Here is a 62,663-nt window from a genome sequence, read left to right on the forward strand (position 1 = left end):
AAGACAATGGGCCGTGTGTGAATGGGACTCTCTGGCAGAGGGAAGGGAAATATCGTGAACGGAAGGTGACATACACACCATCTCTGAGTGCCCAGCAAGAAAACTGAGGAACTGGTCCTTTAATGTGCAAACGTTAGCCACCTGCAGCACTCACTCAACACAAGTCACATCTCTTGTCTTCGTTATGAACACATAACACACAGCTATGGGACCCTGAAGACTGCTGCATAATAACAATGGAAAGTTACATGCTGACAAAGGACTGTTGCCTAATGCACACTTATATTCATACATGGCTCTTTTAAGCAAACACTGGCCCTGAATCATTCAGCTAATCTGGGAGGACTCAATAATATTCAACTCATACTTAGGATAACTCAAAAACAGGCATTAGTACTTAAATTATTTGTTAATGTTTTGTATTTATAAAAACATTCATAAAACATTCATGAAAGGGCTCAGTGATCGGAAATTAGTAAATAAACAAAAGGTCCTGACAGGAAAGAAAAACAGTGTGATTGTTTGACAGCTATCTCAAAGGGAGATCTGAATGTTAGCAAAGACACATTAATGTCGTTGTAACTGCAGATAACCACATTAAATTTTATTAGAAAGGATTTAGTGACAGCGTGACAATCAGTTAATGGTAAATAGAGGTTCTTAAAGTGAATCTTTGCTGTTCTCTGCAGATTTTTACAGTGCAGTGCAAGGGCCTGGATAAGACCCTAATCATAACAATAAAAAAGCTTTTAAGGAAGAGTGGTGAGCTGTGAAGCAAACAATGGCATGGTGAGGTTTATCACTTTATACTACGAAAGCTTTAAGTGCATACAGTTAATTCTATTCTATTGCTAGAATTTGTCTGGTAATTGAGGTATTATCTAAATTTCACGAGATTCAAACTTAATGAAGACAGGATTTCAGATGTAGAATCACGTATATCCTCACCTTCATGCGTTTGAGATGATGTTCGAAGCCTCCAAGATAAAATCACTCCCAGTAAAATGACTCGCCACTGCTCCATGCTGATGTCCAGCCTGTTCACGGAGATCTATGCATATCACAGGGGTTTAGGTAGTCCTCCGAAGAGCCAATATGTATTGCAGGGAAAAATTTGACTAAAGAATATAGAGTAGGGGGTGTAAAAGTTAAGAGTTAAGTCTCCATGAAAGGGAAAATCCGATCAAATCATGAGTCAAAGTGAAGGACAAGTGCAACTCCTTCAAAACACCTAATAAGACCGCAAACATCCCTCAGACTACTTGAAAAACTGAAAACAAGTTGTAGTTTATTGTGATGAGGGAATTTCCCTCCCAGATGGGGACGTGTGATTGGCCGATATCCCGACCAATCAGTGGTTTGTCCGTCATTTCGAGCTGAAGCCTCGGTTGTTACGCTAAAGCAAAAAATTTTGCTAAATTTATGAAGCCCTCGAGAAACGACTGACATAATACTGCTGACAGAAAGCTTAAAAAATTACAAACACGCGTGGCTAAAACACTATAATAACAAAAAAGCTAAATGACACACGAGTCACTGAGACAGACTCGGTTGACTAACAAGGACAGGTCGTTCAGTGTAGCATTGAACTGATTTTGGATGTGAATCTTTGCCGTGTGCAGCAGTGTGAACACCAGTTATTTTTGTTTCATGCTGTCAGCAGTGGAAGCAGCGTTTCGGTCCCCCCACCCAGTAAGAGCCCAGCGCTCTGAGTGGCCGCACTGTTTCCCCCCGTAAAGAGCAGTATTGTCCCCGCAGCCCTGTCAACTGGTTAATCACCTCTTTGATGCGTATGGAGCAGCCTGCCACAATGGCCACATTGTCAGACAGTCAAGTGACTTCTGAACCCAAAACAAGAACATGCTTAATTTGAGAAAATGGCCTCGGAGCAGACAAGATTCCTGAACACGGAGCTGCGGGTGAAAACGGGCCACTAATGGATGGAAATCATTAACCGCTTCTGACAGATGTACTGTTAATCTTATTTTTGAATGCGGCAGGGAGGGGAGAGCCGAACAATCCGCAGTTTGTTTGCAAGCATCCATGTGCAGGAAATGGGAAGAATGGTGAGATTGAGATGAACTTGGATTTTAATGTTCGTCTCAACAACCTGATGGTAAAAGACGCCAAGAAATAACACCACAGCGCGGTTTATGTGTACAGTAATTAATGTCTTTGTTGTTCATCTGCCTGGACTTTAAAGCAGGAGTCTGAAATGCCCTACTCCAGCCTCTTTTTCTGTCCAGCAGGAGGAGCCAGAGTCTGACACTTAGGCGTCCTATTTCACAGCTGCTGCAGGGCCCTGTGGTGGGTAGACTCAGCGTTTGCACATGGATGGCTATATTTTCACTGTTTATTGGACATATGATCCAATCTCTAATTTCTTCTAATAAAATAATCAGCCTTTAATCCAGTCAGTCACTGAATAGTGGAAAACTTTGTGGGGAAAAAAAACACCATTGCCCCAAAAATGTTGGAAGAAATCTTGAAGACTGAGTCAGTTGTTTTGTTTCATAAACAGCAGTCAGTGTGAAACTTTCCTGTTGCTGAGTAAAACGGTGAAAAGTCTAAGATTGTCACCAGATGCACTTTTTTTGTGCGTGTGTTCATTTTTCACATGAGAGTTTCTCTGTTTGCCCCGTCAAGATAAAATAGCTTTGATAGCAGCCTATAGTATTTACAGAGCTTGGCACTTTCACAACGCCACCATGGTGTCAAGTCTCTGTGTCAGCCCTGGTGGCCCTGTCCCTTCCAAGGGGAACTGTGAGGGGTGCCTGCTGTGGCCTTTTGGAGTTGCCACTCCCTTCAGAGATTGATGAATTGATTGTGGGGCTGCTGCCAGTGTGTCTGTGCCCTGGGCGAAGGTGTCCCGGTTACGAGTGGGAATCCCAGCTATGGCATCCGCCCTGGGGCCACTATTGTAGCGGTCCTGCAGGGGGCCAAGGGGGCTGGTGGCCCCGGGAGCAGCTCCGACTCACATACTGCTGTCACACCCTTGGAGACACAGCAGCACTCTCCCCTACATGGACCTCTGATTGGCTCAGACAAAATGACTCTCTGTGAAGTGCAGCAATTCCACAGGCAAACTACCTGATTGTGCCAAACTTCTCTTGATAACAGCAGTTAATAAAGGACAAAAGAAAGGCTGTGTAGAGCCAAATCCCACAGTTGTGTAATATGTGCTGTTAGTCTGATTTTAGTCTTAGCTGATGACTGGTACGATAAACAGTTTACTGAGTTAAAACTGTTCTCGATCAACTCCCACTTCATTAAAAAAAACCCAGTCTAACTCACATTTAGATTTTTGACCTTTATTGTGCAGAGTGATACATGCGTCATAAGGGACGTCAAAGCTGTTTCCTATTAATCTGCTGAAAAGAACGTCCTTCTGGACTCACCTTAAATCAAAGTTCAACATGTGTAGGCATAAGAGGATATTGTGACATCACAACCAGTTTGGAGGCCAGATGTGGCCGCAACTTAAAACCTCCGGTGCACACATGAAATCAATTGAACATATATGTGTTGAGGCAACAGTTAAGAGTTTTTAAATATTTTACTGTTTATTAAGGATTCATCAATGAAGGAGAAGTACAGTAAGGTCAATAATGTGTTGTGCAAAGACAGAGTTTTTGTAGTGTTGCCTCTGTACACCGCCACAGCAGATTTTAAATCAAACAGTCATGATGTGATTGACGTGCACACATGCCTGCTCCTAAAGTGTGGTCTTGATCTGGTTAGATGCTGTGAAGCCGTTTTTCTTAACCATGGAAATAATTCTGTCATCATGCACTCCATTTGTCTTCGCTGGTCTTCCAGGCCTGTTGGGAGCTGCTGACTTGATCACTGCATTTATACTTCTTAAGAATGTTGCTTCGGCCATTCCTAATTATTTCATTATTGCTCTTATTTATTTGGGTTTTTCAAGCTAACTTGTCTCCCTCACTTGAAATGACATCTCTTATGAGCCTCATGTTTTAAAAATAACAATAAAAACTATAAAATAAAAATTCTACACTTTGAATCAACCTCAGACATTGTGTGTTTAATTTGTCGTTTGACTCAAAAATGACTGTACAGAAGCAAAACTACAAAAACAGTGTCTCTGTCCAACAAATTGAGGACCAAACTGTTTCAAGAAACCTAGCAGGGATCTTAAAAGGACACATCACCTCCAAATCAAATACAGTAGTTTGTGTGAGAACTGCCTTCGTTCTACCACATTGCACTCACCACCCACATCAAACATAGTGTTTTGGTGCTTTGAGCACCACAAGTATACTCTGTAGCTTCCTTTTATTCAAGCAGACAAACATCTTCAAAACTGGGCAACTTATCCAAGAACAATGATTGACAAATAATGACTCGCACATTTGATTCTGGGGCGAACTGTCAACTTGAAATTGAGTTTGAGCCACAGACAAGAGAAGATAAAAACAGCACGCTCGTAATCGTGCTGGGGTTTTCAAACCAACACGTGCGACGATAAACGACAGCAAGGAAAAAAATGAGCAAGGCAAAGCAAATGTATACTCTGGTCTTTTTATTTATTGATGTAGTCTCAGGAATAATTAAATCATTCAACACTTTTGCACCTGCTTAGGTTTTTCTGATTTTCTGTCTTAAATTTCCCCCTCTTCATATTATACTCTGTTTCTCTCTGAGAGCAAATCGCCAGCTGGAATGTCGTGCAGCCTCATTTAATATTTTTCTTTATTTGAAAGTTAAAATCTGAAAATAGTCACTGAAAGAGGGAGGGATGTTTAGCCACATCGGAACTGCTAGTGCATCGGTGTCACAGATCATAGGTGAGATACTTGAATGCTGGATATTTCTTACATATAAACCTGTTATCAAAGAGAAATGAAACCACTGGCTAAATAAGGCCACGAAAACAATTTTCACACCAAACCGAACGGAATATAATGCACGTCACACACGCACACACAAGCTGCTGTCAGTTATCTGCCAACACGCTGACCCCATTATCTACAGGTGTATCAACAGCGCTTTTGGTTTCACCCCGAAAACCACGGTTCCACTTTCCCGGTTACATCAACATATATACAGTTGCGCCAACATAGAAAAGCATGCTTTTGCATATTAGAAGGTTGTTCGGTAAACTTTACACTAAATCCATAACATTTATTAGTACAGCATTGTTCCAACCAGCAGCAATGATTAAGACTAACAAATATAGTCTGAGGAAACAGGCTATTATAATTCGCTTTTATTACAGATCTTGTACAGTATTAACATGCCTTACGATGCAGTATTACTATCATCCTCTCTCCTTATTTTATTATTTTTTTTGTGAACAAACTCCCCCCCAAAAAAACCCCAAAACAAAAAAATGCAACAGTCTGATCTAATTAGCTAATTAAGGAAAAAATAACTCAACAAAATAAAGAAACACCCCATTTAAAAAAAACAGACAACACCTTCTGTACAACAACAGTGAGTCTAGAGTAATTTTGTGCAACATGAAATAGCGAGACACGCATAATGTCATGCCAGTTAAGGGTGGATAAATCCGCATGAGAAGCGATGCTGCACAAACGGATTGAAAAATAAAAACAAAAATGTAAAACTATGTAAGCTCTCTTAATATTGCCAGTCACATGCTGTGCTGCATCACTCTCCACAGGGCAGGCCAATAGCAGCATTTTTTTTTTCTGAGCCACAGAGCTGGTACAGAGTGCCTGTTCTGTCATCTGTATCACTTTAGATATCACACCTCGCTGATGCCAGACAAACTGTTTTAACCCCGTTTGTGCCAGGCAACTCAACTAGAACAAATCTTTATTTACAGCAGCGGCCTGTTGCAAGCCCACGAGCCAGTACTGGGATATCTCCATGCAGATTGGGAAGCAGTAATGTACAGTGATACTGGGGTTTCTTTTCTTTTTCTTTTTTTTAACTAGCTGCCTTTAGCAGTAAATGCACATTAGAATAAAGGGAAAGAAACTATATGACGCAAAAAAAAAAAATCAATAAATATTAATATTAAATATATTGTTTCAGACTGTCCAGAAAGTTGACACATTTTGTTTAATTCAGCATAAATAAAACTAAATCATAGCTAAAAGTTTTGATCTATGAAGAGCATAATTTGGTTGCAGTATGGACAGTTATATTACATTTATCTGTACGAGTATAATAGTAATAGTACTCCCACTATAATATTATGACATTCTTTGTAATTTACACCAGGTCTGTAGTTTCTGAGGGAAGGCTGCTCTGCCATCACGATTTGAGATCCATCACAATTGCTGAGCTAATTAAATGTTGGTGGAGGTCTGCAAAGTAGAGCAAATCCATATACCTTTACAGTAATATTATACAGTACATATTTATTTGTTTATAGATTGTAAAAAACTTAGATAAAGTTTGCTTGTAAATGATTAAAAATGCTCACCACAGATTCAAACAAATCAAATTAATCAAAGAACGGAAAAAAAATAAAGAAGTATTTCGAGGGTGGATGGTGGGGGGGAGATGGTGGGAGGGGAGAAAGCCACTGAGAGTCACCCCCTGGGAGCTTTTCAGCATTTTTCCTCTCTATGTAAACACAATGGAACCCCTATAACCACAACCTGGAGCTGGCACCCAGGCTCTTCCCCACTTTACTGACCCGGCCCTTCACTTTTTGTTCTTCAGCTGATTGGCCAGCCAGTCCAGACCCTCGTACAGGCCGTCCCCACTGGTGGCACAGGTGGCTTGAATGTACCAGTTGCGGTGACGTAAGGAGTGCAGGCCCAGCTTGTCTGTGATCTCTGCGGCGTTCATGGCATTGGGCAGGTCCTGAACAAAATCACAGAGGACAAAGTGTCCGTCAGGAAGTTGGTGAGGCAAGAGGCGTAAAAGCAGGGGGAAACGTAATGTGGCGCATACCTGTTTGTTGGCAAAGACTAGAAGAACAGCATCCCTCAGCTCGTCTTCAGCCAGCATCCGCATCAGCTCCTCTCGAGCTTCGTTGACCCGCTCGCGGTCATTGCTGTCCACCACAAAGATCAAACCTGCAGGAATAAGTTTAAACCGAACAAAAACAATCAGGTCACATCACATTGTTAGAAAAGCATATTGTCAAAGCATGTTTAATGGTTGTCCGGGATTTGAACATGACTAGGATGATGATAATTTGAAACAGCTGGAGCCTGTATGCAAATGACATCATCTGAAGGATTAGTCAGATTTTGTCCTCAGGTGCTGGGGGCGAGCGTGCGCTCCAGGATCCGCAGCAGGACTGGAGAGGCCTTTTTTTTAAAAAAAACTCTAACCATGCCGGCTGGTCTTTCACCTAAGATGCTTTTGATGCATCTCACCCTGGGTGTTCTGGAAGTAGTGTCTCCAAAGAGGACGGATCTTGTCCTGGCCACCCACGTCCCACACAGTGAAGCTGATGTTCTTGTATTCCACTGTCTCTACATTGAAACCTGGGGTGGATGGGACAACAAGCAAATAGAAAATGGGTCACATAATCTGGACAATCTCTAAGACGCAGGGTTTTTTTTATTTAGAGGCAGACAGTCACACACCAATTGTGGGGATGGTAGTGACGATCTCCCCCAGCTTCAACTTGTACAGGATGGTGGTTTTCCCTGCAGCGTCCAGCCCCACCATGAGAATCCTCATCTCCTTCTTGCCTATCAGGCTCTTCAACAGGTTCCCAAAGATGTTTCCCATGATGACTCGGGAGGAGAGGAGGTGGGGGCACAACTGCAACAAAACTGTTACACGGGCTGCTTTGTTGCTATACATAGCAACAAGCAGCCAAAACAAACCGTGAACCACGTTTAGAGAGTCGAAACCACACATGCACATGCACACACACACACACACACACACACACACACACACACAAAGAAACATGTGGTGTGACAGTAGCTGTTCAAAAGCACCTCTCAGCATTGGCACCTCCCTTACGGCTCACAGCCGTGCCCCCTCAGAGGAAAGCCAGGAAACGTATACTTCACACCCGGCAGGCAGCTGACCTGACTCGAAAGCTGCTCCTTTACAGTGACAGCTCACTGGGAAAAGAGGCGGCCATGCTGGATCTCTGTTATGTGGCTCAGCTTTCATGTGGTGCTGAGTAACCACCTTTTTATGCTCTTTTTAGGCAACTGAAGATATGCCAGGGTAACACTCATTTCATATTACGTTATTATGACACATAACCTAAGGCTGTCTATGGTTGCACACAGTCAGGCTCACAGAGCTGAGGGAGGAGGGTGGCCCTTCAGTGGTAATGGGCCCTTTACAGGCCAACCTTGCCTGTTAACTTGTGCTAACACACACTACACGGGTCGCATTGGTTTTTAGAGGGTTATTTTAAACCAGCCGTGGCAGTCTTCTGTGTGGCAGTGAAGTATCCCTCTTGTCTGTTTTAATGACTGGCTGCTTTACCTCTGACTAGCTAGGTTTCCATTCATTTCTATCAAAAGCACGGGCAGCAGGTGCTAGCGTAGCCCGTTGCAGCTGCAGTGGCCGCACATCCACACACATCTGTCATAATGCGAGGCGAAGACGGCGGATGCTGCAGTCGAAGCAGGCGATGAATTTTGAACCCATATCACGTTTCTTTCGGCTCGATAACATTCATTTTTCGAACATAATCTGCTTGCTATCCTATGAGCTAATATCGTCGGTATTTAATTGAAAACATAAATAAAATCTCCGGGTCAATTTGTGTGCTATAATCCCCCCTCTTACAGTCACGACAAACGCGCCAGTCGGCCTCATGTCGTACATTAAGGGTCGTTCATTTCCCCCCTCCCAGCATTTAAAAGGCAACTCAAGCGGTGATAATTTAAACCACCTTTTTAGCGCTCGTATACCTCTTTCAGGAATTTCACTATTTGCATCTCGTTCTCACTTACCCGTCAACGGCAGGAAGGGTACCAGCTGGATTCAGGCGAAGGACTGGATGATAGTCTCGCGATGAGCTGCAGCTGTGACACTGCGCGTTCTCGCGGTAGTTGGATTGCCAATCTCTCATCGCGCGGCGACTTGTTAAAAGCCAGGAGCACTGCTGTCTCCAGCTCTGAACAGTTACTGTATGCACCATCACCTTACAGCTTATTTGAGGCTTATCTTGTTTTCTTGAGGGATATCAAAGAATAATAAATAGTTTGATAGCGTTGTTCCCACTATCTAACATATGACATACACGTTTTAGAGGGCCCAAACCAGTTTTAAACGAGAGCCTGCAGGCAAACACGCTTGAATAATTAAAACAGGAATCATCTTAATGAATAAGTAAATGGCTGACTGTAACAGGATGCCAAGTGATACTTCCTGGCAGTGTTTCACAGATAATGAGGTGACAGGAGGGGACAAAAGCATAGACTGACTCGATGTTGCAGTTGGTTTACCTTTGAGCATTATTTTATTTATTAAAAATGTCAAGTATTTCTATGGCTTTTTGGCGCCTATGCTATTTAATGAGATTGCTTCATGCAGTGAGTCCAAACCGCTGCAGACTCACTTCCCTCATAGTTATAAGATGTTTTTCTTCTTTTCTGTAGCCATCTTTTTAAAATTAAAAAAAAAAAGGTTTTGAATGAAGTTAAATAAAACCAAACCTGGGGTCAATGCCATCTCTCTTTCTTGTTTTCTGTCATGCAGTTTGCATTGTACACTTGCAAACTGCACTGCACTTTGAAATTAAAGGACATTTTTAAAAAAAGAAGCCACCTAAAGAAGAAGCCAATGTGAACAAACGGCACTCCGTCAAACCGCCCCTGCAGCCATAGGTGAGTCCAACATTTGCCTCATTCCTCCTCTGTGCTGCGTGCCAGTCAGTGGTCCAGTAATAGATGTGTTTATCAATTCAGCGGTGGAGGCAGCGAGGAATAAAGAGGGGAGCAGATGTTTGCAGCTGCAGACCAGATTACGGGGTGGAGTGGATGGTGGGGTGAGCATGCAGGAGTTTGTGTGCGCGGGGAGTTTGGAGAGGGTTACAGGGGGGTTAAAGCGGGCCCGGGTGGTGGCAGGAGAGGTAGGGTGGGGAGTTATGACTTAAGGGAGCCTTTCCTCTGAAGTGTCTGCCAGCGTGCACCCCAGCAAACACAATCACAAGTCTCGTTGGTTCTGCTAGCTGAACTAATGAGGGCCTGCACGTTGAGGGCAGGGGCTTTGATGTTCTGGGTAGCTGGCTCCTTGTGTTTTCTCTCCCGCTCTCCTCTGCCTGTCCCACATCAAAAATGAAAGGGGAGTTGAGAAGCAGATGTTTCGAGGCATATATTTATACAGAGTACACTTTATTCACCCCGTTCGCCACACTCTATTTGTCCTTTGCTTGTGCATCTCTGCCGTATGTGCAGCAAGGATCTATCTCGCTATCTTCATATCCAACTAAACACGCTAAATCGCCTTATTTATACATATAATCATGCTGTCAGTCAAAGTGGGTAACTTTTATCTCTCCTTACTTCCTCTCTCTCTGCCTGCCTCTCTTTAATTTCAGCCCAGTCTGGATGTCATTACTGCTGGGGGGGGCAGTCAATGTGTTGCTATGCATGTGTCTCTGTCTGCAATGATGAAGGGGAGAATGGGGAAAGGGGCGAAGTAAGTAAGAGAAACAGAGCGAGAGAGAGAAAGCAATCCCAGGCTGTCCACCAACCTCTGTCTCACACATGGTTAGAAACAGTGACAGGAAATTCCCTTTTGCAGCAGCTCCAGGGTGAAATGATAAAGGAATGAAGAAATCCAAACCAGAAATCCAGGCCCTTATCATTCCATACCTCTTCGCTGTCTCCTTTTTTTTCTTTTACTCCTTCTCTAAATACCAAAAAAGATCAAGTGCTCAATTCAGCCACTGGCGCTGTCATTCCTTCGGAGTCCAGGGATATTTACCAAAGTCCATGCAAACAGGACTTAATTGGCATTAAATCCTATGTGGCAAAAAAAAGCTTTTCCCAGCAGGCCATGCATGGAGACGGTTTGGATTATCTAAGATATCGAGGAATGCTGCTATCATAAATCAAGTCAAGTGGCGACAGGAGCATTTTGCTAAATCTACAGTTCATTTGTGCGCAACAACATGCATGTTTTTGATTGAACGTCGGGTGCCAGCGTTCCTACATGTCTTGGTACGTAAACCAACCCATGCAAGCATTTATGTGCATGTGTTTATATTTGTGTAGTCTGTCTCCCAGGTAACAGGGATACAGCGTCCCCAAAGCACGTGGTTCAACAAGTCCCTTCCTTGGCTATGAACTCTGGACAGATGATCCCCTTAGATGCTCGCACAGCAAAGACTGGTATAATCACCCCCATTCTCTGCTCTCTTGATGCTTCTCTCCAGTAATAAAAGTCATACTTTAAGGAAACAATATCCTGCAGCCATAAAAAGTCCTTCTCTCAGCATGAAGTGGCCATAAAAAAGGCTCTCACCTCCCAAATCTGTAGTGCACAGAGCCTACCCCCCATTTACACAGCAACAGACGCACACACATTTAAACACACGCACACCCTTCAGCGTCATTTCAGGACTAAAGTAGGTCCATCTCTCACTTTGACATGTAGTACATGTGGGAAGAATCTAAGGAGTGCTCAGACTGATGAAATGGACAAAAGCAAGCACGGAATATCAAGAGCCCAGTCACAATTTCTTAGGAAAGTGACACAAATCACAGTACAGTTATACACAAAAGAGAGCATTTTTGCTGCCACAGTAATGATACAGAGTCATAAAAAACATGACTACTAGCAACCATTCTCATGAAGTGATTACTATTGTTACCATTATATAAATATATAAATCTGAATCATTAGTCGTACAATCTAGAGATTTGAGGGATCCGATTTGCTTCCAAATCGGATGTTGCTTCCAGTTTCCCATCTTGAGTTTTACAAGTGTACAAGCTTGGACGAGCATCTGAAAGTCCTGCATGTGAGAAAGCACTGTGTCAAATTCATTTGCCCTTCCAAAAAAAAAATCGTCTGTCTTTTCTTCTTTGATCAGTAAAGAGAGATTGTGAGACAAGTTCCCAAATTAGTACTTTTCCGAGTCACACATGAGTATTGTTTTGGTGCAAATGGAGAAAGAAAATTAGACTGTTCTCTCTGCACACTGCTTCACCATGCCGAACCACATGGCCACCATCAATCTGTCATTCACTTAAATGAAAAAAGACAGGCTCTAGTACAATATTAATATTAATAATAATACATTTACAATTATAGACATACACATTCAAATAAACTGTTACTGTACAATAAGATGAGTCAGCTTGTAGACACTGAAGCTCCTCTGCTGTTGCGTTTTCTTTCTTTTTTTGTCTTTGTGGGACTCAAACGATGAAGTATGGGCCATTTTCATGGCTGAAAGGCCAGCGTCTAAACAGACCATGGGAAGACAAATGACATGAGTCACCTCTTCAATCTCTGACTTGGCATTTTGAGAATAACAGCGTCTACAAAAAGAAAATAGATCCCAGATGATGGACTTAAAAAAAGAGGGGGGGGGGGCGTAAACAGAATCTCTGGGAGAGTTGCACAAGGAGCAAAAACAAAAGCTCGAACAACAGGAGTGGGCGAAGGGACAGGCTCGCCATCTTGAGTCCTGGATGAGTAAAAGCCGCTCGAACTAAGGGGGGAACAGACTGACGTCTACTTGCACACATTGACCCACTCTGTGTGACGACACTCCTCGCACAGCACGTAACAACACCAGTGAAATCTGCAATTGCAGCGCTCGCTGCGCGTCTGTTTCAGGATGTTGTGTCCACGGCCGCAGCACAGCGAGCTGCAGCTGTCTGTGCTGTAGCTAGTTTTGTTGCAGATGCGTCCGTGTGTTCCCGGAGAGTCTATGGACGCGTCGTGCTCACAAAAGTCAGGAGACTTCTCAAAGTACACCAGTTCTCTGGACATGATTCGACGACGTCCTCCGCCGAGACCCCCTTGAGTTCCACTGGCGCCGTTTTCTGTCCGAGGGTTGAAAACCCCATTATTCTTGTTCTGAGAGTTGACAAAAATGGCTGTCAGGAACTTTTCTTTGAGTATGGAGCCCACGAGCCGGAACTCTGGAGACACATGCCAGCAGGTCTTAAACTGACAGCTCCCTGATGTGCCGTGACATTTGCATTTCCTTGTCATGTTGTCAGTCACTATCTGTGTAAAGAATAACACTGTAAGCAAACTCCAACAACAACCAAAATCATAATGAGTGAGTGCTGAAACTCGGAGGGACAACAGCTGAAAAGCACAATATTCACCTGTCGTCCCACACGGTTGTTATGTATCTTCATGCGGGCGTGGATATCTCTTGGAGACCCCCGGGAGTCGAGCCAGTCCCTGGAAAAGCGATCCCCGAAACGGATGTCATGACTGCACCCCCCCCACTCCCAGGTGTCTTGCATAGAGCTTAGCTCATCCGGTAAGGGCTTGAGAAGGGCTGAGGGGTGGGCTGAGTGCAGGTTAGGTGGCAGGCTGCCATGATGACCATTCAGCTCTGAGGGTAATGACCGTGTTAAGTCGATGCCTGCCCCACCCTTCTGAAGCGTCTGCAGCTGCAGCTGTGTGAGTTTCAGCCGGATCTTGTCATCGTCCTGGCGACGCTTGGCCTCGCAGCCACACCCCCGCAACTTGCCCATGCTGCAAGCCGAGGCCACAGAGTGAGCCACGCCCGCCGCCAGCAGGGCCAGAGAGAAGGCACTCTCCCGAAAACCTAGGAGCAAGAGGAACACACTCAGAGAGGTTGAAACCATAAAGACTGCAGCTCTACAAATGTCATTTACCTGCGTACAGCGCAGGTATTCTGTATTCTCATACCTGCACTTTTCTACCATAAACCCCAGGATCACATACTGACTATCATTAGCCTGCCTCAGACTCTCACCCCTGTTGAGGATGGAGTTGTGGTTCGGCAGCTTGCCAAAGCCCTCCAGCGAGGAGCAGTTCCAGCGCTGGTCCCGGAGTTGGTGCTGGCATTCATGGATGGCCACTTGGATCCCCTGCAGAGCAGATGCTGTCACATCAGGGTTCCTCACACACATCCGCATCTGACGTTTACTGAGGCCTGCCAGCCTGAGGCACACAGAGTTAGGGGTTAGCACTGGATCTCCTGCCACCTTCAGGCTGAGGATATCATTACACAGCACCCTGCAGGGAGAGTGGAAGAAAGAGTGGGGGAGTGAGATGGTGGTGGTGGGGGGTGTCATCGGAGATGGTCAACAGTTCATTAGTCAAGCCCAGAGGAGTATGAGGCAATGGGAGGGGGTTCAGTACACTTAAGAAAAATACAAACCAATAAATAATTAAGAGAGATGTGATATAATTTATTCTTTATGGGAAATACACCTACCAATAAAATGCATCCAAAAGTATTTGCTGCACTGTTTGTGCTCCAGTGTCAGTTGGTTAAAGGAGGGAAAATATAATTCTAAACAGATTATCCAGCTGAGAAGTATCAAAAACAGATTTAATGGCCAAATGCATCTTATAAAGAAATAACGAGATTGAAAGTGAAATCATTTTGGAATTATTTTGACTCGTTTAAAGCTAAACCACTCAATTAACACTGATTGCACTTTTTTTTATTTAACTTTACACGAAACCAGACTTCGAAATACAATGACTAATAATTCGTTTTTTATGTTTTTCTTTGTTTTGTTTTGTTTTTTTAAATAGCTAAATTATTCATTTAAATAGTAACCTATGCAAAGGACTTCCCGCAACTCTGCCGAATCGCGTGCAGCCACAGTCTGCAACTCTCCTGGCGCTCTCAAGTGCACTTACGTGATTGCAGGTGACATAAGTGCTGCTGCCAAAATCAGGAATTGGTCCCAACGGAGTTTGTTTGATAGCTCCATTTTGTTGAGCGTCTTTCGCGACGTGACATTAAAACACTGGTAGTGATGGTCCGCGTCGAATAAGAAAATCGAAAGGACGATGTCTGCAGTATTATCGATGCACCGCCAAACGACCGAGGAGTGAAGACGGAGAACAGAGGAGGTCGGAGGAGAGAATAAAGTGGAGGAGGAGGGGGGAGAGGGGGGGAGAAAGAGGGGAGGGGAGTAGATGCCTCTACAGGCGGCTGTTTGCAAAATATTGGCCAGGATGAGAACTGGATCACCAGTTGATACTTTAATTATTCGATAACGGGATCATTCACCCAAGCGTAAAATGACGTCTCCAACATTTTACGCACAAGCACTTTACAAGCATTGCGGGACAGCGATTTCGAATTAAGCAGGTATTTAGAAATACTGGATCCAATGATCATATTTATAAGGATAAAAAAAAATTACATATTTATATATGCATGTACTTGTTCCTACTCTCTGTTGGTGTGATGGGAGGAATAAGGTAATTTGGTCCTACATTTTGGGGGAGAACAAAGAAATCCTCGATGAGATGAAATATGGAAACTCAAGGAAGATTTTGTTCATAAAGCGGTGAGTTATTTTAAATAATGAAGGGGGAGGGGAGAGCTGCTGGTTCCACTGTACGACAGGGAGGCAGCAGCAGGCAGGCGGCTCCGCTAACAGACCCTACAACAATACTGTTTTTAAGTCTTGTGCTCCCCCTTCCTCCCACCTCCATCAGAGCGGCTGTGCCTCATTGTTGTGCTTGAAACAACTTCACTTTGTCAATCTAAAGTCTTTATTTCAAAGCAACGAAAGAAAAAAAAACCCCGCACAAATGCACAAATGGCTGGAGTAACAGACTGTTATTTACAATGTTTTGCAATTACGACCTCTGACAAAACTCTAATGACAAATAATTTTTAGGGATTCAAAAGAACTGACAGACTAAAACACCTTATTGGAGACAACATATCTATTAAAATTCTTTTCTGTGGTCACTGTTGAGTAAGCTTATGTAGCAAGTTGCCCGGGCCTTCTGTGTGGACACGAATCAATCGGTATATCGATTCAGGTTATCCAAAATTAAACATAACATTGCTGCTGGGTGCGAAAGGTGCTTGTGTGCTACTTTCATAAAATTAAGTTAAAACCCCCCTCGAACACGGTTCGCTTAGTGACACCAATTCATCTAATCTCCTTCCATTCCCTAAGCTCCAGCAATGAAAAGTGCATTAGCATTCTGCCTTGGTGTGTATATCTAAGTGGCTTAAAAAGTGATTTGAAGTTGATTTGTATATAAAAGGCCCCCTTTATCCGGATTGAAGCTCTAATCTGCTCGGTGTCGCATGACTGCTCCAGGAAACCCGTTTGAGCAAATTCATATAAGGCTCGGGTAAAAACGTAGGGTGGCTGTCATTAAAGCTTTTTTTTCTCTTTTTTTTTTAAAGCCTACTTCCTTTTACTGTCATCTGAGGGAGAGACAGAGAGGTGCAGAGGAAGGGGGAGAGATTACTCAACCTACAACCTCTGCAATGACTAATGTGGAATATGCAAATTAGCAGATAAATGTCACAAAATGAACCAATATGGAGAAGTTTGGGGACATTTAAGCTTGCTCCTAGTCTGGGGTTTGATGGAGATGCCGCAAAGTGGCTCAAGCTGTGATTACACTGAGCTACATTGCGTCGAGGGAGGTCTGCAAGCCAGATGTTTGGACTGGTTTTTATCCTTAGTCGTCCCCCTCTTTTCCTGGTTCATCATACATCAAACTTCTGATTGGAGGCCATATTTCATGTCTTCAGTGTTTGAAAAATATTTAAGTAGCCCAGCAGGCAGTGTGAGTTATAGGACAATTGCGAGCTTATTATTACTTCTGCATGCATTCACGTTTTGCTGTGCGTGTGCGCGTGCGCGCTTAGATGATAAAGACGGCTGATAACACGCTTTATTGCGAAGAAAGTAACTTTAAGGGATAACATTCACTTTTAAAAATACATATATATTATTTACATGTAATAATGAATAAACTCGATATGTAGGGGTTTAAATGTGAAAAAAAAGAACATGTGCAGAAATGGCCTTAGTCACTGCACATTTTGAGTGCGCACTTGGAGAGAGGAGGAGATGCGGTTAGGGAGTAGGCTAATCCAACCACCGGGTAAAAAGGGCAGTTTCAGATGGCTCATATTGCGCTGTAACTATACTGTACCGTGACACCAGCTTTGAGCAGCGGCGAAGCACCAAAGCGGGCGCACCCACAGCATCTGTACCAACTCATCACTGCTCCAGGGCTCCGGGGGAACTTCTCTCAGCAAGACTGGATGCGGAGGCTAGCTGCGCGGTCACTGAAAGGGGAAGAAAATACTTTCAGCCGTACACGTTTACAGGGAATCGATTCTGTGATGACCGTGAGATTCCACAATATGCGTAACACCGTGGACTGCCCTGCTTTTCTCTCTCTCTCTCTCTTCCTTTCTTTTTGCTGCTCAGTTGTTTCCTTATTCATTGTGCGCCCTATGAAGAGCATTAACTATCCCTCCCTCCAATCCTATTGAAAAGGCTCCGAAAAAAAAACAGAGGGAGATGAGAGCAGCAAATCCCTTTTTTATTCCCCTCGTAGCGCTCAATAAGAGAAGAATGTGTTGCCTATCAGTCACCGAGGGGATCAAGTCTTCGGAACTGTCCCACGCGTTCAATGCGCCGTGCAAAGCATCACTGAGAGAGACAGAGTGAAGAGGACTGCAGCAGCAGCAGCAGCAGTAGCATCCTGCCCGGACACCTCACAGCAACCTGTCTCCACTCAAGAGCCATTTAAGTTAATTAAGGCTTGCCGGCGTCTCTCACCTTTCAAGTCCTCTCCTCGGATTGTGGCGTGGTGAGTATATCCACCTTGGAGCCTGCTCATTTTGACCAGAACTGAAGTTGATCATTAAGATAAAAGTGGCACAGAAGTGACACAGTATGTTTGCAACAAAAGTTCTCTTGTTTTCATACTGATTGACTCTGTTTTTTTCTGTTTTTTTTTTCATGACTTTATCACATATATATACATACATACATATACATATATATATATATATATATGTGTGTGTGTGTGTGTGTGTGTGTGTGTGTGTGTGTGTAAACTTTTAAAATAATGACATTCTCCTCCTCATTTTTGAACTGAAGTCACGATGAGGAGTCTGGCGCTGCTGTTAGGGGTGAAAGCCGCTTGCATCCTCTTGGTGTCTTCGCTCTCCGGCACAGGGGCAGTCAACAACAGCGGCCGGTGGTGGTGAGTTGAGCAGATACTGATGATGCACTAATCGCGTTATGCTACAGGAAAACCTCATCCGCAAAGTTAAGTGCCAGCTTATAGGAGCCCTCTGGGGAAAAGGGCGTTTTATTGAGTTGCCACATTTCGTGCAGCTTGATCATAATAATGTGTTAGTTTTGGAGCCGCTCGCAGCTCCTGTTTGAAAAAAAGAAAAAGAAAAAAAGAGCAACCATATAGGATTGATGCTTAATGCTTTCAGGTTGCTCTACGTGAGCTCAACAGCCCAAAAAATTTAGGGTGTTTTTTTTTTCTTTCTTTAATTTATTGTGCCTCCAGTGAAATTAACCACGGCACACAGTTTAACAATAAAATAATTACATAATAATTACAGTTTAGCATTTTTATTTGCGGTTGATTTAATTCCCTCTCTCTCGCTTTCTCTCTGGCTCCTTTTTTGGACACTGCGGTTTGAACACGAGACAAGATTTTTCAGTCCAGTGTGGAATAAATTGAATATGGATTTAGTTCACAGTTAAAGGAGTCCTATAGCCTATATAGAGGGGTTCTTTTTGTTTGTTGTTTTGTTTGTTTGTTGTTTGTTGTTTTCCGGGGACACGTTGATCTAATACTGGATATAGTTAAGCGATCATAAACTTTGCGGCAACAGAATTTTGATTTTTTTAAAACCAAAATAAAACCGGATCTGTATAGCTTGGCACATTTTCTTGTTTTTAACAACAACAAAAAAAATGTGGGTTGGGGTTTGTTGAGATAACGATTCAACAAAAGGTTTTTGCGGTTTTATTAGATGGACAAGGTTTCCGCACAATGGCAGTGCGCTTTCGAACATTTGAAATCTCAGCTGGCATCCGAAAGACGCCTAGAAAGCACACATACACACACACATCGCTGACTTTGGGAATTAAGCAAATATTCAGAAGATGAGATTATTATTAAAGTTCCCAGGCCTCTCACCGCACCACTGTCTGGGTCAACCCTCTAACAGGCCCAGGCTCGCCCGCTTTTCCGGATGATAATGCTGAACAGCAAAACGCCGCCAATACACGACACATGAATGAAAAATGTTGACACATAAACCACAGAAAATACCAAATAAAGTGGAAAATTACACAGCCTGTGTGCTGAAACGCTAAAAATGTTCTGAAACCAGCAAAATGGGTGCATTTAAACCCTGTTCAGTGATCCAAGATTTGGATAAAGCTGAAGACGCACAGGTGCCACGTTTGGGCACAAATATGGACAGGACACACATACATACATATATGTACATATATAAGGTGGCAGGCAGACAGCTTTCATCTGTTATGCTATAATAATAAATAATTAAAGTTATTTTTTATATGCTGTGAATGACATTAAGCATAGCAGCATATTTTTTTTTATAGCTTTTCAAATATTTGCCTCAGATGGGTGTTTAAAGGCCTACTTCTTAATGACATTTTTAGCTGAAGTTGCACTTTAAATCACATTTGGTGGAACCTTGTATCTTTAATCTGATTTAACATATATGTAGGGAACCTTAACTGTCAAGCTAATAACATTAATTTGATACTACACAGATAAGAAATCATGAATGAGTGTCCTGAACTGTCTATTATTGTAATCCTTTAATATTATTATTATCATAACATAAGAGATCCTGAATATTTAGCAGACAAATGTGCTTACATATTCTAATCGTGAAACTGACAAGTAATCGCACCTGGTCCAAGTTTTTATAAAGACATAAAAATAGCTTCATGTTATCTGCCAAGAGTGAAATATACACTGTTACTCAGAGACAAACTGTCTTCTCATGATCTTGGAACTGAATGTGAGACTCTGTTTATTACTTTAGTACATAATAAAAACTGTAATTTCAAAGGAGCAACACTCATTGGATGCCAAAGCCATCAGTTAATGAGTTTAGAGGGTCACCTAAGGAGCTTCATGCATGAACTGCCAGCTCCTTAACTCTGAATTGTCCTTGTGTTGCGCCAGGGGTATTGTCAATGTGGCTTCCTCGTCCAACCTCCTCACCAATTCCAAGAACGTGCAGTTGGTCCTGGACCCAAGCCTGGCCCTTCTGAGCCGTCGCCAGCGCCGGCTGATTCGGCAGAATCCTGGCATCTTGCATGCCATCGCCGCTGGACTGCACACTGCCATAAAGGAGTGCAAGTGGCAGTTCCGCAACCGCCGCTGGAACTGCCCGACCACCCACAGTCCAGCAGTTTTTGGCAAAATTGTCAATCGTGGTGAGTCCCTCTTGTCTTTCCCACCAGGAAATATAGGACAATTTTGGACAGGATGTAATGGAATCTCTTGTACGCATTTGAATGGCTTTGTCTGCAAATGATTTTCAATTTGGGACAAAAAAGAAAAAAAAAGGCAAATATAAAGTCCAAAACGCTGGATATGGTTCTGATGGGAAGTTTTTATGTTGTTTCTTCAGGTTGCCGAGAGACAGCATTTGTATTTGCCATTACCAGCGCAGGAGTGACCCACGCTGTGGCTCGTTCCTGCTCAGAGGGGGCTATTGAGACGTGCACATGCGATTATCGCCGCCGAGGTCCTGGAGGACCAGACTGGCACTGGGGAGGCTGCAGTGACAATGTGGATTTTGGCCGGATGTTCAGCCGTGAGTTTGTGGACTCCAGTGAGCGGGGCAGAGATCTGCGCTATCTCACCAACCTGCACAATAATGAAGCCGGCAGGATGGTAAGACTTGCTTTACTCGTCTACTAAGACTGTTTGTCCGAATTCTACTTGAAATGAATGTATTCATGAGTGAGATTTCATGAGTAATCTTTGGTCTTCCTTTCCCAGACTGTGTCATCAGAGATGCGTCAGGAATGCAAGTGCCATGGCATGTCTGGCTCCTGCACAGTGCGCACCTGTTGGATGCGCCTGCCCAGCTTCCGCACAGTGGGAGACTTTCTTAAGGACCGGTTTGATGGCGCATCCAGAGTTGTTTATGCCAACAAGGGCAGCAACCGTGCCTCTCACCGAGCCGATCCCCGGCATCTAGAGCCTGAAAACCCAGCTCACAAACCCCCTTCGTCTATGGATCTTGTCTATTATGAGAAATCACCCAACTTCTGCTCCTACAATGGCAAAACTGGCACTCTGGGAACATCGGGGAGAACGTGCAACAGCTCTTCTCCGGGCCTGGATGGCTGTGAGCTGCTCTGCTGCGGACGTGGGTTTAAGTCCCGGACTGAAAGCGTGACTGAACGCTGCCACTGCACATTCCACTGGTGCTGTCATGTCAGTTGTCTGAACTGCACCAGTACAAGGACGTTACATCAGTGTCTATGATCAAACATGGGCACGTAGGCAAAGACTTAGGAATATACAAGGAGCAAAGAAGAACTTAGGTAGCTGGTTGAGAAGCCACTAGCACTCATGTGCTTTAAGTTGTTAGGCTGAAGCTGGAAAAGCTTCAAGGCGGGTAAACTAATACAGGGAAATCCTGGCACAAAAATTCAATCAGTATTTTTAAACTTAGGAGAAAGGGAAAAGCACAAGTATGTGAACAGGGTATAGAGGGAGTGTATGTCTTACTCTTTAATGCTTAACCTTAAGTAAATTAACACTACAATGATACTTGTAGAATGGGAACTGTCCCTCGAGTGTTTACATGCTAGAAAAATAGGAGTAAATGGACAAAAGGATGTGGTGGAGAATTGATCATTGTAACCAGGTACCACTAGGGCCTTGTTTCTCCCCAACAAAGGGCAGAAACTGGACACAATGTTTCACAGATGTTTCTGTGGCCACAGAGCCACAAACATATGCTCTCATAAACTGGCGAGGACCTCTAACAAGAGGAAGCTTATTTAAAAAAAAAAAAAAAAATCTGTGTTTTGTTTTCTCTTGCTGAAGTTTGGCCTCCCTCCCATGAAACTGGTTGAAGTTTATCTCCCTGGATGGGATATCTGTTCCATGCTTGTGTACTTAGGAATTGTATGCAACCCAACCACTTCTAGTTTCCCTGCCACATTTGCCCATTTTGTTTAGGTTTCTCCAGATCTGAATTCACCTCAGCCACATGTACCACTCCGGCTTGCAACAGGATGGTCCTTATTTTACATGACTAGGAGCAGGGAGCACAGAAACTGACTGAGTGAATCTTACTAAGGCAATGTAATTTGAATGTATTATCAATACACTGAATATCACGGCGTGATTTAAGCAAATCTGGGGGATCAATACGGAAAATAACATAAAACACTAATAAAACAATGAATAAAAATGTGACCACTATACAAATTTCCCACAAATGCATGCATAAAGGATTAAAATATTGCAGGTTAAAGTAGGCAAATGGTGCGTTGTGTTTTCCAAGTTAGGTTGAATGAAAATATTTTAAAGAATACAGACTAAAAAACAAACAAACTGTGTATCAGCTAAGAGGACCAAAATCTGTAAATATTAAAATATCTGATTATATTTATAAAGATGTTACTTGTATGTTTTCTAAATGATTTATGTGCCTGTCAGTGGCTGAAAAATATGCTATCATTAGAGTCAGGTCAGGGGATGTTTTTATCTTTTGGCTCTTTCTATGTAGGTGTAATGTAGCGGATTAAAAAACAACTCTTGATAGAAAAAGACTGTTATCACTTCTTTGCTTATTTTCTGTAAAAAAAAAAAAAACACTCATGTTTGGTCATGCACTGAATATTTCCTTTTTTTTTACTAGTGTAAATATAAAATATTTATTTCTGAGGATTTTTATACTGTTCTAGAGAGTACGAGAATACTTTTTTTTTTTTAGATTTTAATCAAAAGACTTAGGTTCCAGTTGGTTTTGTACTGTACGATAGAACAATAAAGTCTATATTTTCAATTAAGCTGCCCTTGTGAATGTGTCAACATTACAACCATTATTTGTGTTGTGTTTGCTGTATTTGAGAGAGTTTTGACTACGGACCGAGCCAACATATAAGCCTGTCCCTGGGTGTCCTTTGCTTAATCCTATTACCACCACCAAAGCAGCCTCTTTCTCCAGCTCCACAAAACATCCCTGCATCTGTGCTACCAACCACAGAGACAGACTGTTTATCTGTCCACATACCTTATTTTATACAGTATAGGAGTTGCTTCATTTGCTTAAGGGCTGAAAGAAATATGAAAAACTTCAACACCTGGCAATGTAGCTAACCACAGGAGTTTGGAAAGCGTCACACTTCTCAGTTCACCACAGAGAAGGAGCAATCAGGGTCATCCAGAAAGGGCAGAGTGGAGGAAAAGCAGTAACATGCAGGGATGAGAGTGCTTCTGAATTAGCATCGTATTACAGTGTAGATTTAACAGGGGTTCGTGGGCTTGTGGCATAAAATTAGAGAAAACATTATAAAAATAAGAAGAGAACGGCTACAATATTAGATAAAGTCGACGGTTTACTTATCTGGAAGAACGGATCAGAGTGAACTGAACTAAAATACTGCAAATTTAGAAGTGAGGAAATGTCTATAAATACAAAAAACAACAAAAAACTAAACTGATTAGAAAAAAATGTTGTTGACCTATACATAACTAAAGCTCTGTCTTCTATCACCCCCTTCTATAACCCCTGGAAAACAGGGGGTAACACACCAGAACATGATATGGCTTACTGTGTAATAACTGACAAACTGAGAGAAAAGTCAGGAGCTGACGGAGTGAAAACACACACAAAACGAGGCAAATCTGGCTGGAAAGAGAAATAATCAGCAATCATGGGCAGACAGAAACAATAGAAAGCAAAAGTGGTTGATTTTTTTAAAAAAAATTTTTCAGAGTTCAAACCCCAGGCATGAGAGTGAGGTGGGAGAGTTGGTGGAGAGTGAAGTGGAGGGGGCGCTGCCTGTGGGAGTGCTAAGGAGTCAGTGATAATTAGCTCAATTAGTGACAAAGGCAGTGTAATAAATACCGACTTAGTGTCTGGGTCCCTGCTGGCCTCTCCCTGCGCAGCCTGCGATGTGGCTCTAGCCTGACGGACAATTCATTAAACTGACAAAATACCCCACCGTCCAGGCGTGACGCAGCGAGTTAGCCCCCTACGGGCCCAGCTCATTGTTCTAATTGTCTGGCCTGGAGTCACTTTGTGGCCGCCTCCTCTTTCACCCACCCCGCCTTCACACTCTGCCTTCAGAAAACCCATGGAGTTAATGCCACTACCTTACTCTGCAAGTAGGTGATCGGCAGGTTGGAAAAAAAACAGTAAGAGTTCCTTGGGGTGGGGCTGCTGGGAGGGGGGGGCGGTGGGTAGGCAGTGGGATTAGCGAATGGAGGTTGCCTGGGAGTGCTGGGAGCAGCACTGATCGGAATGTAGGAGAGATGAGTCCAGAAGCTCGGATGTGGGACAAAGCGAGAGTTAATAAGGAAAGATTGAAGGGGCTGGCGACAATGGGCTGCCACCCGAGTCGAGATGAAATTGCTTCCGAGGATTATTGGGAGAGGGTGTGAGCGTTGTAGGGTTTTTGTGTGAGTATGAGTTTAGTTGGGTATTTGTGTGTTTGTGCTTCAGTGTGTGTGGAGGGGTAGGGGGAGCGCTGGATTGATGGCTGCCCCTCTGGTTGGGGAGCAGGGGACCAAGGAAGGCTAACCGGCTGTTCCCACAGTCTGTTCTGCTGTAGCCACCTTTGACACACGGAGCTGTCAGGCGGCAAGCAGGCAGCTATGGTGAGAGGGGCACAAACAAAAACAACAGCTCCACTACACAAAAGTCACTCGCTTTATGGAAGGCCAGTGGAGAAGCGCAGACTTGGAGGAGGGAAGGAGGACAGGAATGTGTGACAGGGAGGATTAAAAAAGAAAAAAAAGAAATAGAGATGGTACAAAATTGTACGGTTGAGTCCCATTTTGGTTTTGGTTGCTGCCAGCTACTGTTTTGCCAATATCTGGAGATAATAATAACGCGCTGACATCCAGTCGCAGCCTGCTCATAAGTGAGATACGTGGTGCATCGAAATGTTAGTTCCTTTGCACTTTGTTCCCGTGGCTTGCTCATGGTTACTTTTCCCATCGCTGTAAATTCGCTTTCTATTTTTATGAGCAAAAAAAGTATCTCTGGGTAGTATCACAACAGGCCACAGCAGGCTAAAGGGTGAAGGTTAATGGGGCAATTTTGCTAATTATGTAACTCGACAACGAGAATTAAAAAGCCACGCTGCCTGCAACTGACCTGACAGCCACGAGAAATGCTTTCACGTGCACAAATCCAGCAGGCAGGTCACATGCAAGAAACATGGCATACTGAAGGCACAGCAGACTCATATTAAAATTCCTGCTACAGCTAGGAAAAATGTTTGGCCTGTTGGGTGGAGTTGGCTTCTAATTCGAAGGCAGCATGATAAATAATTTATAATTGGGGTTGGGCCACGGCACTGAATGAAAGGCTGTTTACAGTGCTTGTGATTGACAGTGCGGTGTGGCATGAGTCTGGCACGCAGTAGTGATTTGATTTCTGTGCTCGCTCCATGTTTCATTGTAATCCTAGCATTCAATTATGGGTCAATTTTAAATTAATTTGGGGCATTGTTATTATAGGAACACCCATATCAAGCTTGTGTAATAATCAGAAGAATTGAGTTTGGTGCCATTAGGTTACCACAGGGGTATTATGTAACAAGATGTGCATTTACAGCTTCGTCACTCGGATATTAAATAAAGAACTCAAACTTGCAGAAAACTACCAAGTGGATTAATAGCGGTGAGTGTAGTGGGTCAGATTCACTCAGATTCAATTCAGGATTCTAGGAAGTGATAAAAAGGAAGAGCATGCGTGTGCGCATGTGTTAAGTTTGTGCACACAGTCGAGCCAGTGTGTGCGCGTGTGTGGGTGTGTGGATGGCAGCTGGGAGGCAGACACGGTCCAGGAGAAGAATCATCCCCTAGCAACTGACCTTTTCGCCAGATGGCAGCTCCGGAGTAACAGCCACCCAGCATCACAATGGCCGTGGCCTCCTAACATCTCCATCACTTCATCATCTTCTGGCCTTCCACAACCTGTCACACAGGAGAGGAGGGAAGGTTAGATTCAGCCCAGCAAATATACAAGCTCCAGCGTCCTGTTTATGCGTCTCCTCTCGCTTCAGTTCCAAAAAGTTCCAAAACATCGGTTTGAGCCTGCGTTCGCCTGTTCCCATGTTTCTGGGTGTGCGGTGGGCCAGTGGAAGGCATGAGAAGAGGACTGATTTAAGAGAGACACAGCGAACGCTCACTGCTGTCCGCAAACCTTCAGACACTCTCAAACCACTGTTTTCCGTTGTTGGGTTTTGTGCACATAGTGAATCAGGGTGGGAATGTGGACAGACCACTCGACCATGGTGAGCAATCAGTATGATGTCTGTGGTCAGGCTCAGTGCCCCTATGGAGTGAGATGGAGAACTAGCCCTGCAGTTAAGGTGGGAGGGATGTAACTGTTCAGCATGTACATATATATATATATATACATGTGTGTGTGTGTGTGTGTGTGTGTGTATTGGGGTCTGTGTGTGTTTAATAGGCCAGCACTCTTCACACGTGTATAAAAATGTTTTCAATTGCGGCCTCCTGCATGTGAACACACACGAATGGATGTGCTTGGGGTGATAATATATTTTGAGCTATCAACACGCTCGCACGCATACGCACACTGCAGGGCCTCTGGATTGTCTTGGCTTGATGGCTTTTTCTCTGCTGGCCCATTTTTTTGTTGATATTAAATTCTTTGCTAAACCTCAAAACTCCTGAGACAAAAACCTCACCACCATGGAACATCACCTCTAACTAAACACCTAAAAGTGTCCCTAAGTTCATCTAAACCACTGACGGGCCAGCTTTAGGTACCATTTGAAATGCACAGGCAGTGATTCGGTGAGAACGATTATGGAACAAGAAAAAGTAAAACTCTCTCGTTACACATCTGTGAATGGTTAACCTGGCAAAGCCAGATATGTGACAACAAACAGATAAAGTGCCATGTCAGACTGTGTCCCGCTGAAATTAAGCGTTTCAGATGGAAAACTGTGCGTCAGAGTGCGACTTTAAACCACGCCGTACTCCAGGGGAGACAATATGCTAGCAAACACTGTAAGAGCTCCCGTAAACAGAGCCGTAATGATAGGGAAAGACTTTGGGAAAGGACAACCAACAGTAGAATATGTTTACAGACATCTGACAATGTACGGGTACAGCGCAGCAACATTTCAGCTCTGAGATCCACATGAAACATGAGCACAAACTGTGGTGGAATCCATGTGACACAACATGAGCCTGTGCATAATTTCACCTGTCAGCATGGATGAAGCACTCATTCAGTTAAATCAAACAGACAAGCCAGTGATAAACTTCACCGGGATGTGTCTGGCTACGCTGAACGTTAACACTTCTCCTCATCCAAACGTATCTTCGCGAAACTGTCCGCTGCTGGATTTCTTTTACTTGCCTGAGTGCGAGATCAATGAAATCTGAGTGACCACAGCACGGATGGAGTAATTTACTGCTTTTCACTTCAACCAGTAAAGATGAGTCAGCTTGTTTTATTGTCTGCAGGCCATTGTCTGAGGCCCAGCATGCCCTCATTTGAATCAATAAACAACACTGAGACATTTTTGACGGCATGTGCTAATTATCTCCGTTCTAGTAATACTCTTGGGGACAGAAAGAAGAAGTGCCCTGCTTTTGGTTTTAATTCCGAGCTGTGTTTTACAGCGACAGCGGGCGAGCGCTCCAGCACTGACACAGCAGCAGAGGAATGTTTATTTGCTGCAGTTTAGGAGCTGGGTGGCTTGCAGGAACTATGACACATTCCTGTGTCACCGGCTATCCCGCTCACAGACACACTTCGACATTCACACATTGGCGCCCCATGTGTTCATTCACAGCTTCATACAGAGACATAGACACACACAGCTATTCCTTGCCATTGTGTTTTACCCACGTCAACAAAACGTGGCACCTCTGGATTCTGAAAGCGTGCCCAATCTGCATGCTCATTCACTTACTACTTAGTATGACATGCCTTACTAGGCCTAACACTTCCCCTGTGTGTAACAGAATGCATGTGTGGCAGTCGTACAGTGACTTGAAGATGAATTATTCACAGCTTACTTCAGCGCTACAGGGGACCGCTGCCCACAAAGTGTGCTAGCGTGCACGTGTTTGTGTTCTGTGTATGTGTGCACTTTGGTGTTTGTGTGGCTGGCTGAGCACACCTCTCCATCTTTCCCTCTGCAGTCCTATCCATTATCCCCAGCATCTGGCAGCCAAAGCCTGTAAAGAAGACATTTCTCTTGGCAAGTGTTTTTTAAAGGCAGTGACACAGGGGACAGCCAACCACAGGAGCCACACATCTTCCAATCTACATTCATACTGAGAACTGCTTGCATAAGAGAACCGCCCCAGTCTCCTTCTCTCGCTCTCACTCGAAACAAACGCACACACACACACACATTTTCTCATCGTGTCACACTTAAAACACACACAAGATACTACTCCCACCCGCTTCTGTCTCTGTGCAATATATTCACCCAACCTTTGAGGCCTAATCACTTCCAGAGCCACAGCTATCCTACAAAATGTGCCAGCAACCTTTCAATACTTTTTACACTCTGAAAAGGTCCTCGGGGGCTTTTAAATGCATATCATTTTATTGCTGATTGTAACGTGTAGGCCGGCTATTTGGTTTAGAGACATTAAAAGTCGCATCTTCGTGACATGCAATACCCAAGGTGCAAATTTAAATGAAGATAATTGCGCTTTAAATGTCATCGTTTGGCATGAAAGGGCCCTGAACCAACAACGCTGTCTTGAAGAGGTGAATATTGAAAGAATAATTACACCCTGAGAACACCTGAATGTGACCTTGCTTGACACTCATCTGCTCCATAAACACATTCTTAGCATAAGTGAAATGGCACAATAAGAGCATTAATTAATACCACATGCATCTTGTCGCCTGTTGAGGGTACAGCTGCAGTGAGGAGCTTCTCTGAACAGCAAGCATGTGGGAAGACACTTTTGCTTTACTTGGCGCTAGTCGCATTGTTTTCTGGCATCTGGATCTTTTAGAACACAAATGGGTGTGTTAACTTGATAGAATAATGATTCTGATTTTGATAGGCTACCAGCTACCCATCTTTCTTGCAAACAGATGATTCTGATCATAAATCTTCTGGGATAGAAACAGCTTTGTTTGACAGCAGCTTGATTCACTTTTTAGAAGATGGATGACTTATGAAAACCTGCAAGTCAGGTGAATTGCACGCTGTTTTCCCTACACACTAGCCTAAGTTTAAATCTGTGCAAGTGTACTTCCATGGAGTCCTTGGAAAATAAATGTTAAAGGCACATAAAGGAAGATAAACATATCCGCCTGAAGAAACTGAACCAGTACTCTTGACCTATCGTGTCTCTGAGGTGATTCTGTGGATAGGATGCTCTATGATAGTAACAAAAGAAAAGAAAAAAAAACTTGATGGTTTTCTTATGATTTGTTCAACGTGAATGCACAGATGTCAAATGTGACTGCTGATCACATCCTGGGTCAGAATACATGTCTGAACTAGTCTTTGAAATGAACTTCTGCACTGAGGCACAATGTGAGAAAGCTACGAATAACATGTCTTTCTGCATGTCTTTTTTAAAAACAATTTTTTTTAGTGCTGTGTATACATAGGTCATCTGTTATGACGAATGCCTTAAGACAGTACCCTTAAGGAACAAAAACCATTCTAATCATATCAGCATCAACGAGCTGTGCTGACCTGGAAATTGAAAAATGCTGCCATCTAGTGACGACATTTCCAAATTACAAGCTTTAATTTGGTTTGTTCAATTAACTTGATAATATTCTGTATAAACTCACCTGACACTTAAACTTGCTGGTACCAGGTTGGAGCCCCTTTAACCTTTAGAACTACCTTGGTTCTTCACAGCATAGATTCAACACTGGACAACTAAAGGCATTTTGCCCACGTTGACTTGATAGCATTATTTCAATGAAGCTGTCACCGACAAGATGCTGAAAGAGATTTGCTGCACATGCATGTTGGCAATCTCCTGTTCCACCACATCCCAAAGATGCGCTACTGAACGTAGATCTGGTGACTCTAAAGCGTATTTGAGTACAGTGAGATGATTTGAACTTAACATCTTATCCTACTTGAAGCAGCAATCAGAATGTGGGTACAGTGTGGCCATAAAGGGATGGACATAGCAACAACAGAGTCAGCAACAATACTCAGGTAAGCTACTAAGAAAATATCCCCACACCATTACACCATCTCCAACCTGAACAGGTGATACAAGGCAGTCTGATTTCATGTTGTTTACAAATTATGACCCTACCAACCAAATGCTGCAGCAGAAATCAAAGCTCATCAAGATTTTTCCAATCTTCTACCGTCCAATTTTGGCAGGTCCGTGTGAATTGTAGTCTCAGTTTCCTGTTCTTAGCTGACATGAGAGGCACATAGTGTGGTCTTCTGCTGCTGTAGCCCATCTACTTCAAGGACTGACTTTTGCATTCAGAGATGCTCTTCTGCATAGATAGATAGATAGAAAGACACTTAATTTATCCTAAAATTAATTTTAGGATAAATTGGATAATCTACAATAAAAATAAGATTACAGTGTGAGGTAGTGCAGAATTTTATATATAACAGTGATCAATCTAGCAAGGACTGCTTGGATTTTTAGTGCAAATGGTCATCATAAATAATAATACTCTATAAATCTCAGAAAGAGAACCAGGAAGTTTTGATACAGAAAGGTGTGTTCACCTGTCACAACAAGGTCACCTGTTGTACAGCTTCACAGAGAACAGGAGGACTGGTTCTCTGAAGAATTCTTAATGGCAGCCAGGAAACATAAATCTGAGAGAGAGTAAGCTGCTGCCTCAGTAATGTGGAATGGAGTGGGTGTGGTGTGATGGAGAGCAGTTTGTTCAGTGACCTCCTGTCTCTCGCTGACTCAAACACCCCCAGATTCTGGTCAGTTATGGTTCCAGTCTTGTTGATTAGTTTTTTCATCTGCTGGCATCTCTGGCACTGATGCTGCACCCACAGCAGCGAAATACTCACTACCACAGACTGGTGGAAGATCTCTAGTATCTTGTTTCATGCATTGAGCCTCCCCAGAAAATAGAGTCTGGTCATCCTCTTCTTGTACACAGCATCATGGCTGGTCCTCCAGTCCACGTTGTCATTCAATGAACTCCCAAATACCTGTAGCTGTCCACTGTTTCCACCTCGTCAACCATGTTTTTAATGGGCTTAGTCACATTTTTTCCTCCAGGGAGTCAACCACCATCTCTTTCATCTTACAGACATTCAGAAGGAGGTGATTTCATTCAGGAGACTGTCTCTATAGTGCTAACCAACTTAACCACAAAAGTGATAATTAATGGGTATTAAGTTAGCTATTAGCTAACAGAACAGTATCCAAAATGTCTTTACGACTGTGAAAAGAGCAGGCTAAAACAGACAAAGTGAAAACGTTAATAAATCAGTAGGATGACTTATTCAGCTGTAAATCATTCATATCTATTAAAAGAGGGGTTGTTAATTTAAACCTGAATTGCACGAAGCTCCTTCTCCTTGGAGAACTGCTACAGTCTGCACTAGCCGGTTATGCTAAGGTAAGCTAGTAACTTTCCTGGAAGTAGCTTTAAAACACAAAATGTCATCCCAAGTAGATCAGGTTTTTTGCAGATAGTTAACATAAACTGTCTGCAAGGTATCTCAGCTCTCAGCTCACTCTGAGATCAGATCAGTTTTATAGCTCCACTGTCAAACAATAACAATAAAAGTAACAAAAATAAAGGTTAGACTAATTAATATTCGCATTTATATTAATTAATTAGTCATCGTAATGTTAACACAGATTAATAATGTGTCTAAATTATATATATATATTATATAAATAATGCAATAAAAATGACGGAAATGCAATAAACAGCCGTAGTGATTTACTGGAAGTGTGTAAGGTGGGTAAAAACGTGATAAATAACCATAATAGAGAATCAAATGACAGTGCTGACTGAAAACTTCCTGTTGAAGACAGGTGGCATTTCTTTGTAAATTCACTATAAGGCAGAGTACTCGCTCAAGTATTGTAAGCAGAGTGTTTTCTCAGAATTGTACTGCACACCACAGATATAAGATGTTTTTCAAGTAATTTTCCATAAAGAGGTTGTGCACTGATGCACGGAAGCATTTTTGATTAAATCAAAACCATTTCAAAGGCATTCAAAATACTGCGCTTGGTTAGTGGACATGATGATGTAGTATTTATCTTTTCCATTTAAAAGCTGAAGATTACAAAACTAATGAGAGGAGAACTAAGAAGTGGTTTTGAACTGCACATGCAGTCAAGGGTTAAAGTGACTGAACACTCCACCTGTCAATAATGACACTCTACACTCTTCTTCAACATAACAACTGCCTTCATGTGAGAGTTTATGGGTGCAATGACATTTGCCTTTTTTTTGTTGTTCTGCTTTTATAGCAATATCCCTCAGTATATAGAGAGATTTGCAGTTTTTATATAAAATAATAACTTATATTAACTCGTATAACTTAATCAGTACACATCAGAGCATAATCTATTTAAGTTAAAGATAACTTACCAACAATAAGTTCAAATCTTGTTTATTACTTTTAACATTAGTTTACAGAAAAAAATATATACAAAACATTAACCAAGGGATTATTTAATCCTTTGCACTTAAACATTTTTTGACACACATACTGATTGTTTGTGTCATGTTATTATTTGTATAGTTATAGTGTCGAGTTTGGCTTTTATTTAAGTAAAAATACTGTTTCAGTTGCACCTGGAATTTGTATGTGCGAGCAGCCAAAAGAGATTTTCCTTCTGCAAAGGACAGAAAAGGTTAAACTAACCTGAAACAGGAAAAGCAAAGAGCTGTGATATGGGCGCAAAGGTCACATGAGGAGAGAGCAGTAATGTTTAAGGTTATCCCTACTTAAACCTGCTGCAGGTGTGCTTCAGACAAAAAATACACTGCTTACCCTACGAAGGCAGAAAAAAACTGAAAAAAGTGCCATGTTTTGGATTTTAAATCTAAAATATTCAACTTTTTGTGTCATGTAGTAATATTAAAAACATGTATTTGAGGGTTAATCTACTCTGTAATGTACAATATAATGCACCTCCTGTGCTGCTAAACTAATAAAACATTACAATTATAATTACATAAATAAATTATTGTTCTTTCTATCCACGCGTTTTTGTAACACCTGTGTTATACAATTGTAAGTGATGCTCGTGTTTGATGCTGATTAAAATTGATCGTCCTTTACTTTACAATCCGAACAGACTTATTTGTCCTTCTTCCCAAATTTTGAATGTTAACACTCTTCATCAGAGCTTGTGGCTTCTTGCAAGATGTCATATTGTATATTCTGTCATTTTCATCAGTCATTCAATCAAGCTAAATGATCAGATTCCCTGCCAATAGTAGACCATTAAAATATTACCATTAGGCTAATACGTAGATGTTCTATTGTGTGAACTACAGCTGATAAAGTAAGAATTCAATATTTACTTTAGCTGTTAATGAAATTTTTTTTACTGTTTAGATTTTGTTTTATGCCGACAGTGATCGCAAAATCACATAAGCCTTTCCTGCATTAATAACTTTGTACATCATACAGATTACTAGAAGTAATTTCTGTGCTGTCTGTTGCCTAAAATTTAAAATGGACTGATGAAACTTGCTGTGCATATTGAAATAAGTAAAGGCAGGTATGAAACCTATTTCAGTATAATTGTTAAACGAATAATTCTACAGTTTCTCTTGATCAGTTAAAACAAGTGTGAGAGCAACGAAGTTCACCAAAAATGAGACTTTTTTGAAAAGTCAGCTTAAGACGTGTCTGTTTACTCGAGCATGATGTGTTTGTAACCTGTTTGTACCAGTTCTGCTTAATGCATATTACATTTCTGCCTTTTCCGTTAATGTCGTAAATCCACTTTTATTTATCATGCATATCTTTTTTTTTGCTTTAAATTAGAGCAGTTTTTTTGTATGTATTCCCTGTTCTTTTGTTTTTTCTTTCATCTCCAATCGTCTTCTTTTTATTTGATTATTTCTCTGAAAAACACTCTGTGACTGTCTATGAGCGTTATAGAAATAATTATTGCGTGCATCCTTGGATAAATCTATAAAGCGACATCCTGTCAGCCACTGATAAAAATGTTTTTTTGTTTTGTGTTGCATACTTCAGTTGCTCAATTCTAGTCTCCTAGCTTTTGTTCCAATGTGACACCATGAAACACTTCAAAAGCTGGCTTTTATTTTATTTATTTAGAAGCATATGATAAAATTTAGTGCGATATGAGAAATACGTTTAAACAACCCAAACTCGCTGTCACAACATAGCCCATTGTAGGGCAACTAGTTTTTAGCCCAGGTAGAGCAGACACTATATTTAACCTTTGGATCTGTTAAGTGATTGGAAATATTTAAGATCTACAACATCCAAACTCAGACATTGGAATGTCTTTGAAGAATGAAGGCATTTAGTTAAAGCTCAGAAGTTTTGCAAAACGACATCGACGTAGTTAAATTAGCCCCCCACACAAACACCCGTTAGAAATAATGAATTAAAGAATTCATATTACAATCTAATCGCAACAAACAATTCTGGAAAGCAACATTTCACCAGAGGATTGCCATTCACTCAAATGGTGAATACACGCCTCAGATTAACATTTAAACTGGTTAATACAAACCTAAATCGTGTCAAGTTAAATTGTATTGAAACCACACTGTACATATACGCTAAATGTATCGTATATGTCTAGTATAGTCTGATCTGAATTTGATTTGTATCCAAAAGAACATGGCAGTAATAGATAAAATATTAAACTCGCCACTAGAAAGGATAACGTATATTTTTGCCATTTTGTAGTTCAAATCTGCATTTTACCGTTATTGTTCAAGATTAAAAAAGATATTCTTGAGAGGAAAAAAGAATGTAAAAATCCCATTTACAATAAATGTAACTTTATTGACAGTAAAAAGTTTTTTTAGAATATCGAGGGGCGCGCATTTGTAACTGCAAGAACATCTTTGAAAGCAACATGACTTTTTTTTTTTTTAAATAATGAGGCAGTTGTACATCTTGAACTTTGAGGTAAAGTGTTTTGTCATGTTACATCATTCACAAAATATTGTATAACATTGAGTCCACACAAGGAGACAAAAACCCATGCCTCACTTTCACTTCTTGAAATTACTTCACATTTCAAAAATAATTCACAATTTAGGTAAAAGCAGAAAATGACAAGCACACATGCTATATTCCATTCACACGCACACACACGTTTCTCTACTTATCAAACCAAGTGCATTTTTAGATTTACTTTTTTTCTCAAACAGTTTCAAGTACATTTTGCTTGCTATTAAAGGAAATCAAGTTAAAACTATGAAGCAGCAAATCCACAATAACAAGTAAGAATACTGAGTTTGGTCTCATTCATGTTCCCAATATTAACATTGTCAGATAACTCACCATACTGTAGCAATAAGGTATTTGGGTGCTATAAAGAAGCAGGAGGTAACATTTCATGGACTTGAGGAATATGCTGGATAAGTTTTGGAATATAGCTGATTAAATACACCAAGGCTGAAACAAACAACACTAAATAGATAACCACAAGTGACAACTGAACATATCCAAAGTGATTCGTTGTTAATTAATTTTTAAATAATTTATTAACTCACTTATATTATGGAAACTGTCTAAAATCTCAGCTTCAACCGCTGAGTGCGAAACCACAAAAGGATGGTTTTAGTTGAACTGATATTTAATTATTAGTCACATGATGCAGCAAACTTGAGTGCAGACCGCTGTAGGACTCTGTAGAAGGCCGGCTTCGTTAGAAATATACTGGCGTTGCAAATTAGAGGACCAGTTATTGTGAGTAATATGCGATTTATCAGTGCAGTCGAACAATCAAGAAAAAAAAATTGTAAAGCCATCAAGTGCTTCAGCAAAGATGTTCATATATAAGCAGGGAACCTAAAAGTGCAATCCTGTATAGGTATAGCACCCTGGGCTATCTCAGTCGGGCTCTTAATGTACACTGCATGGCTCATGGTCTGATCTGCACCAGTCTTCTAAGGCTCACTTTAAAATCCAAAGCCAGCTACTTTTTAGCTATAATTCAGCCCTGAACTCCCATTTTTGAGTTCATTTCCTCTCCGATTTTCCTTTGAGTTGACTCCACACACTGTTAAAACCATGCTGTAAACAATATGTATTCCTACAGCAGCGCACCACTGTAGGAGTTAAGGCAATCCCTTTCTGTGCTTTGTCTGTGACCAAAGCTCCTCCTGAACATAGAGGCACAAAGCTCTCAGTGCATATTAAGCGTACCTGACACAATTCACAAAATACCTTCCGCAGCAACAAAAATGAAGCTCTTAGTGCACGCTAAGCAATATATTTCTTAAAATGTACATGCCATGTTTTTCTTAACCGCATCTCCTAAAAGTGCTAACTACTTAAAATCACTTAGGAAAAGATGGCTAGTCAAGATTTTTGAGCACCAGACCCCCCCCTAATTTTTTTTTTTTCACTTAAGAGGAAATCCCCAAAGAAGGCACTTTTAAAGCAAAACCAGGGGTTTTGCAGTATGATTTGATATGGGAGTGCAATCAATCGTAATTTGTCTCTGCTAAACTTTGACTGGTGCAGTACTAAGTTTCTTCACTCGCGTCTGCCTTGGTACAATAAATTCTCTTACAATAAAATCACACAGGATTTAAAGCAACTGATCTGGTGCAGAACAAACGTGAGCCAACAACTTTATAGAGCAGCAGTCACCTCTCCTCATCCTGCCAGCGACCCCTCTCCTCAGCCCACCTGGTGCTCTCCACGGCTGATGTGAGATGAGAACTCATAGCGGTCCTGGCTGCGGTGGCCACAGATGTTGCACTCGAATGGCTGGCGGAAGCCGTGGCAGCCCATGTGGATGGTAAACATGACATGGTCCAGAAAGAGGATGCGGCAATGCCGACAGTGGAAGGAGCGCACCGGCCTGCCATCCCGGTCTAACACCTGCACAGTGTCCCTGGAAGAAATGGGTGAGCCAGGGCTCCTCTTTACTATGGTGGGGGGCACAGGACACGCTCTCTCCCACTCTGGGTCCAAGTCTTTGGCCTGGCTGGGGCTGGAAGTGGGATGGCTGCGGGGCAGTGCTGAGGTTTGGTAGTGGAGGTGGTGGTTGTTGGAGGTACTTGTCGGGGCAGCAGCCCTTGTGCTCTGCTCTTCTGCTGTGCTCTCTGTGTCTGTGGAGTCGGGGCAGCCGTTGGGTGAGGTGGTGTGACTGTGTGCTGTCGGCTGGTCATCGCGGCCTTCACCTGCCTCCCGTACAGCCAGGCCGAGAGACATTGGTGCCAGCCCACCTCCGCCATGGGCCCGAGGGCCATGAGGGGTGACATTGCTGCCGATGGAGCCCATGACTGTGCGGAGCTCGGACAGGAAGGTGGGATGGAGCTGAGACAGAGCAGGCAACTCGTGGTTCTCAACTTTAGCCCTGGCACAGTATAGCTGTGAACCGGCTAGCACAGCTGAGTCGCCAACAGACTGTGAAGTCATGAGGTCCCCCTCTTTTTCAGAGCCAGACGACAATTCGTAAGGTACTTCAGGTGGGTCAAGGTGCATGTGCTTTTCGCCTATAAAAAGAAGAAATATCGGTTGAAGCAAAGCGTCCCCTGAATTGTTAAAAAAATATTTGACCAGCTGTCTTGGCACAACTGAATCCCAGTGTCTCCATTTGGCACAAGGAGTTAAAACTGCTTAGCTCTTATGAAGCTAAAAATATATATCACTTGTACTTTAGAAATATAACAAAGATATCCAACAGAATAAGAATAGGCTTACTAATATATTTCTACTTCTACTTCACTCAAAAAAAAACTCACCCAAAAACTTCTGTGGTGTTGACCTCTTACGTTTCGTGATGCTTATAGCCAGTCGATCCACAAACTGGATTTTGTCATTGGCTGGCTGGAGTGCAGGTTTAATAACTGTCTCCATCTTTACTGACTCACCTACAAACAGAAAACATCAGTCAAACATTAATCTATTGCCAAATTATGTGTATAAATATGCTAAGCTGGCATTTACAATATGCATGAAGTCAGAAATTAGTTAGTTTTATGTGACAATAGTGAGTTTTATGTTATATGCCATGTATTACCTTGTGCTGTCTGTGTGTTGACAGCCGCCTGTTGGTCCAGACTCTTTTGATAAGTATGGCAGCGCTCCAGATGTTCCTCCAGTGTGCTTTGTTGCTTGTAGCTGCGGCTACAGTAGCTGCACTTGAAAGGTTTTCCCACCGTCGGAGAAGGAACTGTAATTCAAAGAAAAAAACATATTGATTTCATCTAGAATAGCTAATAAGTTGCCATAGCTGGTGGAACTTGTTGAATAAATATAGGGTTAATTGTTGTTTATTTATTTATAGTTGGGGGAATTTTTTTGAATGAAAAAAGGGTTTGGATTTCCCCCCTGACTAGCAATTCCTGAAACTGACCTATGTTACTTGACAGAAAAAAACGCCTAAACCTTTACCGCAAGGTTCCACCCTAGTAAGCTGTCGGAAAGACTGACGTCAATTCACTGAAATCCAGTTTGTAATCATCTTTTCTTCGAAAATGAACCTTTTGAGACCTGAGGAGTGCGACCAAGACCTGTACTGTAACAAGACTGTACTTGAACACCTGTGAATATCTGTTCAAGAGCACCAGCAGGATTTCCTGTTTTGATACTGTTAAATGTCATATTCTGTCATGTGTTTTACAGAAAACTCTCATAAAGACCTATTTCCTCTGAGATAGAAAGAAGGGGGAAATGGACCTTTCTAATAGAGCTCCACTTTTACTGCTTACCTCTGTTTCACACATTGCACGTGTTCACGCTATGGAATCGTATTACTTTGCAGCAACAATAACTAAACAAGTACATTTGTGAAAAAAATCTCTCCATGGACTGTATATGATGTGTTAGGTGCTGTTGTGTGGCTCTAAAAGCCCAGAGCTCTCAGCTGATTCTGGCTGTTCTCCATGTTATCCACCAGTGTTGTCTGGCCAGATTATGTATGTGGATTCCAAACTGTCCATATGTGATGTGAGTGTAGCAGTTGACAATCTGGCTCAAGTGTTAAAGAAGAATAATTTTGCTGTCTGGGAGGTCCCTCATTTACCTGCATGTGTGCGCAGATGTCCAGCCAGTGCATCTCTCCGACGGCAAGCGTAATTGCAAACGGGACATTTGAAAGGCTTCTCTCCTGAATGCAATTTAATGTGGCGCAACAGGTTTCCCTTCTGGGTGAAGGAAGCTCCACACTGGTTACACTGGAATGGTCGCTCCCCTGTGAACACATGGATGAAAGAGGATGTGAGAGGCAACTCATACTAGGCATTGCACTCAACTGATACGTGTCTTTCATTTATTTAAACCCTGCCTCGCTGGGGGTTTTTTCTTCTTTTTTTTCTTACCTGTGTGGCTACGCTTGTGCACCATCAGCACGTTAGGTCCAATGCAGATCATCCCGCACACCTCACACTGGAGCTTCCCATTGGGCAACCTGATAGGTCCTGGTGAAGCAGAATTTGGACTGGCCATCTCACTGTATATGCTTGCTCTGTCTCTTCCAGCCCCAGCGTACTCTGCAGTGGCTTCTTCCATGGGGTCTCCCCGGTCATTATTCCCGCCGTCGATCCTCACAGCCTCTTTGTTCTCCGGCTGTGGAGCACCTGATGACTCGTTATCACTGCACAACTCAACCTTGATGGAGTTTGCTTTGTAAAGAGAGAAGGAGAGGAAGAGATATATATTTACTTACTTATGTAACATGAAAAAGGTATTCTATACAACCGTATGGCTGCAATGTAACAAAGGAATGATAACTAACCACTAAGGGAGCGGTGTGGTGAGGACTGCTGGCTGTTTGGAGATCTTGCAGAAGGGCCCTGCAGCCCGCCATAAAAATCCTGTTCTGTTGATGATTCTCCTCCATTACCTGAAATACAAATATGCCCATGTTATTAAAGTAAACATGAAAGTCTGTAGACAGCACACACCAGCGTACAGTAGTTTTTCCTTTACATCTACAATTACCTTGTGTGTATGAGCGTCCATTGCAGTCATCAGCATTCATTCTCTCACCAGATGCCTACAGAAATACAGTTTAAAGGCAGACTGTAAATACTATGGCTTGCCATTCATAGTTATAATTTCTGAATCAAACAAACTGAAATCACACTCCTGTAAAAACACTGTATCACACCTTGGATAATTGTATAAAATGTACTTTTACACAACAGCCTGTTGCTTCAAGAATATGGTTCAAAAATAAATAAAAAAATGTATGCTTTCTCTAATAAGTTCACTTAAAAAAAATTACAAAGTATTATAGTAAACTTGAGGTCTCCCCTACGACGTCTGTATCCTTTCGATTCTTCTCCACCAAGCAAATGACTATGAGAGGCTCCACATTTATGGCCAAGAGAGCGGAAGGAGGAGTTAAAGCTTGCAGAGGTAGGGAGGATAGCTGCCGCAGCTTTAACTATGAGGCATTCCAGTGTGCCACTACAACAAAACTATATGCCTGATTTGATACTAACAGTGCACTGTATGTATATTATATTACATTACAAAGTTGAAGTTATATTGCATTATGCTGTATTACATTGCATTATGTATGAGATACAACATAGTTACAATATTATTTTTTATTGATGGATCAAGTTTGTCAATTATTATTATTATTATTATTATTATTATTATGGAATAGGCTGAATTTACTGTAGACTATGACAGGCCTCCATAAAACGATTATTACACAGCAAATAAAGTGAGGTATGCAGACTACACCAAGACCAGACTACACAGGCGTTGCTGAGTTACAGCGTCTTCAGACATACAGTAGCCTGTGCTCACTGTCATTGACCAGAATAGGCGATGCTTTACGATGAACACAATTTCAAAGACGAGATAAGCAAAAGCACAAGACGTTCAAGACGTTCAAGGTTGCACCTTTTGCTCAAATGGATGACAGCAGTGGACAGAGGAGACTTTGGAGTGATCGTGGAGGGGGGGCGGAGACAACACATCACAGAAAAAAAAAAAAATTAATATCCTGTCATTGGCCGCGCATGGGGAGCAACAGGCGCTGATGCAGCCGGGAGACGCGCCAGTCACACCAGGGCACGGCGATTAAAAAATAAAAAATAAATAAAAGAAAAAGAATGAAAGAAAAAAATAAGGGACGCGCACCATTGCCGCCCCTTGCTTGACAAACCTTCCTGCCCCAACCCGAGCGACTATGTGCAACAAAACATATACCTGCATTTACAAATAACTGCCATGGCTCTCCACACGCAGGGTAGCTACTTGTTTTAGCTGCTCGCTGGATTTGCTTAGTTCTGACAACAATCGGCTCGCGGACGGTCGAGACAACAACGAGACACAACGGCAATTTGTTGCAAGAGTTGCGATTGTCCACATCGTCCGCATAAACGCGGCTGTCATCCAACACTGAGCACGTCAAAACTGGCCTGGGCTATACAATGTTTCTCATGAGCCGTTGCTATGGCACCCGACCACACGACAAATGGCATTCACCCTACCAACTACTAAAAAACATGCCGTACCTCCAAATTACCACCGATGGATGGTCTTACCAAGAGCCGCAGCGGAGTCCACGAGCCTCTTCCTTACCTGGCGACCGATCGGTGTTTTCCTTTTAATTGTCTGAATAGCTGTTTGTTTTCCCAGGCGGCGCGACAGCATCTCCGGGATTTTTTTTTTTTTTTTTTTTCTTTTTTTTTTTTTTTTTTTTTTTTTTTTTTTACCTGGGAATCGGAATCCCAAACAACTTCCGGGCCCATGCTGGGATACAGACCAAATAATTTTACAACAGAGTTCCTGATTCGGTGATTGCCGAATGCATCGATGCGTGTCTTCTTTGCAGACAGGTGGTCATAATGAGGGTGAAATGTGTGCTTTTAGATCATGTCGGACTCTGCACTGCAAATTGCTGCTGCGCATGAATATATTTTGTCAAATACTTGCTGCAATACGGTCAGTGACCCTGAAATGTTTAATAAAAAACAAAAAAATGGCATATGTAAATATACAGTACGCCTGTATAAACAGTACATGTACACGCGTCTTACAGAAAGCAAGCAGATATTAAAATAAAAGCAGGTGAAAATTGTTATCATGAGATGGTTTACGATTACACTTCATCTTTAGCCCCAGGAGGTGGCAGCAAACTGCTGCTTGGTCCAGACTTTTAAATAATGGACTGGACAGCTGTGAAACACAGTCTATATGTGTTATAAACTACAAAGTACAAGTGTCTGTGCGTGCCCTTGATTTATTTTTCATGAACAATAAAAAATAATGACAACGCAAGCAAGCCCTTAATGAATAAAAGGCAACTACTTGAATCGATTGGGCCTATGCCAACGTAGAAGGACCTCATAAGCCTCCTGGAGCTTCACAAATATTTCCTCAGCATCCTTGCTGGGGTTGTGATCTGGATGCCACTTCTTGGCCAGTTCCCTATAACTTCGGGATATCTCCTCAAGAGAGGCCTCTGCTCCTAGAGACAATATCTGCAACATAAATAAGGTAAATCCAGATGAAATGGGCAAAATGGCAAGCAGAAAATGTAGAACTATTTACAGCATGCATTTCTTACCTTCAGTGCCTCTTTTTCTCTCTCAGTGTATTCTTTGAGCAGTATTTCTAGCACCTTCCTCCAGGCCTCTTCATAGTACCCTCCTCCAGTAAGCACACACAATATCCGATATGGCGTTAAAAGAAGGTACTCCAACACACTTCTGAGCCAAGGCAGGAACCAGAAAATATCCAGCAGTGCTGCTATAGAGTCAGACAGATAGTACAGGGTGGCTGTGGTGTTGTGGAAAATACAGTAAGCCAACGGTGCAGAGAAGGCCAGCCAACCTAGACCGATCCTATAAAGCCGTGGACCTGAGGTTGGAACAAAAAAAAAAAGTAACTTCAGGAAGCCACTTAAAACAGAATGATTATTATCGACGTGCATAGTGAAATCATCCAATCATCTCAGATTGGTGAAACCAGCCCACCTAATTTCTGTTTGCTCCCAGGTGTCCGTGGAGGTTTGAACGTGCGGTGCTTTGCAGCAGTGACGCTGGCAGCCAAGCTTATAGGAAGAGGAGATAATGTGCTGCCATAGAATAGCAGGGAGGTTGCGAGACAAGAAGTCAAAGTCTTTTGGAGATCGGAGGTCTGCTGGCCAACATTGGACACCAGATGCACCCCTGCACCCACACATAAAGGCAACACAATCAAGTAGAAGAAACTGAGGGAGTTCAGTCCTATCATGGCCACAGTGCCAAAGTAGACTCCAACACACACCTGTCCTGCAAATCTGACAGGACTCACAGGTGGAGGGATTGAGGTGGGAGGCCTTTTTCTTTCTTTATTTCCTTCTTGATTGGCCTCACTAACATAAGCAGGGATGCGTATAAATTCCCTGACCCACCCAAATCCAAATCCTCCTAGTGTTAGCATCCATAGCAGAGCATGGGTGTCTCTCCCTAAGTACAAATGGTGAAGGCCCAAAGGCCCACCTACTGCCCACAGGGTGTAGGCAACAATTATACTTTTTACCATGAGGCCTCAGTAGATTACCTCCTGTACAGGTGAATATTAGTCATCCTTGATACATACCTGCAATAGAGTAACAAAAAGTGTTAGTCTTACCTCCAAACCTCCATCAGTGTTTTATAATTATTATATTTTCATCAAATAATTAAAACGGAAATGTACAGCTTATATTTTATTGGCTTTGAATCTTTAATCCCATGCGCTTACATCGCCTGCTAACATTTTATTTATTTATTTAGTTTCATAACTATACTGTGTTACACCCTCCTCTGTGATCTGTCTGTTGGTCTTTGCCAGGACACTCAGATTTTTAATCTCTGCTATCTACTTCCCTGGTTAAATAATATATTATATAAGGAGGATTTATCTTAGCTCATGCTGGGTATTGTTAGTTTTACTCAACTCATTATGTGATCCAAAACATGGCATTTTTGACAAAGAGTGCAACTATCTTTTCTGATAGATCGAAGATATTTGCTGTTCTTATACAACCAAATTGTATTTTAAAAAAGAGTAGGTTACTTACTGAGCCCATAATTTCAAATCCTTATCCAGAGAAATCCTTTTCTACTGCTTTCCGTAGTTGAAGTTGCTGCATGTTGTTGCAATAGTTGGACTTTGGATCATGACAATGGGATTGCGCAACGGCCTCAGGGCATAAGGCACATCAACATGAGCCTGTAATCATTTAAACTGATAAGATGAGTAAAAAGGCTAAAAGCGACATTTATGAGGAAAAAAGGACACTGTTGATAATGCTTAAGTTTATTTTGTAAGGAAAATAAGGACATAAGCCTTTAGGCCTGTATGCTAAACTTCGGCATGGGATAAGAGTATAATCCTGTTCCCCAGTGAAGCCTAAAACAACTTCACTACAAGGTTTTTCTGTACAGTCTTACTTAAAGGTGTATAATATAAGCTTAAAGTATAAAGCTTAAGTTATATTGTATTTTTTAAATCAAAGCAAAGCACTTTTACTTTGTAAAGTGATATTGATTATCATAAAAGCTAAAATATGAGATAAGTATTATTAATACATCAGTAATACTACTACTACTGCATGTGATATAAGTACTATCCTTGTGTGCTGGAATATATTTGTTAATAATAATAATTTAGTCCAGACAGAAATAAAGGTTTTAAACTTATTAAACGTTTGCCTATGATGGTATTGTTTAGCCTTCCATCAAAGAAATGCCACCAGAACTATAATAGGGGAACAACTTGCTTGATGTTTAATTTCCTCAAGCATAAAAACATTTTGTTTTGGAAAATGGCCCAAAATATCAGGAAAATACACATACGTCAGTGATGTAACCTAACAAAGGCTGCTTACCTTAACTATATACTGACCAGGGGTATTTATGTGTGCAGAACCCAGCCCCCAGAGACCACTTATGAGCCAAGAAAAACCCCGATTGACCCTGATATTAATACCCCAATAATCAGAAAAAATGTTTGACAGTTTATTAGGCGCACCAATCTAAAACGACCTTGTGCATCTGAAGTAAACCTAGTTTTCATTAAGGTCATATTCAGCTTCGTTAAAGGTGTCTAGAAGAGATGATTTTCATTTAATTTCATTTTTGTTCGTTCTGTGTGCCCCATTTATATCAGTGAGGGTGAGTTAATGCGACCAGTATCTCTCTAAATTATTTTTAGCCAAGAGTAGCTACCTGTTCAGTCAGTGGGTGTGGACCACACGCATACCTGGAAAGTAGGCTAGGTCCACATTAATATTTCAAATCGCTGGACTGCCAACATAATAAGCTCCCTTGGCCCCGCCCCCTGCGACCCCTCCTTTGCTGGGCTTTCGTCGGAGCTGCTGAGCAGCCTTGCAGCAGCAGGTTAGCTCTTTAAACGCGAGCGAGCTCTGCTAGCTACACATCAACAGCATATCCAGAGAAGATGCAAAGTCGCTTAAGTTTTTAACTATTCCCCCCGCCTCCAGCGCTTTTAAGCCTGAGGACACTGTTATGGTTTCGGAGAATGGAAACGGACGACGTGTCGGTTAGAGAGCAACTTTTCCACAACCGTGTCCGGGAGACTATAGTAAGTAACGCCTAACTAACTCAACCGTCGTTTACTATGCTTATGAGAGTCTCCCCCCGCAAACAATGCAAGTCGCATCACTGTAAAAAAGTCGCCTCAGTTAACGCTGTTTATTTCACTTTTCCTAGCGGTAGCACGACTTTTATTTCTCAGCTGTAGACTGCACGTCTTACTTTCTTAAGTGATACCAAGTTTGAAGTCACTTTAAAAAAAAAGTTATGATAACGATTGATATTTGCTTCCTGGGCTAGCTTAACCGATGTTAAAACTTTAACTGTTGCACGGATACAGCTGGTAAGCAGGCAGCAGAGAGGCACAGCATTTTGTTACTGTTGATGCTCTTTTTTTTTTCACCTCTGCTGTTTTATCGCAGTTTTGTATAAAAGCAACAGCAACTATTTGAACCTTAGACTCGGTTCAGTTACAGCAAAGCACACGGCTTCTGACCTTTAACCCTCACATCACTGTAGACGGGGGCCCGGCTACTGAGATTGGAGATTGCTGAACTAGCATATCATAAAAGCATCGTCAGGCAACACTTTATCACCTTCATATCTTAGCATCAGGAGTTGATTCATCATCTTGTTTTGCTTTGCTCAGCTCCAAGTAGTTCGTTCTGGTTTGCAGAAGATCATGAGGTGAAAAAAATGTGAGGTTTTAAGAAACAGCAAGTGTGTGTGTGTGTGTGTGTGTGTGTGTAGATGAGTTGTATAATATGAAAAATAGTGATTCCTGTGGGAGATTGAGTCACTGCAGCAGCAAAGAAATCAGAACAGGGCTTACTGAATCCAAAAGAGCACACAGTAAGATTGTGTCAAATTCTTGCTTTTAACTGTGAAACCTCTAAAGAATGTAGGTTTTTTTTCCCCAGCAGACTAGGAAACCATCCTCCCCCCTTTTTTAAGTGGTAGGCTAAGATATTTGCACATTGGGGCTGTTGGTGGCTTTTTTGTCTGCCCACATTAGGTATCAGAAGCAAGATTACATCCTCTGGAAAATATCACTTAAAATAGCATTCTACATTTGGTAGGCGGTATACATTTTCAGTGATGTAGTTATTAGTAAACCAAAACCAAATGAACAGCAAATAAAGTGCTTTCATTTCTTCTAATGCCCTTGTTTTGTCATTGTCCCTTTCAAATACCTAATGCTATTAGCAAGTGGCAAGTCTCAAGTCTCCAGCTTACCTCCTCTTCACAGTACTTCCTCTCAGGCTTGTCAGCTGCCCCAGCACCTCTGGTTATTAATGGCTTTAGGCCAAGCCTATCTTTGATCAGCTTATTTTAAAGTCATAAACCTGTGGCAGAAGTGCCTGTATGCTAGACCGAGAATAATATTCTGCCCTCTTTGCTCTCAGCAGCTCTTTGATATCCAAAAATAAATAAATAAAAATAATTCCATCCATCTTTTTCCATTTATTCAAGTCAGGGTTTCAGTTGAGCTGAAGCCCATCCCAGCTGTCATATGGTGAGAGGTAGAGATAACTATTTACACTTATGGCCAGTTTACAGTCACCATTAAACATAACAGGTATGTTATGTTATAGAGTCCACAGCCAGTGGATTCGAACCCAGCACCATCTGGCTTTGAGATGATGGTGCTAACCATCGCACCACCATGCTGCCATTTTACTGCATTGTATTTGCTTTAGTTATCAGTTAATCTGGTGATTATTTTTTACAGTTGTTTAGTCTATAATGAAATATTCCAAAATGTCTTTGAGAACCTAAACTGACTTATATTTGCTTTAATATAACTGAAATGGCTATCAGAATAGCTGCTGACTGAGTTTCTAAACTAATGGTTTACTTGGCTAATTATTGTAACTCTTATTCATAAATAATATAATAATAGATATGCGTCAATTGTGAGATACCAAAAACTAAACAAAAGAAAACGGTGTTTTAAATTCTTTCAGTCTTTTACAGTTCTGTATTTGAAGCTAGTGTAAAACTGATGTTAGATTACAGACTACAAACATCAGCCACTGATATTTCTAAATGTCTGTTTATTTGCCAATAGTCCAGAGGCAGTCAACGAGGCCTGTATCATCCAATAGAGATGTTTTTATACCAACATGTCCTTAGCCGATGCATATAAATGCTGGTTTAGCTACTGAGAATGCTCTTGTATTAGATATCCAAAACATGCAAGCAGCTGTACCATTAGTTCTTCTTTTTTGATTCTGAGGAAATGTGATGGAAAAATAATGCACTTATCAATGCACAGGGTAGATACATTTTTCCATAGGTGCATGACAAAGATATGCTACAAATGCTATTTCTATAGGCAACAAACATGCTTGCAGCTATTTGCATGTCATGAGAACAGATGAGATTCGTTTAATAATAATAGTAGTAATAATAATAATAATAATCAGTGAAATATCTTGTTGGAGTGAAGACAAGTGGTAAAATTCTGTGCTTGACTAAAAGGGGGTGGAAGACGGTATTTATGTGAAGTATGACACTTTCTGGCTTCTGGTCAGAAGCCTCCCAGCTGGACCAGTTGGTACCGGATTCCTAAAAGTCGACAGTAATTCAAAACAAATTCTGATTCGATGAAATGTACTATACCTGTTTGGCCAAAGGCATAATAAACAGTTAATAATCAGTGGGAAAGTGCTATTACAGCCAAGTGCATGTCTTCACTTGAGCTGATTGTGTTCTTGTAAATCATCTTGGGTATCAGCAGATAGTAGAAAATTGAAGCGTAGAGAGTTTGTCTGTGGGAGATGGGGTAAACAGCCGAGCTAGGAGTACTCATCCACAGACCGCAGCCTGAGCCTAGTCGGATCAAGAAGGATCAGTGTCTAGCACGATAAAAGGTCATGATGATAAAATCTTGCAGTAGAGAACTGGAACAGCCAGCATCAGCACACACTGATATCTATTCCCCGCTTAGAAAAGAGCACTGTAATATTTGTATAATACCTGAGTGTGCGGCTCTCTGACTGAAAACTATAATAGCTCAGAACTGATGGGTTTGAGTCTCAGGAGTGACTTTCTGCAGTACTTTTGAGAGAAGGAAAACAGTGGGCAATGTGTTTATTTCCTAATGGATCGTATCCCCGCCCGCCCCTTTTTTATTTTGTATTTTTTTTTAGTTTATTTGTTATTGAGAGACCCAATACTGAAAGGCACTTAAGTATTAATTAATAATTATTGCAGACCATTAAATAGATTGTGCTTAAGGTGTCTACTTTAAGAGTGAGTCCATTTTTGGAAGAGATGCTTTGCCTCCGTTCTTCAAGGATTCAAGGACATTTTATTGTCATTCACATCACATGTTTACATGAGGTTGAACGAAATTACATTTCTGCTCTGTTCTTCTGCTCCTTTTTAAATTTTTTACACAAACTACACGGCTGGGAAGAATGAGAACATTTGCACTTCAGCTGCTTTTTGTTTTTGTTTTCTTCGGCAGAACAATTTTTGAATTACTCTGTGGATTGTGAAATAGTCTGCATTGAGACTTTGTGTCACGCTAGAGCCTGAAATTCTCTAAACTCTCCCCTCAGCAGCCCCCTGTTGCCTGCCAGCTCTCAATATGGCCAATTTAGCACGTGTCCCCCCCCCACCCCACTCTACCTGTTTCTCACCCAACCTTTGTTTTCTACTTTTCTTGTTGTTGGATTAACCATAACAAGGTTCTTTCCAAATCAGACTGCATTATTCAACAATTTACGCAGACTGAGCTGATTAGTTGTTGCGCACACACACACAGCTTTTGTGCTGCCACTGATCATTTCCTCTCGCACAGACTCTCAACTGTTTTTTTTTTTTTATCTCACACAGCAAGTGCAAGATTAAACTAAAGTAACAAACTTTTGTGTAAACTCGATTTAGCAACAGGTTTTATACAACGTTGTATTTCTGCAGAGAGCCTCTCCCTCTGTGTTTGTTGCTGTTGTTACCTTAGGGACAAACGTCTTCATTGTGCTGTGCATACAGGGCTCCCCAGAGGCTCTGGAACAGAAATGTTTTCATTGATACTTGTGGTTTGGCAACATCAGTTCATTCATGACTCACAGCAACACTTTGTTGCACTGATAAAAATGTATTGACATGAAATTAATGCCACACAGTTGAGCTGCCAGATAAATCAGGATTCAGCATTAATCAGTCACATCTTCTGCACGTTCAACAGCTAGCTTACATTGCTGAGCCTGTCCAAGTGTATCCAGGTCCAGGTATATTTTATACTTGAGTGTGTTTCTGAGCAGCAGCTACCATTGGTGCTTGCTTATTGTCTTATCTGTGGCAGGCAGCGATTTGATCCATTGTTGTATTAATGTAAAGAGATTTAATTAGAGTTGGCATGTTGAGGGCTTTCCCAGACAACAGATTGCTGGTGGAAGACTGGTTTAACCTAAATTTGTTGCTTTAATATAATGGTAAGCAGTGTGGAGGGGGATCACTCACTCCATGGCATTAACCCTTCTCTCTTTTACTCTCTCATAATCCTTCTCAGTTTATCACAGTGACCTTTTTTTTTTTCTTTCTTGGACTAAATGGATAATCTTCAGACTTAATCTGTGTCTCTCTTGGCGTAGGCAAACTTGCATAGCCAAAATGTAATGCATTTGGCTATGTGAGGAACATATTATCACATTCTGTAATCCCCAAATGTCTTTTCTCTGCTTTCTCCAACTTACACTAAACCAGACATGTCTATTGCTCATTGACTCATTGATTAACATAGCATAACAGGTGGTTTACATAGCTAATCTTATTTATGTAAAACACCAGTCCCTTTTAATGCCTGTCCTCGGACCTTTAAATGCAAAAATAACACTAGAATTTTCTTTGTTTCTTCTGCAGATCTGTGTTCTCCTGTTTACTTGCCTTTACATGCTGTCCTACCTCATCCTTAATCAATTCAGGAAGACTGCAGAGTTTGTCACCGGTGAGTTTTCTGCAACACACGAATACTGCTCTGTGAGAACGTTTTCTATCAAAAGCTTGTAAAGAATTGCCTGCAGCAGAATCAGTGATGATGTTGACAAGCACACTGTCTACATTGGTGAGTGGGTGGAGGTAGGCAATACTTTTCAACCAAGCACAGGTGTTATTCAGAAATTACCCTTTCTATTTTGAGCAGTCTTTGTTTTCTAGTTTGTGTGCAGGCAGCAGCAGGATTTTTCTTTTGTGCTTTATTTGAAGAGTCTTCAGAAACCTGAATAATGCTCATGCAAGCAGTAAAATCAATATTGTTTGCATACATGAATGTACCGCTTCTGCACCCTAGCAGGAAGGCAGATGTGAGTTTAGGGCTAGAGTAACTTAGATGTGAAAAAAATGCATTCACCTCGTTAGGCTGAATGCATGTAAACCATACACATGACAAAAATTTTTTGCTTTTTGTTTTCTGACTTTTCGCTGTCTTGAAAAGTGTAGTCAAATATGTTTTGGTGAACACAGGCATTATAAAAATAGCTATAGCTAATAAGCAACCATACTTCATATAGTTACAGTTAAGTAATAACTGTTGGTTTTATTGGTAGCTGTACATGCCCATGTCATAACACTGCCTCCACCATGTTTGTGGTGTCCTAAAAGTTTTCACCTTTTTGTGAACCCTCTGTATTTTCATGAAGGTAAATCTATATTGTAGACATTGACAGTAACACTCTTACCTCTTTGAGAGTGCTCTTGAATTGTTTAGATGTTATAAAGGGTTTTTTGTTAACCATCAAAGTAATTCTGTATTCATGGACTTTATTTGTCTTCCCGTCATCTTTCAGGCCTTTTGTTGGTGCTGAGCTGGGCAGTAACTGTATTCTTTTACAATAGCTAAATAGCTGAAAATCTACAATTAATTCATAACTGGTTTGTCTGATTTAAAATCCATTGTTTCGATGTACATAAGCAACATTATAAATAATGTTATTGTCAAAAAAATGTTCTTAATGTTTAACACAAATGTTGAAAGTTCTGAAGTGTGACTGGAGAACTTTAAACAGTTACACAATAAATCCAATAACTTCCCACAATTGGAAGCAGATGTGGGATGTCCAACTAGTCAGGTCTCTCTGCTCCACTATGATTGGGTGGGAGTCTGGGAGATGGCCAGATGCTTTTTTTTTTCTTTTCTTTTTTTTTTTCTAAAAAAGGGAAGGAGGAAAACCTGCTATATATTAGCTCACTGCTGAAACGGTCTGTGCATCAACAACAATGGAACAGTTGTGCCCTGCAGCTAAATGACAATTGTGCAACAGCACTGCACAAAGTTGTTTTTGACTGTAAAGAGTCAAGAACTGGTTTTTGCTCCTTAGGCTTATCCTCATATTTCTCCTCTGTGCCAATATTGACACAGTAAGGAAAATACTGTAGTACTGAGCTACAGAAATAATAGAAATAGTGAATTTGGACTTTATCTCCAAAAGTTGAATCTGTTCATCTGGACGTAGCGTTTTGTGGGAGAAACGTTTCGTCACTCATCCAAGTGACTTCTTCAGTCTCAGCTGACTGCAGGTTTCCCCAAACCTTATAAACAGTACATTTGCATAATGACTGAAACCAGCCCACTGAAGGAACAATGGGCTGTGAGGTCAGTTCCTTAATCATAATTATGCAAATTCCCATGACCATTGATCAACAATCACTGACCAAAACCCACTGATCAAAGAACACTGATCAATGGCCATGAGTACCATTCACAGAGAGTTGGGGAATGGCTGCAATCACAGCATTGTAAGATGGCGAAAGATGTACCCTTAGGCCCCTCCTCGATTCAGAGATGGTCTTTCCTTTTCACGTAAATGGCCTCCTTGACTCCGCGCTCAAACCAGCGTTCTTCCCTGTCCAGGATGTGTACATCCTCATCGTTGAAAAGAGTGTCCACTGGCCTGTAGGTGTAAATAAACTGCAGAGTCCTGGCCTGATGAGGTTGCTCTTCTGTGTTGTGCCATCCGCTTCGCTAGAGGTTGTTTGGTTTCCCCGATGTATAAATCCTGGCAATCCTCCTGGCACTTAACAGCGTACACTATGTTACTCTAGCGGATGGCACAACACAGAAGAGCTTCCTCGTCAGGCCAGGACTCTGCAGTTTATTTACACCTACAGGCCAGTGGACACTCTTTCAACGATGAGGATGTACACATCCTGGACAGGGAAGAACGCTGGTTTGAGCGCCGAGTCAAGGAGGCCATTTACGTGAAAAGGGAAAGACCATCTCTGAATCGAGGAGGGGGCTAAGGGTACATCTTCGCCATCTTACAATGCTGTGATTGCAGCCATTCCCCAACTCTCTGTGAATGGTACTCATGGCCATTGATCAGTGTTCTTTGATCAGTGGGTTTTGGTCAGTGATTGTTGATCAATGGTCATGGGAATTTGCATAATTATGATTAAGGAACTGACCTCACAGCCCATTGTTCCTTCAGTGGGCTGGTTTCAGTCATTATGCAAATGTACTGTTTATAAGGTTTGGGGAAACCTGCAGTCAGCTGAGACTGAAGAAGTCACTTGATGAGTGACGAAAACGTTTCTCCCACAAAACGCCACGTCCAGATGAACAGATTCAACTTTTGGAGATTTACTTTCCTGGATGATTGAGAATGCATCAAGAAATTTGGACTTTAGTTTGTTGCAAGATCTTAAACATTTATTTTTTTTAAAGCTTAAAGATGAAATGGAGACATTTGTAGAAGTGTTTGTTTGGTATTCTTAATTCCCCACTCTTTCCGTATCCTGCCTATAGGTAGTTCAGTTTTATTAGAGTCTTGGTTTTGCTTGAACAGAATGTTCCAAACATACTCGTCCCCCGCTTACTCCCCTTTCTGAAGCCAGTGCTTTTTTTTTTTTTTTTTTTTTTTTTTTCCCTTCGTCTTCATATGGTCAGCTTTTGCTGCACTTCTACACATGCCCAAACACGCACACACTGTATGTGTTCTGTGCTTAGGCTTTCCTACAGTGTAAAAGTATGGTAGTTACATGTGAAAACAAATGGAGGTCTGTCAGTTGTGTAATGAGTGTATTCCTACTTGTTGCTCTGTTCTCTTCTAGATGATGTCGAAGATGCGACTGTCAACAAAATTGCGTAAGTGAAAAACACAACTGATTAACTAGCTGGTATCATTCTGTTCTCACTCGCTTGTAGTGCCACTCCATATGATTGAGCAGATACCAAGTGAGTGTGACATGTGTAGTGACCCAATACCATTTGGCTTTGGATTTATTGCCCTGGCTTGTCTGTGTGTGTGTGTGTGTGTGTGTTCGGGTGTGTGCGTGCGTTTGTGTGTGTAATGGTGTGACTTCCATGTCACTCTGCCCTTTGTCCTTACACGCCGGCACTACGGTGGCCACCTTATTCATGGCCACCGTAGCCTTTCATCTACGCTGTGGTGTTTGAGGCTAAACATAAATAAATGCACAACACTCACAAATGGTCTTTCTTCTTTTTCCAGGCTGTGGCTGTGCACATTCACCCTGTCTGTTGCAGTGTGTGCTGTGCTCCTTCTCCCCATCTCCATTCTGTCCAATGAGGTGTTGCTCACCTTCCCACAGAGCTACTACATGCAGTGGCTCAATGGATCTCTTATTCATGGTACATCTGTCTGTTTTTTTTAAGCAGGGATGACACCAAACCAAACATCAAATAGAGAATTGTTAAACCAAGGAGGGGATATCTGTTTTAAAACTGGAACAGAATGAACAGTAGTGACACCCTCTAAATCAATATTAAACAGGCCTGTGTCCAAACTGATAATTATTACTGACAGAGAAGCTGTGACCTCACTGTTCAATTCAGTCAAGTTTTCCAATCTCAATGTCAATGCCAATATCTCATTGTGAAGAATTGTAGTGCTGTTTAATGTGACAGTAACCTTGGCTTTAATGTTTTTAGCTTATTTTGTTCTGTATTTATTGCACATTGCAATGTATGTGTACAGTCTTGTCAGTCTTGGGAAGACTGAGCCTCATGGTGGCCGATCTGGATACTGCTAAAACTAATGCTAATGAGCGTTTGCCCCAAAAATAACAAATGAAAAATCTGTCTTGACAGGTTTGTGGAACCTAGTTTTCCTTTTCTCCAACCTGTCCCTGGTCTTCCTCATGCCTTTTGCATATTTCTTCACTGAGTCCGAGGGATTTGCAGGGTCCAGAAAGGTAGCGTTTTTAGCATAAGCTAACATTGGAGACTCAAAATGATTTAGAGATGTGAGTCCACAGTGCCTGTTTTCGCACCCATCTGCTCACACATCATCTGCTTTGGTTGTGTAGGGCGTAATGGCACGAGTTTATGAAGCAGTTGTGCTGCTGTTGCTGCTGGCCCTGCTTGTGCTGGGCATTGTGTGGGTGGCATCAGCCCTCCTACATGACAACATAGCCCGGAAGAGCCTCTACGGTGAGTCAACCACAGATTCTTCAATGACAAGTAGTTTTTATATGTTTCATATAGCCACTTATTATGCTCTCTCTCTCTCTGGATTTCAGACCTGTGGGAGTATTACCTTCCCTACCTGTACTCGGGGATCTCTCTCTTTGGAGTGCTGCTGCTTTTATGTTAGTATATCTCATTCACAGTTGGTGGAGTAGCTATAAACCTGGTTCTATGGCTTTTGCATATCATCATCTCTGTGCTTCTCTCCTCAGTGTGCACTCCCTTAGGGTTGTCACGAATGTTCAGTGTAACGGGCAGCCTGCTAGTCAAACCACGGGTGAGTCACAGGCTCAGTGTCTTGAATTTAAACAAGTCTAGTTGTCTAAAGCTATGCTAGCAACCCACTGAGTCAGTACAACTTTTCTTCTAACACAACTTATTCCATCTTCAAAATCCAAACTTCCTGCTGGTTCCAATCATGTTGTTAATTTGTAGTGTTTATTACATGAGATGCAACTAAAGAAAGCATACTGAATTATCAATTTTGAGTGTGCTGTTGATGCACACTAGTCAGGGGAATACACAAAGTAAATGAGCAAACTACATACAGCTAGTAAACAATTAAAATGAGTTGGTTGGTTTTTAAAAATGGGAAGCTTCTGAAACCAAAACCTTTTAATGTCTCTGAGGTTTAATTAATAGTTTCCCAAAGTCTATTAAAATGCAGAGCACCATAACTTATAATAAATGTACATAATTGGTTTATACTAGTCTCTTTAAAGAACAGTATGTACTGTTGTTTGGTCATGGCTTTAATTTAACATGCTGAACTTTCCCAAATAGCAGTGAAAAACTGCTATGAATGGCCTAAATGTCTGTGCTATATTTCACTGCAGTGTCAGAACTCTAGAGCTGCTAGCACACCTGAAAATGACCATTTCAACTTGTGCCTGTGACCTCATTAAAAATTGAATTGACTGACTGGTCCTGTCCTCTCTAGCTGCTGGAAGATGTTGAAGATACTCTGAGCTGCACCACATTTGAGGAAGACTCTCTCTCCAGGAAAATCAACTGTAAGTAGGTGATCGTGTTCACAAGAACATTTCCTCTGGTTACTTTTCTCACGATCCAAAGACAAGCATGTTAGGTTAATTGGTTATTCAAAATTGGCCATGAATGTGAGGTGTTTGAAGACTATAGGAAAAAGTACTTTATCAATGTATTGTTAAAATGTATAGTCTGGAGTGGTCATTGAGTGTAGAAAAGTGCGATATAAATACATATATTTGTTTTTTATATTCAACCTTAAATTAACTGCTTGACGTATTTTTTCTTCTTCTTCTTTTTCCCACCATCATCTGTGTGATTGTAGGTGGCAGTACATCCTGCTGGGTCAAGCTGAACATGGAGGCTCTGAAAAAAGAGTACCAAGCCGTCCAGAGTAAGCGTGTCGCCCTGGGTAAGACTGGCAAAACAGGCCGTCTCTCTGCTGGAGTTCTCGCACAGTGATTACAGAGTGTAGTCATTTGTTGTTGTCGCTTTTCTGTCTTTCTTGTTTTCCCCACAGAGATGCGTAGGAAAGCGTCCCCATGGCAGCGAAACCTGGGCTACCCGCTTGCAATGCTTGTGCTTCTCGCACTGACGGTACTTGCATGACTATCAATATAAGCATCAATTCTACTTTAAGTTTAATTTATCAAGACCACAATTGTTTTTTGTTTTTTAAAGAATTATTTTGTAATTGTCTCTTGTGTCTGTAGGTGATGTGTGTGCTGATGGTCTGTTTCAATGTGTTGGAGTTGCTACTGGATGAAACAGCCATGCCCAGAGGAATGGAGGTGAGGTTTCTGCCAAAACAAAATTAATAAATGCGCCGCTTTTAAAGGTTTATGTGCTACAGCTAGTCGTGATGATATATTGAGGATTGTTATTTTTGTGTGTTGTAGGACCCTCACCTTGGGATGGCCTCCTTTTCAATGTTTGGCTCACTGGGTGCTGCTGTTCAAGTAGTCCTCATTCTGTATCCTTTTATCCTCCTATCTTACAATTGGGTGCACATAGAGTTAATTAGTTGTCTACATTTGGCGCAGCCACTCACCAGGATCCCCTTGATATTTCACCAGGGCGTGGGTGATGTTGACTCATTCTGTCACATTCACACATTGGAAGCACCTTTTTATTTTATTTTTTATTTTTTTTAAATGTAGCCTACTTCTTGGGTGCTCTTTACCACTCTGCCTTCCGCTGTTGTCCTTAAAATTATTTTCAGTTATCTGATGGTGTCCTCAGTGGTGGGCTTCTATAGTTCCCCTCTCTTCACTGGCCTCCTGCCTCGTGCACAAGACACCAACCTCACACAGGTACCCAGTGGTCAGCAGGTGCATCTATTTTATCCAAAAACTGTTGTTTTCACTAAGGATGGTAACCTCTAAATTTCTTTCAGATAATCGCCAACTGTGTTTCACTGCTTATCCTGAGCTCTGCACTGCCTGTGTTTTCACGCACTCTTGGTAAGGACGAAGCATAAATGAGAAGTGGGGCATTAACATTTCAAAGTTTATAGCCTTGTCCAGAGTTTTGCTCCTCTGTAATTCTGTGTGTGTAATGTGTGACTGAGCATATAGTTGATGCATACCAAACCTTGGTCAGTATTTGAATGTCTTGTTTATGTACACTGCACAATCTTAACAATCCACTGTGTACGTGAAATAAGTCGCATACAGCTGCTGATATATTAAAGGAAATGTGGGCACTGATAAGTTAGAATGTAATGGAAAGCAACAACATTGTCTTTTGAAAAATTGTCTTTGATGTTACATGAAATAAAAAGTTTACCCGGACTCTGCTTTGACAGGGCATCTATAAAATGGAAAGAGGTTGTGTAGTTTTAATGATGTCCACAGGAGGGCGTTTGTATGCCATGAATATTGTGCCTGCAGGTGAGTCAGGGCTTTAGAACATTTTTCACAAGTGGAACTTCTTTCTTTGTTTTGCTTCTGTTATTCTGTGTTAGGGATCACCCGTTTCGACCTACTGGGAGACTTTGGTCGATATAACTGGCTTGGGAACTTCTACATTGTATTTCTATACAACATGCTGTTTGCTGGCCTCACCTCTGCCTCCTTGATAAAGACGGTCACCTGGGCAGTACAAAGAGAGCTCATCCGTGCCTTTGGTCAGTCTACTTTCATTTTGAATTTATGAAGCAAGGTGAAAAATGTTTGTAAGCATATACATTTTTTTTTTTTTGTCAGTGAGACTGAGCTGTGCTTAAATTCATTGCACTTGGATATCTCTTTCATAACTTTCCCCACCTTTGGCCCCATTTCCCTATGGGCTGGTCTCTCTTCCTCAGATAGAAAGAATACAATTCTTTCAGGAAATTGTAAAGGGACAGGAGGAGAGTCAGGTCTCCTTGGGGACCTTCAGGCACACCGCCCTAGACCCCTCACAGCACACACACACACACACCCTCCAAACCTCCACCCAACACAAACAACCACTCGGAGCATGGGCACGCCAAACTCACACATGCATACACGCAATCCCCTTCCTCACAGTCCAGATAGCATCTCTGCGCTGTGGCAGCTCTGCTGCACTTTCCCATTGCCTCCCAGCATACTTTTGTTCTGTGATTAATAGACTTTCAATTCACCTAAATCACCATTTTTCCTAGCTTTGCAAATGTAATGCTCCACCTTTTGATTGTGTGATATTATAGTCCTTTTTTTCTCTCTCTTTACAGGTCTCCACAGACTACCTTTAACTGTGTCACGCTCCACCGTCCCCTTCAGGCTCCTCCTGGCCAGTGGATTGTCTAAAATCCAGTGACCTTTTTTGTTTTTTGTTTTTGTTTTTTTCCTGCTCACGACTGCCTTTCCTAACCTTTAAAAACTGAGCCATTTCAGAGGTGTACCCGGTGGATTAAAGGCATTCACAGTTCAGTCTCTTTGCCAGCTGGTACATGGATCGGGTCACCACGTGTGAAGAGACTGAAGAATGTGAGTCTGTTTGCACTGTGTCCAGTGGGAGCGCCGCTTGATGCTGTGTTCAGTGACCAATATATCAGGGTCCAAGTTTATACTGCTTTTTGACTGCAAAGGCAAATACTGGTACAAGTGGTTACCGAGCCACAGGTGTGACTGGATCAAGGGGAAAAGGGATTTAAGCCATATTAGCAACGATAACAGAGCAATACCCCCTGCAAAGTCATGCCTTGTAAAAAGAGGATCCTTTAGCAGCCGTTTGTCTGACATATGTGAAAGTCAGCAGAGTTATTTTGAAATATTACATTGTAGCTGTGACATAATTTCCTCTTCCTTTTTCAGGTCGACTGAGTGCTCTCTCTTTCTTTGCGGCTTCCCCACGCCTTCCTCTTTAAGTACCACCACTATTTTAAGATTGGAAGATCTTCTACTTCCATGTGTTTGGATGTTCCAGTCTGCACCAGTGTTATGTTGGTTAATAAAAGGAAGTCGTTAGTGGGGAGCTGATGGGACAGAGAGCACTTCAGTTGTCTGTGGATCTGCGGGTTACACACAGGGAGTGTGAGGTTGACGTGATAGTCTCAGTGTTGGAGCTCTTTTTTTTGTTTTTTGTTTTACACATTGAGTTTACCAGTAGGATTAAGAGCATTTTGTGCGACGGCTTGACTTTACAAAAAAACAAACAAACAAACAAAAAAAACAAAACTGAAAGCTTTATACTTTGAATGCCATGTGACACTCACTAGTGGGAACTTGCTGCCTTAAAAAACAATCAAACTGTGAATCATTGAGCATTTGTGTGGGGAAAGTGCAATATTGTGTATGTAAAAGCACACTTTTTAACTTTACCAAAAGTCATCTTTTCAGTTAATTTTCTGTGATGTTTATTTTGCTTTCATCTCATTCCTCTGTGTCGGAAACTGGAGTGAATGCATCTGATAATGTCAGAATATTTTGGAACAGCTGATGTGGCTGTCAGACTTTTGAGAGGTTAGATCATCTACTGTCAGCATTATCTCATCATCCCGTATGTGTTGGTGATCCTGTGTCACAGGTTACTTTTGCTGCTGTATCAGCAGGTTATTTGCTGTTGGTTTGACCAGCAGGGGACACTATCTCTTAAGTCCAATGGCAATATAACCCCTAACTCTGTCTGGTTAGTTATTGTATGCATTATATGTGGACAACTCTGAGGTTTACTCATTTCACTTGTTCTGAAACAGTTCTTATGGATTTTTTTTTTTTTAAAATGTATTTTTCTGGAAATGGCATTGTGTGTTGTTTTTATTATTTATGGTTGTTTGGGAATCCATACTTTACATTTTGATTCATTACTACTCTTTTCAAACAGTTAAATAAAATGTTTAGTTGCTCTTAAAGATTTCAAAAAGAAAACTTGAAATGCCGTTGTTTCAGATTTTCCTACATACTACTTTTTTAACTATCATGTGAATGTTTTTGAACAATAATCAATAAAAATGTGTTTTTGACCTCTTTGTGTGCGTTTTTTTTTTTTTTTCTTTGAACACACATCAAAGTTGTTATTTATTCATTTCTTTGATGCAGTTACATCTTCTAACATGTGGCCTGTAGTGGGTGTGTTACTGGTAAGAGACATCTGTCCTCTGTGTCCCTCCACCCTTTAGTTGCACTTCTTTAATCAGCAGCAGAAGAAAGCTGTATTTGGGCCTGTCTGTCAGCGGTGTCCACTCGTGACGCCACTGCAGCCGTTGCACATGCTTTCCCCACTTCGATGCAAATGCCAGATAACCTTCCAAATCAGGAGAAGCGGCGCTCACTTACGATCACTCCTTCACATCCCCACCACCCACCTCCTTTGTTTCATTCCTTTTTCCTTGCCTATTGTTCATTTCCTATTTTTCTTTCTTTTTTTTCTTAAGTCTGTTCAAGAAAACCCCAGCTGATTAATTTCTCCCTGTTGATTTTTTTTTTCTTGCATCTCTTGTTTTGCTTCTTTGGATGTTTTAATTAAGATTATTTTGTTTAGGTTTTGTTTTTGAACTTCATTTCCTTTGCTAACAGGAAATGAACTCAGATGTCGCCGTAACATTACTCGGACATCTGCAGGCCGGTTACTCTCTCTCTCAGGCAAGTGACACTATAGGCAGTTAAAAGGTGTATACGAAAGAACTGTTGGTGTGATTTCAGAAACCAGGTGAAAAATTAGATTTTGTTAAATGTGATTTTATATTTGAACAAACCCAGTCTGATGCATTTAATCATGGGGCTACAAGTTGGTGATTTGAATTTGCACCAATTATTCTCTGTTTTCTTTGGATGTGACTAGAAAATTGCACTTAGGACTTCTGGTGATTGATGCTAAACATGTTTTTTTTTTTGTGTGTGTGTGAGGGTTTTTGCCCTCTCTGTGCTCCTGAAAGTCCTTCTTGACAACAAACAGTTTTGCACCTTGGAGAAATGGTGCAGTTTGTGCTTGAATCTTTTTTTTCTTTTCTTTTCTTTAGCCTTAAGAGCTTACCAGCTACAGCCCCACTGGATTGAATGATTTGTCTTACTGGAGCACCGTGTGCACACATTTGCATCGTAAAATAACCCTAACTGTCACTGTCAGCCTTGAAAGTGGTTGGTGTAACACTATGATATCTCAATTCCCCTGTAGCAGAAATTAAAGCTTGATAGCGATGCAATCAAAGTGTCTCAGCGGTCCCCTTCTGAAACACACTATAGTAATGCATGCCGGGACTATCAGGGAAAAGGCGGGAAACAGCCAGCTTGTTATGGGATGAGATAGGCTATCTTTATTGTCAAAACATAAGAATGAAGTGGGGGGAAAAAGACACAGAGTAGCTTTCCTGACAGTCGGTCGTTTGAAGTTTGTGCCAAAGTGCATTAAGGGCTGTTATTCCCTCTTTTCTACACTTGCAAATGCAGAATCACTCCGGAAAAGGCGAGACTTGCTCGCTAATCAACTGATAATGGGCCACACTGTCCACTTGCTATAGCTGCCCGCCATCCTGTGTGCACACTCACGGCACACTTGCTTCACACAGTCGACTGCCACAGGCCTTTTGTTTCATCGGGTGAAGGATGCAGCGTGGAGCTTTTCTTGTGTGTGAGTGGTTCAAAAACCTTATCATCACAATTTACACTGAGAAATCCAAGTGAACAGTATTTAATGCACACATTAGTGTGAAAAAGACTTGAGACACCCCTCAATTCTTTTTATTTTGGCGGGGGGAAATGGGAAAATAAGTGCAGGGATTTATTGAAAGATGTGTGAAACAAATGGAAATGTAGTGCAAAAACCTAGATTTTTACAAATCTAATGGGCATGAAGTCTATGATGCTGCGACTACTTTTATTTTTCGACACAGTCCGAACTCAAGCTTTTTTATTATTTCTTGAAGTATTCTTCAGAAATAGTTCTCTGCTTCTTGTTTAATTTGGCATACCTCCGATATTTCTCCCTATTTCCCTTCCTTAACAATGACACACTCACAGCCACCCTTCCACTGAGACAGCTTCTGATGAGGGTTCAGTGAACGGTGGATGTATCTCTCAGGTCCTGTGTTAG

At 41.7% G+C, this 62,663-nt stretch overlaps 7 protein-coding genes across 18 annotated transcripts in view; 2 read left to right on the forward strand and 5 right to left on the reverse strand.

Moving 5' to 3' along the window:
• The window catches only part of erbb3b (erb-b2 receptor tyrosine kinase 3b), a 15,498-nt gene extending 14,259 nt beyond the window's left edge, over positions 1 to 1,239 (reverse strand). For all 3 annotated transcript variants that reach the window (XM_039604521.1, XM_039604522.1, XM_039604520.1), the window contains exon 1: positions 949 to 1,239. In XM_039604521.1, the coding sequence (XP_039460455.1) occupies positions 949 to 1,024 (76 nt within the window). In that variant the 5' untranslated portion in view covers positions 1,025 to 1,239. The remainder of the gene's footprint in view (positions 1 to 948) is intronic.
• Positions 1,240 to 5,215: 3,976 nt separating this feature from the next.
• Positions 5,216 to 8,949, reverse strand: arf3a (ADP-ribosylation factor 3a). 4 transcript variants are annotated; one of them, XM_031746949.2, is made up of 5 exons: positions 8,880 to 8,949; positions 7,539 to 7,753; positions 7,326 to 7,436; positions 6,895 to 7,019; positions 5,216 to 6,804 (listed from the first exon to the last, which is right to left on the reverse strand). In XM_031746949.2, exons 2-5 carry the CDS (start codon positions 7,684 to 7,686, stop codon positions 6,643 to 6,645), a joined length of 546 nt encoding a protein of 181 aa, XP_031602809.1. In that variant the 5' UTR covers positions 7,687 to 7,753; positions 8,880 to 8,949; the 3' UTR covers positions 5,216 to 6,642. The 4 variants fall into 4 exon arrangements, with proteins under 4 accessions (XP_031602809.1, XP_039459813.1, XP_031602810.1 ...); XM_039603879.1 differs by having other exon boundaries at positions 7,539 to 7,730; positions 8,880 to 8,933; XM_031746950.2 differs by having other exon boundaries at positions 7,539 to 7,719; positions 8,880 to 8,909.
• Positions 8,950 to 11,593: 2,644 nt separating this feature from the next.
• Positions 11,594 to 31,628, reverse strand: wnt10b (wingless-type MMTV integration site family, member 10b). 3 transcript variants are annotated; one of them, XM_039604246.1, is made up of 5 exons: positions 31,613 to 31,628; positions 25,962 to 26,064; positions 13,844 to 14,106; positions 13,221 to 13,672; positions 11,594 to 13,116 (listed from the first exon to the last, which is right to left on the reverse strand). In XM_039604246.1, the coding sequence occupies exons 2-5, from the start codon at positions 26,033 to 26,035 to the stop codon at positions 12,616 to 12,618; spliced, it is 1,290 nt and encodes a 429-aa protein (XP_039460180.1). In that variant the 5' UTR covers positions 26,036 to 26,064; positions 31,613 to 31,628; the 3' UTR covers positions 11,594 to 12,615. The 3 variants fall into 3 exon arrangements, with proteins under 3 accessions (XP_039460180.1, XP_039460181.1, XP_031602816.1); XM_039604247.1 differs by lacking the exons at positions 25,962 to 26,064; positions 31,613 to 31,628 and adding an exon at positions 17,023 to 17,288 and having other exon boundaries at positions 13,844 to 14,031; XM_031746956.2 differs by lacking the exons at positions 25,962 to 26,064; positions 31,613 to 31,628 and adding an exon at positions 14,743 to 14,816.
• On the forward strand, positions 17,987 to 21,387 carry wnt1 (wingless-type MMTV integration site family, member 1). The gene is made up of 4 exons (XM_031746927.1): positions 17,987 to 18,087; positions 20,071 to 20,324; positions 20,522 to 20,787; positions 20,896 to 21,387. The coding sequence occupies exons 1-4, from the start codon at positions 17,987 to 17,989 to the stop codon at positions 21,385 to 21,387; spliced, it is 1,113 nt and encodes a 370-aa protein (XP_031602787.1).
• Positions 31,629 to 35,057: 3,429 nt separating the features above from the next.
• On the reverse strand, positions 35,058 to 41,861 carry ikzf4 (IKAROS family zinc finger 4). 5 transcript variants are annotated; one of them, XM_039604243.1, is made up of 8 exons: positions 41,735 to 41,861; positions 40,200 to 40,254; positions 39,994 to 40,101; positions 39,578 to 39,880; positions 39,283 to 39,450; positions 38,278 to 38,430; positions 38,000 to 38,128; positions 35,058 to 37,750 (listed from the first exon to the last, which is right to left on the reverse strand). In XM_039604243.1, exons 2-8 carry the CDS (start codon positions 40,237 to 40,239, stop codon positions 36,930 to 36,932), a joined length of 1,722 nt encoding a protein of 573 aa, XP_039460177.1. In that variant the 5' UTR covers positions 40,240 to 40,254; positions 41,735 to 41,861; the 3' UTR covers positions 35,058 to 36,929. The 5 variants fall into 5 exon arrangements, with proteins under 5 accessions (XP_039460177.1, XP_031602769.1, XP_031602767.1 ...); XM_031746909.2 differs by having other exon boundaries at positions 41,765 to 41,858; XM_031746907.2 differs by having other exon boundaries at positions 41,427 to 41,777.
• A 41-nt stretch (positions 41,862 to 41,902) lies between these two features.
• dnajc22 (DnaJ (Hsp40) homolog, subfamily C, member 22) lies at positions 41,903 to 45,572 on the reverse strand. Its single transcript, XM_031746961.2, has 5 exons — positions 45,453 to 45,572; positions 44,269 to 44,420; positions 43,199 to 43,805; positions 42,790 to 43,082; positions 41,903 to 42,703 (listed from the first exon to the last, which is right to left on the reverse strand). The coding sequence occupies exons 3-5, from the start codon at positions 43,746 to 43,748 to the stop codon at positions 42,527 to 42,529; spliced, it is 1,020 nt and encodes a 339-aa protein (XP_031602821.1). The 5' UTR covers positions 43,749 to 43,805; positions 44,269 to 44,420; positions 45,453 to 45,572; the 3' UTR covers positions 41,903 to 42,526.
• Positions 45,573 to 45,578: 6 nt separating this feature from the next.
• Positions 45,579 to 60,597, forward strand: lmbr1l (limb development membrane protein 1-like). Its single transcript, XM_031746883.2, has 17 exons — positions 45,579 to 45,794; positions 50,618 to 50,702; positions 53,804 to 53,837; positions 54,205 to 54,344; positions 54,804 to 54,907; positions 55,022 to 55,145; positions 55,235 to 55,303; positions 55,394 to 55,458; positions 56,122 to 56,194; positions 56,494 to 56,580; positions 56,689 to 56,765; positions 56,882 to 56,959; positions 57,068 to 57,141; positions 57,391 to 57,481; positions 57,565 to 57,631; positions 58,135 to 58,296; positions 58,867 to 60,597. The coding sequence occupies exons 1-17, from the start codon at positions 45,732 to 45,734 to the stop codon at positions 58,950 to 58,952; spliced, it is 1,479 nt and encodes a 492-aa protein (XP_031602743.1). The 5' UTR covers positions 45,579 to 45,731; the 3' UTR covers positions 58,953 to 60,597.
• The last annotated feature ends 2,066 nt before the right edge of the window (positions 60,598 to 62,663 follow it).

The sequence above is a fragment of the Oreochromis aureus genome, linkage group 20, assembly GCF_013358895.1.
Source record: "Oreochromis aureus strain Israel breed Guangdong linkage group 20, ZZ_aureus, whole genome shotgun sequence".
In the NCBI taxonomy this organism is placed as follows: Eukaryota; Metazoa; Chordata; class Actinopteri; order Cichliformes; family Cichlidae; genus Oreochromis; species Oreochromis aureus.

Excerpts from the sequence above, each read along its gene's own strand:
- lmbr1l (XM_031746883.2), top strand. The coding sequence starts at position 45,732 with ATGGAAACGGACGACGTGTCGGTTAGAGAGCAACTTTTCCACAACCGT. Across the intron at positions 56,195-56,493 it reads TCTCTCCAGGAAAATCAACT|GTGGCAGTACATCCTGCTGG; the intron begins GTAAGTAGGTGA and ends GTGTGATTGTAG. Across the intron at positions 57,142-57,390 it reads GTTCAAGTAGTCCTCATTCT|TTATCTGATGGTGTCCTCAG; the intron begins GTATCCTTTTAT and ends AATTATTTTCAG.
- dnajc22 (XM_031746961.2), bottom strand. The coding sequence starts at position 43,748 with ATGGTAAAAAGTATAATTGTTGCCTACACCCTGTGGGCAGTAGGTGGG. Across the intron at positions 43,083-43,198 it reads TGGGAGCAAACAGAAATTAG|GTCCACGGCTTTATAGGATC; the intron begins GTGGGCTGGTTT and ends TTCCAACCTCAG. Across the intron at positions 42,704-42,789 it reads GAGAAAAAGAGGCACTGAAG|ATATTGTCTCTAGGAGCAGA; the intron begins GTAAGAAATGCA and ends TTTATGTTGCAG.
- arf3a (XM_039603878.1), bottom strand. The coding sequence starts at position 7,911 with ATGCTGAGAGGTGCTTTTGAACAGCTACTGTCACACCACATGTTTCTT. Across the intron at positions 7,020-7,325 it reads CTACTTCCAGAACACCCAGG|GTTTGATCTTTGTGGTGGAC; the intron begins GTGAGATGCATC and ends TTATTCCTGCAG. Across the intron at positions 6,805-6,894 it reads TAGTCTTTGCCAACAAACAG|GACCTGCCCAATGCCATGAA; the intron begins GTATGCGCCACA and ends GATTTTGTTCAG.
- ikzf4 (XM_031746907.2), bottom strand. Across the intron at positions 40,102-40,199 it reads TGGACGCTCATACACACAAG|GTAATGGAGGAGAATCATCA; the intron begins GTAATTGTAGAT and ends TTTGTATTTCAG. Across the intron at positions 38,129-38,277 it reads CAACACACAGACAGCACAAG|GTGAGTCAGTAAAGATGGAG; the intron begins GTAATACATGGC and ends TTCTGTTTGTAG.
- wnt1 (XM_031746927.1), top strand. The coding sequence starts at position 17,987 with ATGAGGAGTCTGGCGCTGCTGTTAGGGGTGAAAGCCGCTTGCATCCTC. Across the intron at positions 20,325-20,521 it reads TGGCAAAATTGTCAATCGTG|GTTGCCGAGAGACAGCATTT; the intron begins GTGAGTCCCTCT and ends TTGTTTCTTCAG. Across the intron at positions 20,788-20,895 it reads ATAATGAAGCCGGCAGGATG|ACTGTGTCATCAGAGATGCG; the intron begins GTAAGACTTGCT and ends TTCCTTTCCCAG.
- wnt10b (XM_039604246.1), bottom strand. The coding sequence starts at position 26,035 with ATGGAGATGTTAGGAGGCCACGGCCATTGTGATGCTGGGTGGCTGTTA. Across the intron at positions 14,107-25,961 it reads AGCTGCCATCTGGCGAAAAG|GGTGCTGTGTAATGATATCC; the intron begins GTCAGTTGCTAG and ends CTCTCCCTGCAG. Across the intron at positions 13,673-13,843 it reads CAACTCCATCCTCAACAGGG|GTTTTCGGGAGAGTGCCTTC; the intron begins GTGAGAGTCTGA and ends TCTTGCTCCTAG.